The sequence below is a fragment of the Zalophus californianus genome, chromosome 1 (assembly GCF_009762305.2).
Source record: "Zalophus californianus isolate mZalCal1 chromosome 1, mZalCal1.pri.v2, whole genome shotgun sequence".
In the NCBI taxonomy this organism is placed as follows: Eukaryota; Metazoa; Chordata; class Mammalia; order Carnivora; family Otariidae; genus Zalophus; species Zalophus californianus.
In genome coordinates, this window is record NC_045595.1 from 4,683,662 (window position 1) to 4,749,984 (window position 66,323).

General features: G+C 56.5%; 6 protein-coding genes and 1 long non-coding RNA gene across 18 annotated transcripts; 2 read left to right on the forward strand and 5 right to left on the reverse strand.

Moving 5' to 3' along the window:
* Positions 1–3,090: 3,090 nt before the first annotated feature.
* Positions 3,091–13,710, reverse strand: LOC113917464 (KH-type splicing regulatory protein). The gene is given in 21 exon segments (XM_027585242.2): positions 3,091–3,223; positions 4,305–4,465; positions 4,565–4,642; positions 4,752–4,949; positions 5,070–5,158; positions 5,576–5,685; positions 5,773–5,933; positions 6,013–6,157; positions 6,286–6,386; positions 7,065–7,167; positions 7,295–7,393; positions 7,756–7,854; positions 8,045–8,219; positions 8,528–8,585; positions 9,344–9,415; positions 9,646–9,695; positions 10,566–10,605; positions 10,952–10,990; positions 11,618–11,714; positions 13,455–13,589; positions 13,591–13,710. Coding segments are annotated over 21 exon segments (2,139 nt in total). The 3' UTR covers positions 3,091–3,214.
* On the forward strand, positions 13,461–18,834 carry LOC118357324. Its single transcript, XR_004820279.1, has 3 exons — positions 13,461–14,213; positions 15,211–15,539; positions 16,995–18,834. It is a non-coding gene; the product is annotated as an uncharacterized LOC118357324 (long non-coding RNA).
* Positions 16,181–20,870, reverse strand: SLC25A41 (solute carrier family 25 member 41). The gene is given in 7 exon segments (XM_027585253.2): positions 16,181–16,522; positions 16,605–16,736; positions 16,738–16,773; positions 19,364–19,452; positions 19,455–19,470; positions 19,658–19,810; positions 20,364–20,870. Coding segments are annotated over 7 exon segments (756 nt in total). The 5' UTR covers positions 20,496–20,870; the 3' UTR covers positions 16,181–16,324.
* A 13-nt stretch (positions 20,871–20,883) lies between these two features.
* SLC25A23 (solute carrier family 25 member 23) lies at positions 20,884–36,320 on the reverse strand. 8 transcript variants are annotated; one of them, XR_003518239.2, is made up of 12 exons: positions 36,005–36,160; positions 34,720–34,846; positions 34,063–34,150; positions 33,654–33,765; positions 32,433–32,591; positions 32,195–32,347; positions 31,921–32,028; positions 30,813–30,980; positions 27,259–27,409; positions 26,023–26,203; positions 21,273–21,416; positions 20,884–20,956 (listed from the first exon to the last, which is right to left on the reverse strand). XR_003518239.2 is itself a non-coding variant. In XM_027585246.2 (11 exons), exons 1-11 carry the CDS (start codon positions 36,158–36,160, stop codon positions 21,344–21,346), a joined length of 1,404 nt encoding a protein of 467 aa, XP_027441047.1. In that variant the 5' UTR covers positions 36,161–36,319; the 3' UTR covers positions 21,107–21,343. The 8 variants fall into 8 exon arrangements, 6 of the variants coding, with proteins under 6 accessions (XP_027441049.1, XP_027441047.1, XP_027441044.1 ...); XR_003518240.2 differs by lacking the exon at positions 26,023–26,203 and having other exon boundaries at positions 20,934–20,956; XM_027585246.2 differs by lacking the exon at positions 20,884–20,956 and having other exon boundaries at positions 21,107–21,416; positions 34,720–34,774; positions 36,005–36,319.
* A 2,346-nt stretch (positions 36,321–38,666) lies between these two features.
* On the forward strand, positions 38,667–41,340 carry CRB3 (crumbs cell polarity complex component 3). 2 transcript variants are annotated; one of them, XM_027583277.1, is made up of 5 exons: positions 38,667–38,810; positions 39,032–39,207; positions 39,938–40,011; positions 40,330–40,473; positions 40,824–41,340. In XM_027583277.1, the coding sequence occupies exons 2-5, from the start codon at positions 39,126–39,128 to the stop codon at positions 40,893–40,895; spliced, it is 372 nt and encodes a 123-aa protein (XP_027439078.1). In that variant the 5' UTR covers positions 38,667–38,810; positions 39,032–39,125; the 3' UTR covers positions 40,896–41,340. The 2 variants fall into 2 exon arrangements, with proteins under 2 accessions (XP_027439078.1, XP_027439079.1); XM_027583278.1 differs by having other exon boundaries at positions 38,688–38,818; positions 40,824–41,082.
* A 32-nt stretch (positions 41,341–41,372) lies between these two features.
* Positions 41,373–50,076, reverse strand: DENND1C (DENN domain containing 1C). 4 transcript variants are annotated; one of them, XM_027583271.2, is made up of 23 exons: positions 49,686–49,836; positions 48,491–48,555; positions 48,366–48,409; positions 48,193–48,242; positions 47,847–47,966; positions 47,693–47,762; positions 47,443–47,517; positions 47,269–47,334; positions 47,126–47,179; positions 46,904–47,014; positions 46,011–46,111; positions 45,860–45,905; positions 45,630–45,731; positions 45,416–45,541; positions 44,909–45,013; positions 44,009–44,099; positions 43,882–43,922; positions 43,588–43,659; positions 42,939–42,983; positions 42,764–42,871; positions 42,478–42,545; positions 42,119–42,326; positions 41,373–42,014 (listed from the first exon to the last, which is right to left on the reverse strand). In XM_027583271.2, exons 1-23 carry the CDS (start codon positions 49,700–49,702, stop codon positions 41,397–41,399), a joined length of 2,403 nt encoding a protein of 800 aa, XP_027439072.1. In that variant the 5' UTR covers positions 49,703–49,836; the 3' UTR covers positions 41,373–41,396. The 4 variants fall into 4 exon arrangements, with proteins under 4 accessions (XP_027439072.1, XP_027439074.1, XP_027439073.1 ...); XM_027583273.2 differs by lacking the exon at positions 48,366–48,409; XM_027583272.2 differs by lacking the exon at positions 43,588–43,659.
* Positions 50,077–55,107: 5,031 nt separating this feature from the next.
* Positions 55,108–60,080, reverse strand: TUBB4A (tubulin beta 4A class IVa). The gene is made up of 4 exons (XM_027583276.2): positions 59,910–60,080; positions 59,273–59,381; positions 59,048–59,158; positions 55,108–56,646 (listed from the first exon to the last, which is right to left on the reverse strand). The coding sequence occupies exons 1-4, from the start codon at positions 59,964–59,966 to the stop codon at positions 55,589–55,591; spliced, it is 1,335 nt and encodes a 444-aa protein (XP_027439077.1). The 5' UTR covers positions 59,967–60,080; the 3' UTR covers positions 55,108–55,588.
* Between the last annotated feature and the right edge of the window lie 6,243 nt (positions 60,081–66,323).

Sequence of the window (66,323 nt, forward strand, 5' to 3'; positions counted from 1 at the left end):
CCTGTTAGTGTTGTTTACTTCTGAGCCTCTGCCAGGGTCCTACCTATCTCAAAAAATAAATATGTGAACACTAACTTGGAGCTAAAAAATCAGATGAACCCAGGGGGCCCGCACAATTCTAGACTCCTGATTTCAGGGTAGAGGGGTCAGGGAGCCACTGCACCTAGCCCCTTCCTCGCCCAGCCCCGTTTGCGGGTGCCTAGGTGGGCCGGGCCACACAGACAGCGTCATCGTGTTTGACTGCTCCATGGACACGATGGTTCGGAGTGCTGCGCCGGGGCCGCGTAGAGCACCGGGCAGATGACTGTGAGTCGGCCATCCGCCAGCGCCTGGAGACAAACTACACGTTGTGTGAGCCAGTCTTGACCTTCTAGCAGCAGCAGAACCTGCTCTGTAATGTAGGTACTCCCTGCTTGCCACTCACCTCCCACCCCACCGACTGCCCACCCAAGGGAACAAGACAGGGGTCATGCCGTGGCCCACATCCTGGACCTCTCTGGGCCTGTTTCCCCACTATGTATACTGGGAAATTTGGGAACTCCCATTCCTTCGGTTGGGCGTATGGGCACAGGCCGTGGCCTTCCGGCCATGACCTCTGAGGCCTAAACAGAATTACTATCTCCAAAGCTGCAACGTTAAATACATTTTAGAATGTATCTACAAAATATAAGGTTAGGACAATTGGTGAACCACAGCTCAAGTCCAGCCATACACATTCCCCAGGGAAGGGAGGGCTATCTTAATTCTTAAAGTGACACGTCTATGAAGACATTCAACTTTGTTGTCCCCATTTCCCACTGAAGGCAAGAGTGTGAGATGAGGCTGAAAGGAGGGTGTCTTGTGGAACTAGTTTTGACCAACGAGGTTGGGGAGGGAGGGTGGGGGGCCGGGTGAGGTGGGGGAGGCAATTCCCCCCACCTTCTGCCCTCCTGGGGCCTGCTCCGAGGGACCGCACCTCTGGCCAGCTGCTAGTGACATGTAGCACTGTGCTGCAGCCTTCCTGACCCATTTCCCTCTCCCCTCACTTGCATGGCCCTGGCACTGCATGCACCTCGATTTTTTGCCCGCACTTAATAAAGAGGCCTGCTAACCTGCTTCCCCCTTTTGGAGGGGTGAACAGTGTCCCTCCTGTGACTCAGCACTGACCCTTCACTCCCCCTCCTCTAGATCTTGGCAGAAGCAGCTCCAGAAAACATTTTTGCTAGGCGCTGCTCTATCATTGAAAGCCTGCAGTGATGGGAGGGGCTGGGGGCTCTGCCTTCGCCCTCATCCCAGAACCCACACGGGGTTCAGAAGGGGCGCAGTGCCTGGGAGGTAAGACATCTGGTGATGGCAGGCCAGGCTTTAATCTGAGCTGACTCCCCACGAGGCCCCAGACTTGACAGCCCCTTTCTGGGCCGTGGCACCAGAGGGGTGGGTTGGCTGGGGGCCCCCCCACAGGAGCAGGTTCCTGACCAACCTGGACAAGGCCTGGCGGGGGGTGCTATGAGCTGTTGTGTGGGCTCCTGCTTGGGGCTGCCCTTGAAGCCTGTGGGCCCAGGCTTCTGAATGTGAAACCTGATCTGTTAGCGTTCAATTCTTAAGCCCAGAGAGAGCACTCCAGCCACACAGTAGGCCTCAAGATGACTGCCCCTGGGCCAGACAGCTCAGATGGCCCCTCAGTTCACTCTTCCATATCCGGCCCTCACCCTTGGGGGGCCAGAGCCTCCCACCAAGCATTGGAACCAGGGCCATTTTTTAACAGGCCTGGTCTCTGCATAGGGGCCCACTGAGAGACGAGGCCCGCCTGACTCCTGGGAGGCACACACAGCCGTGGGTCTGCTGTGGCGGCAGGCTGCATCCACGGAAGCACCTGTCCCCAGAGCCTCTCCTGCGTGTGCTGCTCCCCACGTCCTCACGGGGAAAGGGGGTGGGGGGACTACTCCACTGGGGCTCACCCTGCTGCTCCCTTTTCTGCAAGACAACACCAGAAGAGCGGTCTTTGGGGGGCCCAGACCCCACTCTGATTGGCCAACCCTTGCTCCTCTTCAGCTTGTCTCCTACAAACACAACTGCGGCCAGCACGCAGTTTTTAGACAAAAAGCACTTTATTTAACCAAAAAAAAAAAAAAAAAAAAAAGAGGGTGGGGGGAGTTAGGAAAGCACAATGCGCCTGCAGAAAACTATTTTTTCTTATAATTCTTTTTCTTAAAAAAAAAAAAAAAAGGAAGGAAGGAAAGCAAAAACACAACACAAAGCTTGTAATTTCCAATCACCATTATCAGGCTTTTACAACATCTATAAAGAACAAACAAACATCTGCTTCAAAACTCTACAGGGGGTGGGGGAGAGAGAAGGGAAAGAAAGAGAGAGAGAGAAGGGGGGGGAGAGAGAGGGGAGAGAGAGAGAGAGAGAGAGAGAGAGAGAGACGGCACCCAGCAGACACGGGGAGGTTTTGTTATCATTTATTTGTGAAGTTAAAAACGAGCGATAAAAAGTAAAAACTGCCATACAATTTTTTGTTTTGTTCTCAATTTTTCAGTTTCAATGTCCTCTTGAACAGTTGAAACCCAAGACCAGTCCCGGGAGTGGGGGGCGGGAGGGGCTGCAGGGGAGCCGAGCGAGGGAGGGGGGAGGAGCGGATCAAGGGGCTCGACTGGGGGGGGAGGGGGGCCTGCAATAGCAACACCTGGTCCAAGGAATGTTCCAACTCTAACTAAAAAAAAAGAAATAGCAAGAGTGACTTTTTTTCCTTTTTAAAAGTTTATTTTAAAAACATGAAGAGGGCCAGGGGTGGTAGGAAGAAAATGAATTGCTTTCCCCTGAAAGAGGCAGTTTCAGGAAGGGATAGAGATTTTTATATATATATATATAATTTTATAGGTTTTGTTTGCTTTTTGTGTTTTTTATATTTAAATTTTTTTTTTTGGCAGAGATTTAATTCTATCTTCTATGGCTGGCTCAACATGAAGGATCCCAATTTTGAAAGAAAAAAGCATGAGACACACAGAATGAGCGAGAGAGAGAGAGCCCAGCATCGCCCAGGCTGTGACCTCCAAGCCACTCACAGCAAGGGCTCCCCCAGCACCCCCACAGCAGCCATCGCTCTCTCGCCAAACACATGAAGAAAAAAAAAAAAAAGAACCAAAAAAAAAAAAAAGCCCCCAAACAGAACAAAATGGAAAAAAAAATAATAAAAGATTTTCACAGATGAAGAAGTTCACATTCATTCGATTCATTGAGCCTGCGGAGAGGGAAGAGATAGGAATTGGTCACTACGGGGGGGGGGGGACAGGGGCGGGGGCAAGGAGGGGGCCGGGAAGCCCCTCTCCCGCGCCTGTGGCGAGCTCGGGCTGGAACGACGTGTTTGTAAGTGTCTAGTCTCGTGCTCCGGGGCCCTTGGCTGAAGTCAGACTGGCTCCTTGATGGAGGAGGGAGCAAGAGGGGCGTGAAGACCAGGAGGAGAGAAGCGGGGGCCGCAGAGGCAGAGCGGGGGGGGAGAGGGAGAAGCGCGCTCAGGGTCTGGGAGGGAGGAGGGGTGCCCTCTGTCTTCAGGAAGGCAGGTGCTCCGGCGCATCACAACATGACAATCTCAGAGATCACGGTGTCCCCACAACACCCCTGTGAGGTAGGTTGGAAGGTGGCGGCGATCGTCATGCCCACTTCACAGACAAAACCAGGACACAGAGGCAGGCGCGAGAGCGGAGGCGGCGGCGGCGGAGCCCAGGCAGGGCGGGAGGGGCCCTGCGGCCGGTCCCCGTGGCAAGCTCCCCGACTCCCACCAGAGCCAGGGCTGACCCACGCTGGGGCCGCCTGCAACACACAGTCACTTGGACACGGGGAAAAGATTGTGGGGTTAAAAATAAAAGAATGCAAAGAACAAAACCCAAAAAAGTAATGCAGAGAGGGGAAAACACATCCGTTTTCTTCCCAAGTGGCCAGATTTTGAATGAGCGAGTTAGCAGCCAGGATGGCGACCAAGGTCTGTGCTGCTGGCCTGCCCCCCCCACCCCCAGGACTACCCACCAGTTCAACAGTTCCACCTTGTATTTGCTTCGCGCTCTCCCCCAGCATCGAGACAGCGTGACACAGGAACAAGCGGGCCGGCGCAGGGAGGCCTCTTCGTTTAACCTCTGGACCCAGCGCACACTTCCCCAGCTCGTGGGGACTCCCGGAGACCTCTGGCCACACGGCCCCCGCTGCAGGCATCAAGGACACACCCCGCAGGGGAAGGGATTTCCGGCGCTACCCACTAAGGCAGGATGGACGGTGGCCGGGGGTTGGAAGGAAAAAGGAGGAGGAGGAGGGTGGCAATTCCCACTTGCCTGCTGCTGTCCCTGCTGTGTGGGTGGAGGCTGGGGGCCGCCAGGACCTGGAGTCTGTCCGTAGTAAGCGGCCTGCTGTCTGTAATATTCGGCCCAGGCGGCACTGTAGTCTGGCTGGGAGCCTGGGGGTGCTCCCGGACCCCCTCCGGTGGCCACTTGAGCTGCACGGAAGCGGGGTCACGGTGAGCGAGCGTGGCTGGGGGCCCGAGGGCCCGGCCCCGCCCCGGCCCCGCCCCTGCCCCGCAGCCCCAGCGGCTCACCCTGCTTCTTGTAGTACTCCTCCCAGGCCTTCGTGTAGTCCTGCTGCGGGGGCGCTCCAGGCTGCTGGGGCTGCTGGCCTGCAGGAGCAAGGCCTCGAGAGGTCAGAGAACGGCACAGGGGTACGGCTGCCTCTCACCAGCCTCTTGCCCTAACTCGAGCCCCTGCGGCGGCCCCCACCACACTCACCGATCTTTTTGTAATACTCTTCCCAGGCCTTAGTGTAGTCTGACTGGCCGGCGGGTGGGGGCTGTGGGGGCTCGCCCTGGGCAGGGGGGGCCGCAGGGGCCGGTGCAGGGCCGGGCACGGGGCCTGGGGGCTGCTGGTAGTAGTGTGAGTAGTAGGCGGCCCAGGCGGCGTTGGGGTCTGCAGCGGCTGCAGCTTTATCTGTAGGAAGGCAGTGGGCTAAAGGGCAGTCCTGGAAGCCAGCCCCGCCGCCCACCCCCACCCCTCCACCTGGGCACACCCAAGCCCCGTCCTGCCCTTCACCTGGGCAGCCTTACTTACTTGGGTCATGAGGAGCAGGTGGTTGCCACTGGGGGTAGGTATTGCCCCAGCCCTGGGGTGGGTACTGGTGAGGAGGAGGACCCCCCGCACTGCGGGACAAGAAAGACAGGGCAAGTGAGCCGGGGCCACTCCCCTCTGTGGGCAGGGATGGCTGGCGGACAGGGGGCCCAGGCCCGGCCCTCTGCTTGTGCTCAGTCACAGGCCCTTCGCCCAGAAAAAGGTGAGATAAACAATGCCAAAGAACACAAGCTCCGTCGGCTTAAGGACGTGCGAGTCCCCCACATTCAACATACACAGGTTTGCCTGTCAGGTGGGAGACCGAGATCCACATCTGTGGTATCTTTTACAAATGGCATCGATCACAGAGAGGCTGGGCGGATCGTGCCTTGAACCGCTGCGATCAGCACTTCTTGGTGCCGAATGAAAATGGGGTCCGCTGCTCTTCTTGCCAGCACAGCAACCCCCATGTCCCAAGTCCCAGGAAGCTGAGAAGAATGAATACTCACTGCGGGGGAGCCCCAGGTGGCCCCTGATTGAAAGGCCCGGGGTTGAAGGGCCCCATGGGGCCTGCAGGGCCTGGTCCCCCGGGGCCTGGTCCAACTGGGCAGAGGGGACCCTGGAGGAAGGAGAAGCAAAGTCACTTGGGTGGAGGGAAGGGGACAGGAGATGGGTCCGGGCTCCAAGAACCCCTCCCTGGGCCCACCTCAATCTTTTCCTCAATGAGCTGCTTGGCGTGGTCTATCTGCTGAGGTGAGCCCCGGATGATGAACAACTTGAAGTTGGGGTCCCCGTTGGGTGGCAGCTGCCGGGAGATCTCCACAAAGGCGCCTGTCTGCTGGTTTATGGCTTTCACGTTCTCCCCACCTGCACGGAACCACAGATAGTGAAGAGAAGGCAGGAGGACAGGGGGCTGAGGAACAGAATGCAGGCAGGGCCTACTCACCTCGGCCGATGACCAGCCCACATTTGTGAGTGGGGATGGAAAAGGTCATCTCTCCGCCCGGAGGGCCCCAGTTGCCTTGGCCCCTTCCTCGTCCCCGGCCCCCCGGGGGCATGCCAGGACCCCCTGGTGGGCCTGGGGGACCACTCTGCAAGACAGGGAAGAGGTAGAGAGTGAACACAGAAAGCCAGCCTGGCCCCTGGACTTCTCCGGGAGGGCTGGGCCAGTCCCCGCCGCCCTCACCAGCTGCCGGCAGCAGAGCCTGGAGCCACCTACCCTGAGGCTCTGGAGGAGATCATTGATGATCCGTGCTGCGTGCTCACACCGATCTGGGGGCCCCATTATGTGAGCTATCTTCTCAGGACCGGTCCCATCATCTGAAGTGAGCATCCAAAACAGAGAGATGAATTTTCAAGAAAAGCGCAACACCAAACCCCCATAACACCGCCTCTGCGAGGTAGACACCATGCCAAGCCAGGTGTCAGAAATATCTCAGGCTCAAAGTGCCGCTCATCACACTCCATGTATCGAGGGGGGGGGGGGGGGGGGGGGCGTGGGGAATGCAGGTGGGCCAGGTTTCCAGAGAAGAAAACCGACCAACTATGGCAGGGTGGCAGCTGAGGCTTCTTCTGGCACGTGGCACCCCCAGAACAGATGCATTTCGTGAAACTAAGAACAATAAACCTCAGAACGGGCCTGCCACTTGGGAGATTCTCACTGAGGCTTGGCAGTAACCCAGAGTCGGGACAGAGAGATCTGATCCAGTCCAGGCTGCCCTGTCAGGATGGGCCATTCGGTGGGGCAGGGGAAAGGGACAAATGTGATGACAGGAAGACAGCAAGTCTGCCCTTCACGAGCTCTCTCACGTGGTTCTCCCATAAAGGAGGGAGACAAGGCACGTTCTGCCAGCTGGGAGTAACGAGGCACCACAGAGAGGCTCAACGGGCTCCCTGGTGCCAGGCTCTCTGCAGTGGAACCTCAGAGTGATCCTGAGAACAGAACTGGTAGACACGGCCACCACCCACCCAGCTAACCTTTTCAGCCAGGCCCCTGACCTTGCTTAAACTGTATCCGCACACCAGCGTCATTCTGGATCTTCTTAATCATTTCTCCGCTCCGGCCAATGACCACCCCGACAGAATGCCTAGGCACTGGCACCTGAGGAAAGAGAAACATGGAAGGGCCAACTGAATCTTGTCCCCACGGCTCTGGTGCCCTCTGCCCACCAGAGCATGAGTCACACCCACCCCATGGCCCTCCACTACTACAGGAAGCCTACACTCACATCGATGCCCCCGCCAATCCGGGATCCATACTCGTTCCGGTCCCCAAAGCCACCCTGGTCACGCTCCCGGAGGATGTCCATCACCATCTCACAGGCTTGCTGCAAACACACAGGCATGGTGTGCACAGGGCAAGCCCCCAACACTGTTCCCCCAGCCTCCCACGACCCAAGGGCTCATGGACCTAAGCTGAATCCACCGCAGAGCCCCGCTGAGCTCCTGACCTGCCATCCTGAGAGGGAGGGATGGCCAGCAACCCCCATTCTCCAAATAAGAAAATGAAAGATCATAGCTCAGGCCTCTTGCTCATGTCCAGCACTGGGAGGGAGAACTCAGTATGAGAGTGGGAGTTCTGGGCTGATTTCAAGCAAATGCTCTTGAAAACCTCTCCCCTTTCACTCAAATCTCCAGCCCTATCTGTTGTTCACTTCTCCAGATGCCCCGTCACCCCCAGGGTTCTCACCTGCACTTTGTAAGGATCCCCAATGATGCGGAGAGGCTTGTCCACATTCGTATTCTGGGAGCCATCTTGAATTAAAATCATCTTCACTCCAGCTCGCTCCTTTACAACCAATGCGGGACAATTAGTACCAGGCTTTCAAAGACTTTCTGGGACTAGTGCACGCGAGGGGGCAGGTGTGATCACAAAGGATAAGAGGCTCTGACAAAGCAGTCGGTGGGGCGTGCACGCGCAGAGGCAGGAGGGAGACTTTCCTGGGACAGGAGCTTCTGTCCTCCATCCCACCCCTCACCTGCAGCTGCTTAATTGTCTCCCCGCCTTTGCCGATGACCAGGCCAGCCTTCCCCGCGGGGATCATGATCTCCTGCACAGTGCCATTCTGGCCTCCATTGGCATTGTCGTGGAACTGTCCTGGGGGCCCCCCACGACCCCGAGAGACAATGTCATCCAGCATCATCTTTGCTTTCCTGGGAAGGGGAAGAGCGGGGTTCAGACACTTGAAAGAGTACTGGTCTGACAGCCCCATCCAGCTCAAAGGGAAGGTGACTCCAACACGTGTGTCTGACAGATGATGAAGAGGGTCCGTCCCCAGGGCTGGGGCTATTCAGATGATTTTCCCAGATCTTCGAAGTCAGGGCAATCAAAGCATCAGTACAGGCCCCTGGAGAGGGCAAGGGTTGAGGGACATGGTGGAGTCGCCCCCAACTTTCCAAAGGATGGAGAGAGCTTCTGTTTGCTCCCCTCATCACAATGACAGGCCCCGCCAGGGACTTACTGGACAGATTCTGGGGCTCCCGTCAAGGACACACTGCGCTCGGGTAGGCCACCACTGTCTGCAGAGAAGAGAGAGGGTCAATGCCTCCCGGGTCCACGGACACTAGAGAAAGGCTTTCCAAGGAGATGGTGAAACTTGCACAACAAACAATGGCTACCTGCACCACCATGAGCAGCCTGACAAATCGCTACCTCATCAGACTTCTGGGAGGCTGCTCTATGCAAGACCAAGGCTGGGTAGCCTGAAGTCCAGTCAAGGAGGCAGAACATTTAGGGCAAAAGATGAGGTGGAAGGTGAGGTCCCAAAGCTAGGCCACTCCTGCCACCAGCAATGATCACATGTGCACTCTCCACAGTCTACAAACCCCACTGGATTAGAGCCAGTCCTCAGAAACCCCTGCCCAGCAGGTGCACGCAGCTGCGCAGCCAGACTGGGGTGCAAACCTGGGCTGGGTCTCAAAGCCATTCCTTCGAATGCATCTCCCTGCCTCACACATTCCCACTGGTTTCCTGTAGGGTGTTTACTTCACGTAGGGACTTAACTAACAGTTTAGAGCAAAACTTCTATAGTCAATCTTCGATCTCCCACCTCGGCCTTCCCCGCCAACTGTAAAGCCAAAGAAAGCGAAAGTTGCAGCTACACTGCTGGACGCCATGCTGTACTGGCTGGGACTCTACCCTGAGCCTGGCACTTAAGAGATAACTCAGTGACCACCAACCTGTCTCATTCCTGCCAGTCAGGGAACTGTTAAAAAAAAAGTACAAGGAGCCCAGCCCAGCCCAGCGCCCTGTTCTGACACAAATCTGGCTCTCGTACCTGGTGAGATCTGGACTTTGCAGCCTGAATCCTGCTGGATTTTGTTAATCTGTTCACCACCTCTACCAATGACTACATGGAGAAAAGGGAAAAAAAGCAGAGATTGATGAGGGTACTCCAGAGCCAAAAAGACCCTGTGGCAGGGGTTCCTGGTCCTCCTGAGAGCTCCACCTGCCTCCCCGCCCAGAGAGCACAGTACAGGAGGCCCTCTCACACCAAAAGCTCCTGGGCCAGCAGGTGCTCCCAGGACACAGTCCCCGAGAGACAGGGGAAACGGACATCCCACAGCGAGCCACACTCACTTAGTCCCACCATGCCGTCTGGGACCCTGTACTCTTCTGTCATTGAAGTCCTGCAAAGAGAGACGATAACAGTCTTAAGCGAGGCAAAAGAGACACAGCGTCTCCAGGAGAAAAAGCGCCTCAAAGCCACAGCCCCTAACCTGTGGGGCCCTTGGTGCTACTGGCCTCTGCCCATGCTTCCCACCACATCTGGACCAAGACCCCACAGGCCTAAACAGAGTCTGACAAGAGCACAGGGCTCCTTCTCCCCACAGCAAGCCACTCAACCTCTCGGGGCCTGTTTCCCCATGCAAGCCACAAGAGGCTGGGTCGGGGTCAGCGTGGCCCCACCGACTCTGGGCAAAAGCAAACACTTGGACACTTTTACACGATTCTGACAATCCTTTCAGGTCTCTTGACTTAAAAAAAAAAAAAACACAACAACAACGGTTTGTATCTTTTCCACGTCCTCTCCCTAGCAAACCAATTTTACTGCATTTCTTAGAAGCAAGAAAAGAAACAGCATGGTCCTTCACAAAGGATTCTACATCAGATCCACTGAAGTCACTGGGGGTTGGGAGAGGCAGCAAAAGGTAGGAGAGAACCCCAGGCCCTACCAGTTCTTGGGGATCAAGCATTTGCAGAGGGTGGACGAGAACCCCACGGCCAGCCCCCAGCCCTTTTGGAAGATGGCTGTCTCCTGAGGAGTGTCCCACCACAGTGCAGGCAGCAACAAGGCACAAAGACCGCCCCTCCCTGGGCCCCACACACAGGTGCAAAGACAGCTCTTCTGCCTCCTGGGCTTCTCTGTGGCCAAGCAAGCAGCGGGGACAAGGTCCGAAACGGTACAGCCCCCAGACACAGCTCTCCCCCAAGTCAGCAAGAAAGGACAGAGACAGCTGACAGACAAGGAAACGAGTGTCCTCCAAATCACAACTTACCTGGGGGGAGGATGGATGGGTCCAAGTTGAGAACTGATGGCTGCAGAGAGAAAATTCAAAGCAAAGATTGGCTTGCCTTCTCTTTGGGATCCTGAACACTGCTGGCCCCCAGGTACCCCTGCCCACCCGAGGGGCAGCTGGCACTTATCACGATGCTCCCGAGCCTTCCTGAGCACTTGAGTATGATGAACCCGCCTCACATATAACTGTCTGCCTCGATCTCCAGGGGGCTCTGGGATCCCTAAAGCTCATGGACCCCAGATGATAAGCACCTAGAGCCTCCATAAAGGACAGGTGCCATCTGCTTAGAGCTTCTAGCTCCTAAATGCTAAAAACCTCTTAAAACCCTGAAGCTGCCCTCTGCCTGCACCACCCAATGGACTTACAGTCTCCCTGGGAAGCCAGTTTCTTGCTCTCCGGTTGGTCTGTGAAAGAGAGAGGATGTCAGATGCTGCACCCACCCACCCACAGCTGCCTCAAATCTGATGCTGATGCCACACGGCCTGGTAAACAATCCCCCTCCCCCACCCCCAATATCAGAGCCAAGACAGGAGAGTGGCAGGGACCAACCCCGGAGGGGGGCCAGACTTCCATCAGTCCCACCACTAGCACTTAAGAGAGTAAAAAAGTCCTTTATAACAGGAACAATGATGGTGGCACTCGAGTCCAGGGTCAAGGAGGGCCCAGGTGTAAGTCCGGTTTTGGCTGATCCCCACATTGATCGTTCTGGCTACTATGGGTAGGATCGCATGCCCTGGGGCCAGCCAAGCTGCACTTATGTGGGGCCTCAACAAAACTGCGAGCATTTCCCAAGCCCGCCAGAAGGGGAGGAACAATCTCGAGAACTTACAACTTGGACCTAGTCACAATCAATCTGCTCCTCTCAGCCACCTGATACCCCAGGATGGCAGCCCAAACAAAAAGAATGAACAAGGCTGGGATTGCTGAGCTTTTAAAAGACCAAGTGGCTTCCCTCCGACTCTGAACCACGTTCAAACAAAGGCACCTCACTCTACCCCCAGGCCTTCTTCCCAGCAGGTAGTTATAGTTACCTCCATCTTCTAACTGCCTCTTTTGGCCCCCAAAACCAAAATCAGGAGTGCTGTTGTTCACTGTTGTAGCAGCGTCGCCTCCAATTTTGGCTGCAATCTAGAAACAAAATCGTAAGCGCAGAAGGTTACCACCACAACCAACCTTCCCTGGTGCTCAGACCAACTTCTCAGAACGTACCCAAGGGCCTCAGCGTTCAACAGTCATCCAGGAGTTTCAAACTCCCTCTCTAGTTGGGATTTGCGCCTATGTTGTTTGCAACTGGGCCACAATCCACACTGATTTGCTCTCAGGAGGGTCCTCAGGTTGCCTCCACGAGGGAGGCAGGAAGTGTGATTGTAGCCTGGCTCTCCTGGGATGGTGAAGAGAACAACTTTCCTTTAGCTCCCTCACCCTCAAAATCTTTGCGTTCGTTGAACAAATTTTAGGGAAGCTTTTGCTTAAAGGCATCCGAAATCTTCATTCCACCAAAAGAAAAGACCCTTTCGGAGAACACAGGTTACATGTCAGACACGTGAGAAGCAATTTCAAATAACCCCAATCCCACAAATTTAAGACCAGAGTCTGTGGGATTATTACAAGCTTTCCAAAGGCACACAAACCTGTGTGTCTCTTTGGGACCCTGAACACTGCTGGCCCCCAGGTACCCCTGCCTGCCTGAGGAGCGGCTGGCGCTTATCACGGTGCTCCCGAGCCTTCCCGAGCACTTGAGTGTGATGAACCCGCCTCACATATAACTGTCTGCCTCGATCTCCAGGGGGCTCTGGGATCCCTGAGTTAAGGATCTTTCCACCTCTCCCAATTTTTTTTCTTAATACTGTGAGCCAAAGCTCTTAGGATGAGGCCTTTTCCCACCCCAGCAAAGAGCATCAACTCGGCTAGTTACAACTGCTTCTCCAACAAGGCAGGTTGGGGGGCGACGAGATCAAGTGCACGTTAGAACCCTATCCTGCTCCAAAGGTGAGAAAGCCACAGACCACACTGGGCGGGAACAGGGCGTTCACCTAACGGGACCTCCCACTCTGCCCTGGAGGCACTGGAACGACCCGAGGAAAGCACTCAATCGCAAATGCACTCAGTCGGCCCCCAGAGTGTCGGCTTCCTGAGAGGGCGGCAAAGTTCTCCCATTCTAACAGGCCTCCTGCCCTCCAGGACGTGGGGAGGCCACAAGAGGACCTGAGGTCAGTCACACCGGCATGTGACACCTCCATGGTATCATTACGCCTCAAAACACAGTGGTGGGACCCTCCCCTCTTCCCCAAGGAGAGACCAGCTTTCAAGCCACCGGAAGCATCAAAAAGAGCCAGCCCCTGTGTCCACCCTCCCCATTTCACCTAAGTGCTCGGCCACTCTGGTAGCAAGAGTTCCCCCTTTGCAGGCTCAAGAGGAAGGGCTGTTTTCCTCCCAAAGTCCCTTCTTCCCGGCGCGCGGGCAAAAAATGCGACTGGGTTGGGGGCAAACAGAGCTCTCTGCCCTGATGGGAAGGTGAGGGAAAAGCAAGACCCTCCCCCCCGGGAAGGGGAACACTTTGCTTCCTAGAGAGGGAATCGTGCCCTCGGGTGTCCCTAAGGGGAGGGTTCCCCAAAGTGAGTCCCAGCCCTCCGGGGCCCCAACATCCAGGGGCCGCTCCTGGCGACCCCCCGGCCACCCCTTCCCTCTGCAGGGGGTCACCCGCTGGGGGCCCACTGGAGACACCCTGGGCGGCCCAGGCCCCCGCCTACCGCCCCACGTGACCCCGCGGCGGCCTCGGGCCGCCCCCCCGCGACCCCGCGCGCGCGCGCGTGACCCCGCCCCCTCCCCCGCGCGCGCGCGCGCCCCTCAGGCCCGCGGCCTCCTCACCTGGCGGGCCCGCTGCACGGCGTCGGCGAAAGCGTCCTTGCGGATCCCCGGGCCTCCCCCGCCGGGCGGCTGGGAGGGACCCCCGGCCGACCCCCCGCCGGGGCCGCCGCCGGGGCCGCCGCCGCCCCGGTCCCCCCGCACCCGGCGGGCCCGGCGGAGGGCCTCCCCCGGCGCCCCCGGCTCCCCCGGCTCCTCCGCCGCCGCCAGCGGGCGGCGGCGGCCCGGGCGGGGGTCCTCCCGTGCTGTAGTCCGACATGGCGCGGCGGGGCCGGGCCTGGCGCGGAGGCTGAAGCTGAGGAGGCGGCGGCGGCGGCGGCGGCTCAACGCGGGAACAAGGCCTCGCTCCACACGGCCGCGGAGCACTCTGGGAACCCAGCGGCTGGGAAGACGACGAGGGGGGAGAGGGACGCCTCCTCCCGCCGCCGGCGTGACGGACGGCGCAGCCAGGCCAATCGGAGGCGGCCGCCGCTCCTGGGACACCAATCGCGGGCTCTGGAGGCAAGCGGCCAATCGGAGTGCCGCGAGAGGCAGTGGGCGGGAGGCGCCGCGTGACCGACAGCTCTCGGAGGCAGTGGGCTTCGGGCTGCCGGTGCTGGGCGGGCAAATCGAGGCGACCCGAGAGGACAGGAGGCCCAATGAAGCGGGAGTTCCAGAACTACGGGGCGACTTCAGAACTGGATTGACGACTCCGGAGAGTCAAGTGGACAGGAAGGAGGGACCTGGGGAAAGGCCCCTTTGAACAGGCTGGGCGGGCGCCAGGTGAGATAATCATATACGCGAGCCAATGAGGACACGCAGAAGGCGGGTCTTGCGAAGATTGGCAGTCAACTTAATCCAATCCCTGGCGAACTCCGGGTGACGCGCTGAGGTTTGGACTGGATTGCTCTCCCTGTTAACCAGAATCCTTTTCTAGCCTTGATTTCTAAGCCAATGGCTGGGCGGTGGGGGCGGGTGCAAGGTGACGAACACCGCTCTGGACAAATGGCAGGGAAGGAAGTCAAGGGGCCCAGTTTTGGTGGGAGCCAGTGGAAGCGTAGCTGCATTGGGGCGGAGCCGGCCACCGGACGACGAGAGGGGATTAGCCGTAGCGAGAGTGAATGGCAGTTGACGTGGGCAGTGCCGACCGGCTGAGGGGAATTCAGGCCTGACGTCTAGGTTAGCGCCCCAGGAGCCTGGCTGGGCAGGCGGAACACGTGGCCTGCTCGAGGCCTTGGAGATCGGATGCTTCCGGGGGTGGGGTGGGCCAAGAGCAGGAGGGAACCCAGGGATTCCCCCTCTCTTCTCCACCCAGGGTTCTAGAGCCCCCACTTCTCTTCCGGGACTCCTGGAACCAGTTTCCCTCCAGAATTCAAGGGTCTAGGGCCACTGGTTCTCTCCTAGGACCCTAAGTCCACACCCCACACCCTCTTCGCATAAGGTCTGCGGACCTGAGCTCGAAGCTCCAATCCTAGGACCTCCGTTTCTCTCCCGAACCCAGGCGTTATGGAGGTTTACAAGTCCTACTCGGGCCCAAGGGGCCCAAGATAATCCAGGCCTCTTTCCGAGACCCAGGGAGCCCAGGTGCCCAGCTTCCTTTCTTGGGACACAGATATCCGAAGCCCCCAGCTCCCTATTAGACATAGGGTGTTCCAGGTCCCTAGCTCACCCCCTGAAACCAAGGATTCCTAGTCTAGACCCAGAGATTCTAGATACCCAGCTCCCCTCCGCGACGCAGGTATCCCAGACACATCCAGCAGAAACCGTCTCTTTATTTCAGGTTGTCTCCACGTCCACCATTTCACCCTGAAGCCAGGACAAGCCACAACGAGCCAAACTGGAGTCCAGACTAGTCCCTGGCTGCACCCTCGGGCAGGATCCCCAGGGATCTTCTGACCCAGGCCCCCAGACTGCTTCTCCTGACAGAAACTGCCCCCCCCCCCCGGGCCTGAGCCTGGAGGGCTCTTTGCGCCAGGGGACCCTGGATCCTCCTGTCCATTTCTGCCCAGGGTGGGTCGACTAGCCACTGCCTAATACACCCAGGGTTTTCTTCATGGCTTCATACACCACGTAGCTGATGCCGCCTGCTGGCAACACCTTCAGTATAAGGTGGGAGTCATGCCTCTGTACAGCCCCTGCCAACCCTGCTGGGCCGGGATCCCCTGGAAGACTCCGCGCATCGTGGGGTTTGAGCCCTCCACAGTGTCTGTGGGAACAGGGGCAAGCTCAGGGCTTCTGGCAGAGATGATCGGGCCACCCGGGGCAGGGGGGTGGGGGGGCTGGAATGTTGGGAGTTGGGTGAAGCCAGGGGCTGGGGTCTGGGGGTCGGTGTTGGGAAGGAGTTTGGAAGACTTAGAGGAAATTGGTCAGTTTGGGGAGAGTGAGATCAACTCAGGCAGGAGTTTTCAGGAACATCTTAGAAAACATTCATGCTTATTTGGGAGGGAACTTCTAAGATCTGCCAGAGATTCGGGGAGTGTGCTAAGGGATGGTTTGGGGATATTTTCGAGATTAGGGTAGTGGACCAAGGACTTGTTTGGATGTTTGTGGATTGGTTTAGGGGCTGAGAGACCATTTGGGGAGTATACAGGGTAGTGGGGGAAGTGGTTATGATATTGGGATGTCTAAGGGTCAGGCTTAGCGAATTTGGGAATTTTAGGAGTACAGGCTGGGTCTGATTTGGAGAAGGTGGGAGAGCATTTGGGGAATCTATGTCTTGAAATATGGTGTGGGGGCCTGAGTTGAATTGGGGGGTGTTTGTGGGGGTCAGTTGGGAGATGTTCATTTCAGTGGTTTGTAGGGTTAATTTTGGGGTTGGGGTCAGATTTAGGGGTGAGTCTTGGTAGGTTTAGAGGTCAGTTTGGGGGTCACTTTTGGGGGACGAGAAAGTTCAGTCAAGGCTGAGGGGAGGAGCATGCACGGTGGCCATTGGGGCTAGTCTGACCTTGGGCCTGCATCCTGGTGCGCACCAATGTCAGCAGGTAACTGGCCATCTGGCCACAGGTCGTGGACAGCGTCACAGATGACAGACTGACCAGGCCACTGGGATCCTCCGTGGTCCTGCCTGACTTCAACCAGAAGCACATGAGTATCTGCAAGAGAAGGGGGTCAGGAGGCAGTTTAGTACGGGCCTGTGTTCACACCACCCCTGGCACCCCTCTGTGCGACCCACACCTCATAGACGGCCAGGTCCGTGCAGGCATAGGGAATGATGCCAAGCATGTTGGGCAGGTAGCCGCGGTACAGGGCGCGGGTGCCCTCCCGCTTCAGGATCTGCCTTGCACAGTCCAGCAGCCTCTTGTACTGGGCCCGTCCGGCGCAGGGTCAGCCGTGTCTTCAGCACCTGGGGAGGACGAGGCGGGAGGTGGCTCATCTGATCGAATGCTCTCACCGACCCTCACCTACTAGCCCCCAGTGGCCACCCTGCATGCCCTTTTCTTGACCCTCAGCAGTGGCCAGCATTTCCGTCCTACAGCTGAGGAAATGGAAGGTCAGGAGTGCAGAGAGCTGAGTTTCCAACCCAGAGCCATGCGATCCCTTGGCCTGTGTGTGCTTTCAACCCAGGATTCAGAAGCCCAAGTGCTGACAGAGGCCAAGAGGATAAGGGAAGTGGTGTGGACTGAGCGGAGTTACAGCTTACACCCAGCAGCAGCCAGACATCATGCCACGGGGGTGCAGACCCCACGTGGTGGCCAGGTTTGCCAATTTTCCAAGAGAAGCCAGACATAGTCATTTGTACAAAATACCCCAACATCAGAACATTGGCAGCTCTACAGTTGCCCAAAAAACCGAACACCCAGTGTGGTAGGCAGAATTCTAAGGTGGTCCCCAAGTTTCCCACCCCTGATATGTGCGCTCCATATAATGCCCACCTCCCCTCCCACCCCGACCTTGAGAGTGTGCTAGGCTGGGACTATGATTGGGAATCACTCCCCTCGTAAAGTTACATGACATGAAGTTACATTTCGTGAAAGTGAAGGGATTTTGCAGATGTATCGGGTCCTTAAGCAATTAATTTTAAGCGAAGCAAGACCATTTGTCCTGGGTAGGCCTGACCGAATCAGGTGAGCCCTTTAATAAAAGAGTCTGTTGCCAGAGACAGAAGAAATCAGAGCGATTGGGAGTATCCAGGACACTCTTCAGTTGGTCTTAAACAAGCTGACTGTTGTGGAGAGGACTACATGGCAGGGACGGTGGGTGGCCTCTAGGAGCTGAGGACCCTAGTCCTACAACCATAAACTGAATCCTGCCAACAACCAAGGAACTTGACAGAGGACCCAGGTCTCTGGTGGGTTCAGCTGTAGCCCAGCCAACACCTTGATTTTGGCCTGATGAAACCCTGAGCAGAGGACCTGACTAGCCAGTGCCCAGGCGTGGCCCACAGACAAAAGATAATAAATCTGTATCCTTTTAAGCTACCGAGTCTGTGGCAATTTGTTACGCAGCAATAGAACACAAATACACTTAAGAGAAAATTTAACTAGTTAAGGGCAAGAATTATATGAGGAAACTTTAAAAGACCATTAAAGTACATAAAAGGAGACTTGAACAAATAGAAATGATCTTGGATACCAGAGCCAGCCTCATAGATGGCAGGAATCTCTAAGCTTATTTATAAATTGAATACTATCCCAGTAAAAAATACCAATAGGTGACTTTGTTTTCTGAACTTACTAGAGGTAAGTTACTTTTAAAGTTTATATGGGAAACCACAGAGGGAGTAACCTGGAAACCGATAAAGAAGAGCAGGGATGGGGGATGAGAAAGCATAAGATCAAGCCTCGAAAATTAAAGACAGAGAGTAAAACTACAGGGATGCCCAGCTGGCTCAGTCGGAAGAGCCTGTGACTCCTGATCTCGGGAGGTGTTGGGTGTAGACACCACTTAAATTAATAAAATTTTTTAAAAAGGTAAAACTAGACAAACGATTAATAAAAAAAATTAATAAAATTTTGGGTGTAGACACCACTTAAATTAATAAAATTTTTTAAAAAGGTAAAACTAGACAAACGATTAGGGTTCAGGGGAGAGGCAAGAAGGGGTGAGTAGGTGGAGCAGAGAGGATTTTTAGGGCAGTGAAACTATATGACACCCTAATGGTGTGTACGCGTCTGTATACATCTGTACAAACTGCAGAATGTACTACACCGAGAGTGAACCTAAAGGCAACTATGGACTTTAATAATAATGTATCGATATTGGTTCATCAGTTGCAACAAACGTCCCCTGCCCGCCCCTCACCACGCAGGATATTAATAGCAGGAACTGTATATGTGGGGAGAGATGTGTATGGGAACTCTGTACTTCCTGCTCAATTTTTCTGTGAATCTAAAACTGCTGTACAGGGGCGCCTGGGTGGCTCAGTCGTTAAGCGTCTGCCTTTGGCTCAGGTCATGATCCCAGGGTCCTGGGATCGAGCCCTGCATCGGGCTCCAGCCCCGCATGGGGCTCCCCGCTCGGCGGGAAGCCTGCTTCTCCCTCTCCCACTCCCCCTGCTTGTGTTCCCTCTCTTGCTGTGTCTCTCTCTGTCAAATAAATAAAATCTTAAAAAATAAATAAAACTGCTGTACAATATAAAATCTAATTGTTACCCCCCTCCCCCTCAAAAGAGGAAAAAAAAAAAAAAGACATTAGTGCCTGGACAGACATAGCAGAGGAAGAAGAGAAAGGCCAGAAATACACTCAAATATGCGCAGGAATTTAGTAAATTACACAGGTGGCATCTCGAATCTTTGAAGGGAAAAGGATAGGACCCATCCAGTAAATAGTTGCTGAGATGACCGGGGAGCCATCTGGAACGCAAGTTGGACACACACCTCACGTGAGAAGACGAGGGGGAGGAGGAAAGGGGAAGACAAGAAGGGGGGAAGCGGTAACAGCTGGTAGCTAATTTTGACATTGTTTCATCTTCCGCGGGGCGGATGTTCTCTTACCTCCATGGGGTTGATGAGCGTCTGGGAGATGGCCACAGCTAGGGAGCCAGCAAGGAGACGTTCCTGTAAGGGTAGGGATCCGTGCACCTGCAGAAGTAATTCTTACACTGGGGCAGAAGAGAGGAACAGGAGGGAACTGCTGACCTTCTTCCTAGCTGAAACCCACCCTGGGTCTGGGGCCAGAGGGTGAAAGTGTGTCTTGGGTAAGGATCTGGGCTTGAGAGGGGGTGTAGGAGAGGTTTGGGTTGAAGGGCAGGACTGGGCAAAGTGGGCCTCTCCCTCTCCCCCGCCCACCTGTTCGCAGACGGAGAACTTGATGGCGTACCCAGGGGCAATCTTGAGGACGTTGGTGCCATTGCCCCGCCACAGGGAGCGGAAGCCCCGCTCCTGGACCATGCTTCGGAGCCCCCCCAGCAGGTTCATGAAGTTAGTCTTGGAGGAGTAGACCTGGGGATAGGGAGGCCACTGGCCCTGTGAGGAGCCTCCCACCTGATCGCCTCCATCCCAGCCTGGAGCTCAAGCCCATCCTGTCCGCAGCCACCCAACCCCATTCCTTTTCCCACTCCCTTCCCAGCTGGCCTCACAGCGCTCATCTCCTTCCTCACCTCCAGACACAGACCCATGTGCTCATCTCCTTCCTCACCTTCAGACACAGACCCATGTGCTCATCTCCTTCCTCACCTTCCTCTCCTTACCTGTTCTAGTTTGCCTTCAAAGCCCCCCATCCTCAATTCCCTTATCCCCAACCCACCCTGTCCCTGGTACGGTTCTCTTGGCTCCTCCAACTCAAGTTCGTGCTCCATCCCCATTGGCTCCAGCTCCATCCCCAACTTCAACCCCCACCCTTACCTCCATTCAGCCTCCTCCTGACTCCAACCCGCGTCCCAGCCCCACCCTCACACCTGTTTCCAATTGCACCCTCACCCCCATCCTGAACCCCATCAGCTCTGCCTCTGTCCAGCCCCACCCCAAAGGCTCCAGCGCTGTGCTCCCTGCGCACCTGCATATACACCTTGGCTCGGTCCAGAGGGGCCGTGCCAGTGCGGGACACCGCCCCAGCCATGGCTCCTGAGAGCAGAAACTTCCACAGGGCCCCCTTGCTATCCACTTCTAGGACATCCACAGGGACCATCAGCTGCTCTCCTGTGCCCAGCACCTGCAGGGCAGACCCAGCTCCCACCCGTATTCAGCCAGGCTGGAGCTCCTTCCCCACATCTCCAGAAGCCCCTCCTGGTGAAAGGCCCACCCTGGTCCCCACTGCTTCAAGGCGGAAATCCAGGTCTGCTTGGAGGGGAGTGGGTCATGCAGAGGGGGCGGGCAGCACGGCCTTCTACCCCAGCCTTCAGGCCGGAGATGCCGGTAGACCTGCCGTGCTCAAGCTCACCTGCTGTGATGGGAGATGTTCCAGGGCATTTTCATGCACGTGCCCCAACACGTACCCATACACGTGTGTACAGCCTGGGTTCCGGGAGGGGGGCGGGGGCAGGGTTGGAGGTGGTGGGGTTTTGGCGAGTAAGGCTTTGACCCTCTTAAACAGCGTCTGGACGCTCGAGCAAGTCTTCTGAACTTCCTCGGGCTGGGCTCCCACGGCAGCTGGAGGGTCAGGACACCTAGGTTCAAATCCCTGGTGACAGGTTTGCCCATCCAGCAGCCATGTGGGAGGGGCCAGCTTGTAAATTTGGGCACCAGGGCATGATGAGGTCACAGAGGCCCTTGTGACCTCACTGGATATGGTGGGCAGAGAGTGTCCCCCAGAAAATGTCCATATCCAAACCCCTCTAAACCCGTGAACTCTCTACGTTACGCGGCAAAGGGGAAAGTGAATTTGCCAGAGGACTTAAGAGCACTAACCAGCTGAAGGGGGAGATGGAGAGATTATTCTGGACGAATTGCGTGGGCCCAGTCTAACCTCTTGAGTCCTCAGACAGTGAAGAGGGAAGCAGAACAGTCGGTGTTGAAAGGGTTCAGTGTGAGAAAGACTCATCCAACCATTGCCGGCTTTGCAGATGGAGGAGGGAACCACGAGCCGTGGAGTGCAGGCCGACCCTCGAAGCTGGAAAAGGCCAGGAAGCAGATTCTCCCCTGGAGCCTCCAGGAGGAGCTTGATTTTAGCCCAGTGAGATCCGTATCAGACTTCTGACCTCTAGAATAATATATTTGTGTTGTTTGAAGCCACCACGTTTGTGGTTGTTTGTTATAGCAGCCATAGGAAATGAATGCACTGTGTGTCGCTGTCATGGCAACGGGAGGTAGACGTGAGGGCGAGTGGGAAGGTTCTGGAGCTCTGGGAGGGAGAGACACAGTTGGTCTCCAACTATGCCTGTGAGGCAGGCATAGGTTTGGAGGCAGCCTGGGTTTGAATCCCATCTAGGACAACCCCTGCTGTGTGGCCTTGGGGGACTCACTTTACCTCTCTGAGCTTCAGTTTCCTCAGGTGTAAATTGGAAGTAATGATAAGCTCTACCACATTGTGTCAAGAGGCTGCAATGAGTCTTCATTGAGAGCGTGTCCATCCTCCATGTGGTTTGGTTCAAAAATCTTGATGTCATCCATGATTGTTTTTCCCTCATGCCCACACTCTGTCATCAAATCCTGGCTTCACCTTTAACATAAATCCGGAATCTGGCTGCTGCTTACCACGTCTGTGGCCTCCACCCTGGTCCAGCCCCCTGATGGATTACCCCGGACCAGTGTACTCGCCTCCACTCTGGGCCCGCCCACTCTTGCCCCCGGTCCGTGCTCCCCACAATAACCACCGGAGGGCGCCCGTGAGCACCGCAGTGAGGTCCTGCCCTCCTCTGCCCACAGCTCTCCAGGGCTCCCATCTCCCTGGGGTAGAAGCCCAAGTCCTCCCTGTGGCCCGCAAGACCCTGTATGACCTGCCTGGTCCCCTCCCTGCCCTTCCCTCCTCCCTTTCTCCTCTTTGCCCATTCTGCTCCAGCCACACGTCCAGCCCGGGCCCCCTCCCTGTTCTTCCAACACGCCAGGCATGATGTTGCCCCAGGACCTTTGCACTGGCTGTTCCTTCTGCCTAGAATGCTGTTTTCCTGGACATCACCATGGCTCCCTCCCTCACTGTCTTTAAATCTTCATGCAAACATCACCTTCTTCCTGATGCTTCCTCTGACCACTCTATTTAAGATGTAAACTCTGCTTCCCCACTTTATTTTTATCCATAATGCCTTTGCTTTCTACCCAGCTACACATTCACTCACGTGTGTTATTTACTGTTTGTCGCTCTCCACTGGAATGTGGGGTCTATGAGAGCAACGATTGTGTGTTTCACAAAATCGGGTCTGGCACAAAGCAGGTGTCTGGTAAATAGATGATGAGTAAGTGAGGGAGATAACGCATCAAAGGGCTTAGCACAGAGCCAGCGTACGGAGTACTTGCTCAATAAATGTAAGTTCTTTTCCCTTTAAAGATGTCAGTGATAACATCCCCTATTCTGTGGGTGGGGAGACTCAGAAAGAGAAAAGCAGTCTGTGTGATATCACACCACATGTCAGTTCCCGAGGCCCAAACAGTGTAATGGGATATAAGAAGGTGGACAAGAAAATAGTGGCAGACTGGCCTGATTAAGTCAAATCAAAGTGGTAACACTCCGTGCTGGTATGACTGAAGTAAAATTAGGAATGCCAATTCCTTGTTGGTAGCTGTGTATATCGCAGACGATTTCTCTGGGGACATGACCCTGAAATCGTCATATCCTTTGACCCAGCAATCCCGCTTCTGGGAATATGATCCTCAGGACATAATTTAAAGGAAGTAAAAATATGAAATAGTTAGCAGGGCTTAAGTCCATCTTTGAGTGTGCGGAAAATCATATCTATGTAGGCGCATGCGTAGCAGTTAGCTACTGCTGCATAACAAATTACCCCAATGGTAGCAGCTTAAAACACAAACAAGATGGTGACAGGAACAATTTTGGTCATTTGAAGACAGGCAGAAATCGGACCAATTGGGTCTACAAGCCGAGGAATGCCATGTGCTGGCAACTGCCAGAAGCCGGAAGAGGCGGGAAGGATCATCCCCTACAGTCTTCAGAGGGTCATAGCCTGCTGACACTTCGCTTTCAGACTTCTAGCCTTCAGAACTGGCGGACAATAAATTCCTCTTGGTTTTTATTCACCATAGCCAATGGTGGAAGCAAGCCAAGTGTCCATTGCTGCATGCATGAATGAATAAACAAAATATGGTCCATCCACACACTGGAATATTATTCAGCCTTAAAGAGGAAGGACATCCTGACACTTGCCATGACGTGGAGGGACCCCGAGGACACTGCTCACTCAGTGAGAGGAGCCAGACCCAGAAGGACACATCCCGCAGGACCCCAGTCCCAGGAGGTCCCCAGAGGAGTCCCGTCCACACAGAGAGGAGAGGGTGGGAGCCGGGGCCGGTGCAGGGGGTGGGGAGTCCGTGCTTCGTGGGGACAGAGTCTCCGTGTGGGGAGATGGAAAGTTCTGGAGACGGAGGGTGGGGGTGGCTGCCCGACAGTGTGAGTGTGCTCAACTGAGCTGTGCACTTAAAAATGGTTAAGATGGTGAATTGTATGTGATGTCTAGTTTACCACAATAAAAAATTATATCAATCTAAAAACTGTGTCATTTTAAGCCCCCGGTCTGTGGTAATTTGTTACAGCAGCCCTGGGAAACAAATATCCTTAGGTAATTAGAATACAGAAAAAATAAAGAGGGCCCATGAATGTGGGCTTTTCTCTGCCCCCCACTTCACAGCTATGGAAACCGAGGAAGTCACTTCCTGGTCTTCTGGCACTGTGTGCAACAGAGGATGGCCCATGTCCCTTCCCTGGGGGTAGTTTGAGCTGGTCCCACATCAACCCACCCCTTTTCAGTAAAAACCACAATGAAAGAGCTTAGAAAGTGTATTCCTTTTGTTCTTTTCCTTTGAAATAACACACACAGGCGGGGAGGTGGGACACGGTGTGGGGGGGGGCAGGTGGAAGCCACGGGGGGTCCTCCAGCCCCCCCAAACAACCCAGTTGCTCTTTTGTAGTCCTTTCATGGGGTTCCCCAAGGACTTGGGAGGAGTGACGGGAGGGGTCCCCCAATTACGCTAAGCTCGGAACCCAACTCTAAAGTGCAGAATGTACAGGGCCGTGGGGGATGCTGGGGGCTTGGGTTATCTGAGGGGGAAGAATGTCTGCTCCTCTCTGGTAGAAAAATAGACCTGGAGTGAGTTTGAGGGATTTGGCTTGTTTGTTTTGCATAATTGGACGCTTGGCTCCAGGGAAGGCTAGTCTGTGTAGACCTGCCCCGAGCCCCCAACCCCGAAGCCTGGGGAAGAGACGGGCAGTGCTGGGGTGTGCTTGGGGAGAGTCTCCTTAACGTGTCCCCGGCCTCAGACCCCTTGCCAGCCCCCAGGAAAGAGCGACTGGAGGTTATCATCAGCCTAAATGTGGGAAGGGAACGGAAGACACCACAGAGCATTGTGGGGGGCACTGGGCGGGGAGCGGTTTCCCCACAGGCCAGAGGTGCAGCCATGCCCGGCAGGTGGCGGGGGCGGGTTGCGGCTCTCTAGGCCGTGGGACGGGGGGCATCTCCCTCCCCAGCTGCCGGCTTCTAGCCATGTCAGGACTGATGGCAAGTCCCGCGGGTTTTTTGGAAGCAGGAGGCCAGGACCTAGGCTTCCCACAGGCTCCTTAGACCCCGGGGCTTTGTGTCGTGGGCAGAGGGCCCTGGGCTCCGGGGTGTGTCTGGGACAGGGGCATGGGGGGATCCAGGATGCTGTGACAGGCCTATTGGGATCTATTTAGACTTGGAGTCTGAGCATTCAGGACCCAGTGCCTGGGAGGATTCTGGTCAGAATCCAGAGGTTAAAGGGCTGGGATCCAGTGCTTGGAAGGGTGGGGGAGGAGTCTGTCTCCTATGCGTGAGGTTTCAGCATCCAGTGCCTGTGGCGAAGGGGTTTGGGGTCCAATAGTCGCAGTCGCCAGGACCCACTCGCTCTGCCGTTGGGCTCACATTGTGGATTTAGGAGCCAGGATCCAGCCGGTCAGGGCTTGGGAATCCGAGATCCGGTGGTTGGGGGTTGAGGGTGTAGTGGTTGAAGTGTAGGGAATCCAGTAGTCAAAGCAGAGGGATCCGGGACTCAGTGTCAAGGTAAAGGAATTCAGGAATCCAGTAGTTGGGGTGAGGGGATCTGGGATCCAGTGGCTGGGGCCCCGGGATCTAGGCATTGCATTGTCAGGATCCGGTGGCTGAGGCTTCTTGATATCCAGAATCCAGTGGCGGAGCTTGGAGATCCAGGGCTGGAAGCATGGGGATCTGGGATCCGCCAGTGGGTTTGGGGATCTAGGACCCAGCGCTGGATCTGGGGCCTGAGGGAGCTGGGCTCTGGGTGTTTAGGTATGGTGATGTGTGCTCCTGTGGTTGGGTTATCAGGATCCATTAGTTGGGTTGTGGGGCATCCCGTGGTTAAGTCACAGAGGTCCAGGACCCCGTGTGTGTGTGGGGGGGCCAGTAGCTGTGATATGGGGGTGTAGGACCCAGTGGGCCAAGTGTGGGGATCCTGTGATTTGGTGTAGGGAGCCCTGGGATCCATTGGCTGGGCCATCAGTCTCCAGTGGCTGAGGTGTGGGGGATGTCGTGATTGGGCTGAGGGATCTGGGGTGGGTCAGGCTCTGGGTCCCTCACCTGGACGTGACCCCCAGGGCCTGCTTCATGTTCTCGTAGACCACATAGGAGATGCTCACAGCCGGGATAACCTTCATGAAGTTGGGGGCAATGCCCCGGTAGAGGCCCCACACGCCCTCCTGGGACAGGATGTGACGGAGCAGACCCAGCATGGAGAGCTGGGGGGCGCCCTCGATGGAGGCTGGGGGGGGGCGGGGAGGCCAGGTGAGGTGAAAGGGCCCCTCTTACTTCCCCCTCCTACTCCCCAGGGCTGGGCCTGTGGCCGTTGCAGCACGAGGGAGGAGGGTTAGCTTAACAGCGGGACCTACCACTCAGAATCGGGACTTCTCCTGGCTCTGGAAATGGCTGCTCACCTTTTCACCCCAGTCTTGAGGGCCCAAGTTTGGGGATGATTAGAAACAGAGAAGGTATACGTATGTGTGTGGTGGGAGAGGGTACAGACATTTCCTCTGCCTGGAACTCATTTCCCTGCCTCTTCTCCCAGCTCACTCTTCTCTGCCTTCCAACCTTCATGCCAAAGCAGGCTCTTCAGGGGAGCCCTGCTTGGTACCCCAGTCTAAGTCTGGCTCTTTCTCTTATCCTGCATTCAACCCTTGATCCATACTTAATTGTGGAATGATTTATTCAGCATCTTGCTTCCTCTCCAGCCTGTGAGCTCTTGGAGGGCGAGAACCCAGGTTTATGCACCGATACACCCCCAGAGAAAATCACAGAACACAAATGCTAAAATTCCCAAGGAAACTCCCAAAACAGATTCAGGAATGTGTGTGTGTGTGTGTGTGTGTGTGTGTGTGTGTGTGTCTGTTTTGGGGGGCTAGAACCCATAAAAGAAACCTACGAGGAAAATAATAAACCCATACCCAGCCTGCCCCCCCCCCCTCCGTACCCGGATCTTCCCTCGCCTTGCCTTCCTCACTCTAACCCAGCCTTGCAAATCGGAGCTCAAGTTAGCAGGCCTCCCAGCTCAGCCTGCTAGGGCACTCTTCCAGTACTTGCTGCATCTGCTCTCCTCACTTGGTGGGGCGGGTGGGGGGGGTGGGAAAGGGCTCCCGTTCCAGTGTCACAGATGGGTACACCAAGGCCCAGAGAAAGGTAGGGACTTTAGTGAAGGCCATCCAAATCCAGGAGGATCCCAGCTTGGCACCTTGCCTAGCCAGGAGGAGGAGCTGGGGACGGGGAGGTGGGGCCCCGGTGGTGATGTTCTCTCCCTGCCCCATCCTCCTGCCCAGGCCTCACCTTGGGCCTGCATGCGGGTCCGGACCAGGGCCAGCGGGTAGCTGGCTATCTGGCCACAGGTGCTGGAGACGGTGCCACAGGCCAGGAGCACAGGAATGCCTGGGTCGGCTGAGTCATGGCTATACTGCTGGAGCCACCGGTTCTTCAGGGTCTGGTGGGGGCGAAGGAGAGAGTAGAGTGTGGGTTGGGTCGGAACTGGGTAACGCCATGCACGACCCTGGCTTCAGAGGCCCCGCTGGCTGGTCTCTGCATCCCCTGATGGCTGGTACTAGCTGAGCGCTTGGTACCTCCCAGGTGCCCCACGAGCACGGTACCTGCATCCTGTCACTCAGGCCTCACCTTGACCCTCTGTGGTATGTGGGATGACGGCCCCCCTCTACTGTCCACGCCCTTGTTCTTGGGAATATGGTACCTCATGTGGCAAAAGGGACTTTGGAGATGAGATTAAGTTAAGGACCTTGAGATGGGGCATGATCCTAGACTATCCAGGTAGGTCCAATGTCATCGCGAGGCTCCTTATAAGAGTTAGAGGACAGGGGATAAGAGAGGCAGAGGTGGGGGATGGGTTGGAAGATGCTGTGCGGCTGGCTCTGAAGATGGGCAATGGGCCCACCGGCCGAGGCAAACGGGCAGCTGCTAGAGAAGGGGGAAGGTAAGGCAACAGCTTCTCCCCTGCAGCCTCCGGAAGAAAGGCAGCCCTGCCAACAGCTTGATGTTAGCCCGCTGAGCCCCATCTTGGACTTTGGACTTCCAAAAAGTGATGAGATAGTGAACGTGCGCTGTTTTAAACCCCTAAGGTTGTCGTCATTCGTTCTAGCAGCCATAGGACACTAATACGCTCTCCAAGGTGGACATGCCATCCGTGTCCTCTTCAACTCAAATCAGCTGACTCCCAACTGCCAGCGTCCACAGTCCTGTCTGAGGACTCTTGCTGGACCCAGGTAAGGCTGCTCTGAGCCCCCCCACCCCCCAGCAGCAAGCAGCGGATGACTGACTTGCGTCTAGCTCCTAGCTCCCTCGCGTCTCGTGGGGGGGGGGGCATGTTCTATGCTGCCTCCAGAGGCCCCCCACCGGGACTGAGCTCCACCTGTCCACCATGATAACTTGCTTGATAACATGCCCTTATGGGTTCGACGGCATCCCCCCAAAAGATATATTGGGGTCCTAACCCCCAGGACCTCAGATTGTGACCTTATCTGCAAATAGAGTCTTTGCAGGTGTGGAGAGTTAGGATGAGGTCATCCTGGAGTCGGGTGGGCCCTTAAGCAAACATGACCAATGTCCTCATAAGAAGAGGACACACAGAGATGGAGACACACAGCGGGGAAGACAGCCACACGGTGACAGAGGCAGAAATTGCAGGGATGCCCCTTGCTGGAAGGGGCAAGGAAGGATGTCCCTCTAAGGTTTGGGAGGGAGTGTGGCCCTGCCGACACCTTGAGTTTAGACTCCAGCCTCCGGGACCATGACAGTAAACGTCTGTTGCTTTGAGCCCCCCACAGTTTGTGGTACTTTGTTAGGCAGCCCTAGGGAACGGATGCTCCTTTTATTTTGGTTACCTTACCTTCCTGCCAAACCACGTGCTCTCACATCCCTGCTTCCAGAGGACCTCAGACTAAGACAAATACCACCACCATCTCCATTTCATTGACAAGAAGCCGAGGCTCCAGGGAAGTTACTTGTCCATAGCCACAAAATAAGGGTGGGAGTCAACATTCAGAGCCACGCTGGAGTCCAGAGTGGTGCGCTTGGTTTTTCAGGCAGCCAACCCCTTCTGAAGCCTCTCTTCGAGGACCTTCTTTCTTGCTCTGGGACTGGGATGGCTCCTAGGTTTCATTTCCCATGTCACTTCTCACCCCTTGGTAACAGCTGCCCAGAAGTGTGTGGAGAGGGACTCAGGGCTGGCATAGATCAGTGATGTCCGGGCTAGGCAAGGAGTGGGCGCCTTGGAAGCAAGTGTTCACCATTATTGCCTTGCAATTTTAAGAGCCTTCTTTGGGGGCTGGAGCAGGATTTGCCAAATAGGTGTTGCATGAGTGTTTAAGAGGTGTTCTGTTGAAAAGAAGTTCTGAAGACTGTGTAGGTATGGCCAACACTGGGCCAAAAAACAAAACAAACAAACAACAACAACAAAAAAAAACCACACCAAAAACAAAAACCCAGTTAAATCACTTTTCTGCAGACTTCTCAGAGTCTTTAAGGGACTAACATAGATTTTGAAACTCCAAGAGGGCACAGCCTTTCTCAAACCACTCAGACCTCCCACCTCCCTTTTTGGGTGAAGAATGGATCGAATAAAGTTCGGTCTAATTTCTTCTCATAGCCCCCAGTGGCGGAGTCTTGCACTCAGGAAAAACCAGCCACATCACTGAGCTCTTGCTGACTCTTCGATTCCTTCCAGCCACTCGAGACTCACACTCCTCCAACAGGCCAAATCCAGTGCTGCTTCTGGAGCTGCGCTCTCTGCACCCTCTGCCTTGTTTCACACGGCCTTGCTCATCGCCCCTCAGGGGCCTGCCTCGACCCCCTCCTGCCCAGTGTTACTTTCAATTACACATCCTGTTTTATCCTCTTCTGAGAACTTAGCAGGATCTGAAACTACTTGTGGGCCCGTGGACTGACGTCCTTGCTCATTGGAGTGGATGCCCCAGGAAAGCGAGGACTGCGTTGTTTTTATTTAACGCCGTCCCCGTACCTTGGGATGCTCAGTAAACCGTTGCTGAGTGAGCAAGTGAGTGAATGAGCAAGTGAGTGAATGAGTGGTGGTCTTGTCTCATGTGGCCGCCCAGGTGCTGGGTGCTGAGGAAGTCAGGGATGGAGTGTTGGAGATGAGGACCGGCTGCATCATTTTGCGAGGCCCAGGGCAAAATAAAAATATGTAAGGTCCCTCGTCCAAAGATGATCAGGGATTTCAAGATGGCAACAGCGGGGCATTAAACCAAGAGCCAGGCCCTCTGAGCATGGGGCCCTTGATGACTGAACTGGCCCCCTGCCTGTGAAGCTAGCCCTGTCCTGGACACAGAGACTTTGGGGGATGCCTGGGGACATCTGGGGCTGTGCTACTTGGAAGAACTTGGCGATCCCACCAGGAGAAAAGTCATGACCACTGGAAGAGAAGTCAACACCCCCCCCATTTCTGCCTCTCTTGATAAAGGCCCTGAGATGCTGGCCATAGGGTGTGGTTTCTATGAAATGGGCAGGCCCTGAAGAAGACTTTGGCCAGATCCAGTATGTGCTCTGGGGAGACAGGCATCTCTGAAGCTCACATTCACTTTCTCCCATGATTCTGTGAGCTATGGTGGTCCCTGACCTTCCCAGGTCCCCAAGGCCCAGCAAGGCTGAACTGCACACGGAAGTGGGAAGAATTCTCACAGTGGTAAAAGTGAAAGAGTTGGGGAGTCCAACAGCTGAAGGGGTTCCCCAGGATCCCAAGGCCCATGGTGCTTCTCCACCCCTAGCTATGGAGGTTCACTGAGTCAACCCTATGGGAAAGGGGTGTCCCGTGGGCAAATCCCAGGGGGGGAGAGAAAAGGGGGGGCGGGCTGCCCACAGACCTCATAGACGGCCAGGTCGATGCCCGCATAGGGAATGATGCCCAGCACATTGGGCAGGTAGCCACGGTAGAAGGCGCGGGGCCCCTCTCGCTCCAGGATCTGCCACGCACAGTCCAGCAGTCCCTTGTACTGGCCTGTCCGGCGCAGGGTCAGCCGCGTCTTCAGCACCTGGGGAGGACCCCGGTTATCCCTGGGAAAACTGCTTCCAGAAACACCACAACCAGGAGTGAAGACACCTAGAAACAGCTACTCCTAGAAGGATCTACCCTTGCAATACCTGAATTTAACAAACCAGTTACTCTAGAATCTTCTGCTATCCCCAAATCTCTATACCTCGAAATGGTTGCATCTCTGAGTTGCATATGGTGGCCACTGCTGTCTCCCAATACCTTGTTCCCGTCCCCCCTTAATAATAGAAACTATAATTTTCAGCAAGCACGCAGCCACTCACTTTCCCTGGATATATGGCCATGTGACTAAGTCTTAGCCAATGAAACAGCAGGAGAACAGGCATGTGTGACTCTCAGAAAGTATCTTTAAAGGCAGGGAGGTGTTCCTTCCTTTGTCTATTCTTCCTTATTGACTGGAACATAGATGTGATGACTGGAGCATATGCAGCCATTTTGGTCCATGAGGTGGGTGCTACATTCTGAAGTGCTGGAACAAGATACAGGGAAGGTACCTCGGTCTCTAACACTTTGAAGCCACCATACCTGCCCTGAACTGCTTACTTTAGACTTCATTTATGTGATTTGAGCTTTCCATCACTCAGAATCCTGACACACTGCACAACCTGAAACCTGAAATAATTCCCCTGGGAACAAACAGCCTGGAAATCAGTATCCTTACAAGAGGCATGTCCACAAACAGCTGGCCCCACAGTTGCTGCCTATATCGTTATGATCAACACCACCATCCCTAGAAGTCACATCTCAAATTGCAATGCCCATACAGACTACACATGAAATAGCATTGCTCTAATGAGCCCCAGTCCAAATCAGGGAGAGGCAAAGTTACAATACCAATGCCTATCACACCATGGAGTGACGTGGTTATTGCAAGCCCCCCACCCTGCAAAGGGGCCTCGGCCAGAGTCCCTCCTTCTCACCTCCATGGGGTAAATGATGGTTTGGGCCGTGGCACCAGCCAGGGAGCCAGCCACAAAGCGCTCCTGCACGTGCAGTGTCTCCTGCTGCCCCCGAATGGCCCGCTTGATCTGAAAGTGGGAGACACAGAGGTGGGCAGGACCTCAGGTCGTCCTGCTGTGGGCACCACCCAGGGGAGCAGATGCCCACTCCTGGGGGTCCTGCGGACATCCCCCACCCCCAAGCCAATCCCACCAGCCCTCACATCTAGCTCACATCTCCCACACCTGCCCCCACCTGCTCATAGGCCATGAACTTGATAGCCGACTCAGGTGCAATCTTGAGCACGTTAATCCCATTGCCACGCCACAGGGAGCGCATGCCCCCCTCTTGGATCATGCTCTTTAGGCCCCCCAGGATGTTTAGCTTGTTGGTCTTGGAGGCGTGGACCTGTGTGGGGAGATAAGGTGGCTTTGGGGTCCCCTTCTGGGGCCCAGGCCTAGGAGAAGGGGTGGGTCTTTCCGGGGCCCCTCACCTGCATGAAGACCTTGAGGCGGTCCAGAGGGGCCGTGCCCGTCCGCGAAACAGCACCTGCCACCGCACCTGCCACCAGCTGCTTCCACCACATGCCGGTCAGCTTCTCCTGCTCTGAAAACTCATCAGGGACAGTCAGGCACTCACCAATGTCCAAGACCTGAGGAGGCAGGGACTTGGGTGTCACACCATCATAGGGGCAGGGAGATGCACCTCAGCCCTAAATGGGAGTGTCTCCCTCATGAATCCCAGGACACGCAGAGCATCCACCAATAAATCTCACTTGGAGAGCCCAGGAGATCCCTCTTGGAACCCTACCAGATCCCAGCAGAACATCCAACCTGACTCCCATGTAGGATCCCAATATCCTTCCTGGGCACCTCCACCAAATCCCACCAAAGGAGCCTACCCAAGCATCTACCATATACAGATTCCTTCCAGAGCTGATCAGATTCCTTTGAAGGATTGCACCCAAGAATCTCCCGCATAAGGATTCCAGAAGACCCCTCCAGGGCCACACAAGATCCCACCAGGGACCTGCCATTTAAGGAGACCAGTGGATCCCTCCCAGGGCCTCAGCAGATCCCACAGGGAATCTGTCCCCAGGGATCATCCCTTCCCTAGAATCCACCTATAGACTTCCCAACCAAGTCTTTCATGGATCCCCAGGGTGGGAATGTCTGGATCTCCCAAGGGAATCTCACCAGATCCCGCAGGTGGATTCCCCTACAGATGCCATCAAATCCTACTGGAAGCATCACTCAGAGATTCCCACCCAGAAGCGGGGGATTTAGAGCACCTCCTCCCCCAACGTCCTGTGGATCTCAGTGGATTTTCCAAAGAAGGTGGCTTTCTAATGAGTCCTTTCAGCAGCAGACCATTTACTGAGGCAAAAAGAACCCAGCAGAAGGGGAGCTGTGGGTGGAGGCTGGAGGCTGGGTGCCCTGTCTGGTGAGCTCTTCCTTCCCTGTGCTCCCACCTCCCACAGTCTGGCCCCAGCACCCCAAAGTCAGGTCTGAAGGGCTCCAGCCAGATCACAGACCTCCCCCAAAGGGTCCCCAGTCCCCTGAGCCCTGATCAGAGGAAGAGAGGACTAGAGTCTCATCCCTTGGCTGTTCCCAGTGGCTCTTCCTTCTCAAGACTCCTGACCCAGCCCCTCCATGCCCAGGGGAAACCAGACCAAGGCCCAGCCACCACGCTAGGAAAGCTGCCCCCACCTCACCGTAGAATGTTTCCAGAAATAGACCACATCCTCCACATTCTCCAGTGAATGCAACAGGAAGTGGTCGCGCCATTCCTGCCAGTCAATGGTCATCGTGCCGTCTCGGTCCATGCTGGGGGCGCAGGGCAAGGTAGGGATAGAATCAGTGCAGGGGCTGGGCAGGGGGTGTAGGAGTGAGGTTCAGCTGGTTTGGGGGTGGACTTCCTGTGCGCTAAGAGTTTGCCATTTTACAAAGGGGAAAACTGAGGCTCTGAGAAGTGAAGCATCTGGTCCAGGATCTGCCTGACTCCCAAGCCCACCTCTCAGCTCCACCTGCCCTGGGATTGGGTCTGGGGCCTAGAGACTCAAGGTGGCCAAGGGGCCCCCGGGGAACTGAGTTACCTGGGATTCTGGACCCCCAGTTATTCACCTGTGCAGAATTTTCTCTGCTTGCTCCAGCGAGATGGAAATGCCTAGGGCTCGGAAACTCTGCTGGATCTCAGACACATCGATATGACCTGGGGAGGGGATCAGAAAAGGGTGTGCATGGAGGGACCCTGGAGCCCAGGTACAGTACAGCTCAGAATGGGGATGGTCTAGGAAGACCAGGGGATCCAGGAACCCAGAAACCCAGGATGAGATTTGCAGCAGGGTTGGGGGGGGTCACTGACCCACTGGGATTAGAAAGGTGGAACTGGGCAATGTTGGGGGGGTTCCTCTGCTCCATGAATGAATGAAAAAATGAATCCAGGGATAATTATGGGGGTCCTTATGCCATAGGGGATTGAGAGGCAATATTAGGGACCCAGAAGAGGCTATGGGGGGTGTCTGCCTCATAGGGAATCCAGCGGGAATATGGGGCATCTCTGTGTCCCTTAGAAACTTAAGAGTAATAACAGGGGTCGCATCCCAGAAGGGAAAGGCAGTGGGATGGGCCCACGGGCCCAACCACCTAGCTGGGGGGTGAGGAGAACTCCCAAAATAGTTTGTGAGTCATCAGGGAGAAGTGGCCCTCCCCCTCCTAGCAGTGCCGGTTCTAACCCCACTGGTGTCTCCAGGGCCCCTGCAGCCCATCCCTGGGTCGTACCATCCTGATTCCGGTCCAGACTGTGGAACAGAAGCAACAGGCGCTGTTCCCGCTCCTGCAGGTAGCGAGAAAACTCCTCCAGGTCCAGCCCACCACCTGGGTCAGCGTCACCCTCAGGGGAGATACCCTGGCAAGGGGGAAGGGACGAGGGAGCTCCAGGAGGCTGCTCCCAATCTGCAGGGGGGCATGACAAGCTTAAGGCCCAGGAACTCAGAGCCCCCAGCACCTAAGGGACAGGAGCAGGGGAAGTCACCCCTCCATCCGCTAGCTCACTTCTCAGCAATACGCCCAAGGCCACCGTAGGTCTACGAGGTGGAAAGCGGTTGTCCAGTTTGCCTAGCAAGCAAACTGAGGCTCTCCAAGGTCAAGTAACTTTTTCAAGGTTGCAGAACTGGGAAGTGGTAGGTAGCCTTGGGCTCTTGTCTCTGAAAGCCTGTCCTCCCAGCTGTCTCTTAAAAAAACCCTGTCCATATGGCAGTTTCAGGAGCTGCCGTTAGAGACAGCTCTGGGCACTGTGGGGCAATGAGAGATCTAAGCTGAGCCCCCACCAGGCCTCTGGTTTCCCACCTGGAAAGTGGGAGGTTGTCCTGGAGGTCTCAGGATGCTGTGGAGAGAGACACTCCAGGGGCATCTGGGGCTAGAGGTGTAGGGGACACCTGCATAGGCCTGGGGCAAGTTCCTGCTTTGCTACATCCCATGCTGAGGGTGGCCTCGGACAGGATTGGGTACCGGGCTGAGGTAGCCTGGGGCATTAAGCCAGGCCCCCGGGGAGGCGGGGGGGGGGGGGGGGGGGGGGAGGGGCCGGCGGGGGAAATGTAAACGTGGAGAGGCTGGGGCAGCCGGCTGGGAGGGCAGTGGGTGCCCGGAGGAGGGGGGGAGGATGGGAAAGGGTGTGTCTCCTGAGGCGGGGAGCAGGGTATGTCTTGGATGGGCAAAGAGTTCAGAGGAGGGTGTGTCCGGGGCAGTGGGCAGGAGAGCCGATCGGCTCCTTTCGCTGGCAAGACATCCCCCACCCTCGAGGCACCGGCGCGGGGGTTGGGGACCGACGGTTGGCAGCTGAACTGCAGGCCTGGAGCCTCCGTGGCTCTGTCCTGGGCGAACCCGTTAGGCCCAGACCCGCGGGGCAGGGGGAAGGGGACGGAGACGCCCAGGCTGGGCACCCGCACTGGAGTGCAGCCACAGGCAGTCGCTGGCGGCTGCGGCGGCGCTCCATTCAGGAGCTCGGGTTACCGGCGCCCGCAGGGCCGGAGCGCCGCGCGCCAGGCTGGGGTCCCGGCGGGGGTACCTGTTGGGCGTCGCGGTCCGGGTCGCCCCCGCCCAGCCGGGCCAGTCCCTGGCGCAACTCGCGCACATCCACGCGGCCATCCTTGTTACTATCCAGCTCCTCGAAGAGGCGACCCCAGCGCTGCCGCCGCTCCGCATCGCCCGGGCCCCCCCGCATGGCGCCGGTCCGGGGGGGGGGAGGGGAGGCCCGGCGGTGGCGGCCTCGGCGGGGGCTTCGCGGCTCCCCCTCCCCCCCGCGGCCCCGCAGGGCCAGCTCCGCGGCCACTGCCACCGCAGCCTCCGCGCTGCCCGCCTGGCTCTGGCACTTGGTAGGAGGCGGTGACTGCTAGCCGTCGCCGCCCGCGCCAGAACTTGCGTCTCCTCCCCCCCGACCCGCTTGGGGAGAGGGGGCTGGAGGCGGAGCTGCGGGTGTGGGGCGGAATGTCGGGATGCTTTGGTAGGGCACAGGAAGCACCCGAGTTCATTCTGGGGAGGGGGGCTAGAGAGATCAATGGTCTCAATTCTGCTTTCAGAGTTCCGCCGTGCGTGCCTCGGTTTACCCTCTGTCCAAGGGCGCGCAGTAGAGGGATATCAGGGATTTGGTTTCGTAATCCCTTTCCACTTGGCCTCCCTCGCCTACTATTTCTCTTTAGGCGCTAAAGTTCTCGTTTTTCCCAGATAATGCTCAAGAACCAACCTTGCGCCATCTAGCCCTCCGTCTGCCCGCCCGCTCATTTCACATTCCCCACTCGGCCACAGAAACAGAAAATCAGGAAGCTGTGCTTTCTCCCTGAAACCCTACATCCCACCCGCGAGCCTTCCTTTTCGGTCCCACTCAGACTGGGAAACGCAAGATCAACGTGCGGCGCGGCTGCAAAGTCGGTTTCCTATTGGCCAGAGCTGCCTGAGCTGCGCCCGCCCGCCCCACCTGGGCGGGGCTTCCGCGGCTACGCTGCGCTGCCTTGGGCCCCGGCGGCTTCGGGCTGGCTGGGCAGTCTTAAAGAGGCCGCGGCCTGATCCAGTCGCTGTGCTGACTGCTCTCTCCAGACCAACCTGCGGATCTCAGTGTCGCGGGCGCGAGTACCGATGAAAACCGGGAAGGCGAGCGCTGGAGGCGGGGCACCAGCCTGTCGTGCTCGCTGCACCTGCCGAAAGTCCCTCCCACTAATTTCGGGCGCAGTTTCTCGAGTCACCATTAGGGGGAGGGGCGGCCAGACCACTTGGCGAAAAATAATAACAATAACTAACATTGATTCACGGCGTTTCACAATCCAGGCCTTTTACTCACGCCTCGCGTCATCCTCGCCAAAACCCTATAAGGTACGTGGGACTGGCTTTCCCACTTCACAGATGAGGAAACAGAAGGTTAAACTGCTCTACCCAGGCCACATGCCCAGTAAGCGGGAAAGCGGGGATTTAACCAGACCTGGAATTCTCACCCATCGCTCTATACTCTAAAAGTGATTCATTTCCCCTTAACCATTACTCTTCACCCTAGAGTGCCCAGGGGGTGGAAGTCTTATTATCACCGTCCTTAATCGAAAAGTACAGCCGTGAGGGCACGTTTAGTTTTGCCCAGACAGGTGAGCTCAAACACACCTGTGAGTCCCAGACAAATGGCCTCTTAGGGAGGTCCTAGTGGCCAGTGGTCCAGATGGCCTCTTAGATGGCCCCTCACAGATGTTTTCTTTCTTGCAGGTGCCCCACAACATGGGGGATACAGATGTTTTCCCAGAGAAATGCCCCAAATAGGCCTTTTCTCACAAATACATCCCTGACAGGTGGGCCTCAATACACGTGAGCCTCTGTCCTGCCCACCCGCCCCCCACTGAAGCTCCCAGGTGCTTCAATATGAGTGTGCCTCATGCACATGTTCTCAGGTCTTTTTTTCATTCGATCTCAATTCCATGCAGATGTTCCTCATACGAGGCTATTTTCTTCATTGCACAGGTGTCTTTCTCAACAGAAATCCACCCAGGAATGCATCATACAGCTCCCCTCTGCCCGCCGCACATAGGTATGTTGCAGTTAAGTATACACCCGTCTGGGTACGTTTCCATATACCTGGGTCCTATAAGGTGTACTAAAATGCAGGTGTGTCTCGTACAGGTCTTTCCAATACATTTCCACACAGGAATTCCTCATACAAGAGTTGTTCATTTCATGGGTGAGCCATGCAGATGCGTTTCCAAAGCAAATGTATCCTACACCAGAGGGCCTCAGCCAGGTGTTTGTTATAATGCAGGTGTGTTCTATACAGCTGTTTTCCACACAGGTATGCTTCCATTCAGCGATACACCAAATGGATGTGTCAATGCAGATGTCTCCCATAGGTGTTCTTCTTACACATCCACGCAAATGTCTTCTATACAGGTTGGCTCCTAGGCAGGTATGTACCACACGGGTGTGTCTTTATCAAGGGCCACCCATTCGGGCCTGCCCCAGACAGGCGTGCCCCATGCACCAGTGTCTCCCTGCCCGGTTTGTCTCCACACTTCTGCTATCCTACAGATGTGCCCGCAATATAGGTGGGAGGTCCCTCTTACACCTGCGCGCTTGCGCCCCTTTTTACTCTTCGGTACTGTAGAGTTGGGTTCCCGTTACAGGTGCGTCCCTGGCGCGGTCCCACCCCCGTTTGGCTCCGCCCTCTCCCTTAGGCTCAGGTGCACAAGCCGGAAGTGTGCTCCCCTCCCAGGTGAGTGACTAAACTTTCCGGGTCACGTGAGCGGGCGGAGCTGGAGGAGTCCGAGCTACCGACGGACGCACCGAGGGTTCGAGCCGGGGACCCGGACCGGGAACCTGAGCGAGGTCGAGGACGGCTGGGCCAGGTAGGGAGGTAGGACGCGCGGCTTGGCCTGCCACCCCTTTCCCCTTCTCCTTCCCTTTCCCCAGCCCAGGAACGCGCCGCCTCGAGTTAATCTTTAATCTCTGACCTCTGGCGGCGGGGGCGGGGCGGGACTGCGGGGTGCCCTGGGCCGGTCATCCCTCCCCTGGGCCTGCGCCCGGGTCTAGCCCCCTCCCCCACGCCATTCTCTTTCTCCCGCCCCAGGTGCCGGGTCGCAGGTACCCCCGGCCCGAGATGCGGTAGAAGCAGCGCGCGCGAGAAGCCCGGTCCCCGGTGCCACCAGCCCGTCGCCCGGCCCATGGCGAGCCCCGGCCTGGGGCTGCTTCTGGCGCTCGGCCTGCCGCTGCTGCCAGCCGGCTGGGGCCGGGCCTGGGGGCAAAGTAGGTACCGGCTAGAGGTTGGGGGGGCGCGGGGCGGGGCTTAGAAGCTCGGGTTACCTGGGCCCTGGAGAGGTCAAGAACTGGGGAGCGGTCATGGGATACCTTGAGAGGAGTCTACAGGGTCGGTCAGGGGTAGGGGCTTCCCTGGACGATTGGAGTTGGTGTAGAATTCCTGAGTTCCTGAGGAGGGCGGAATTGTGGGCTGAGTCTCAGTGTGGTTGAAGTGCTTTGGGCGGACTGGGAGCCAGGAGGAGGCCTGCCTGGGAGGAGGCCTCTGATCCCAGGTTGACCAGGCTGGTCATAGGTGTGGACGCAGCCATTCAGTCCTTCTATTTCAGTTTCTGGAGCCTGGGGGGGAGGTGTGAGTCAGACACTCCAGGGAAACACAGGATCCACCCAGATCCTTAAGGGCCGAGGGAGGGCTGGAGAGGTGGTGGGGGGAGGGCAGGGTCCAGCTTCCAGACACCATCCATTAGAGCAGACCCCAACTCAGCACAAACTGCAAACTACTGTAGGCTGATTGCTCACCGCTGGGCTTTGCTGGGTTGGGGTGGCTAGAGGAGCAGAAATGACTGGGCCAGCCCCTGCATGCAGGGCACCCACAGTCTAGCAGAATGGAAGACTCAGAAAAGCAGAGTTCTAACTGAGGGATGCCCAAGGAAGGTGCATTTGTGCCAAGATGGGAAGGACAGATAAGGATTAATTTGTCCTCTCTAACCCCCCCCCACAGCGCAGGACCCCCCTATAAATGAGAACGGCACCATTACACCCTCTGACCCAGGCTCTGGCTCCAATGGGGCCCTGGTGAGTTGGGGTTTTATGCAGGAGGAGGGCAACAGCAATGTTACTCAGGTATCCCACATGAAGCAGGTGAAGGGGCCCAGACTCCCAGAGGTGGCAGGTGCTTGGGAGGGGGATCCCAGGCATGGCAGGTGGGAGCCTGGGAGCCCCACATGTGATTGATGGGCATCAGGAATCCTGGGTGGAGGTACCATACTCCCAAAAGTGGCAGGCGTTGTGGGGCGGGAGGTTGTGGGGTGGGGCATTAGGAGCCCTGGATGCTTCTCAGGTGAGGGTGGACAGAATCTGGCTCAGGTGGGCAACCTGTCCCCTCTCCTGCAGTCTCAGGCGGCCATCACTGCCATCATTGTTGTCTTCTCCCTCCTGGCCGCCCTGCTTCTGGCCGTGGGGCTGGTGTTGCTGGTGCGAAAACTGCGTGAGAAGAGGCAGACAGAGGGCACCTACCGGCCCAGCAGCGAGGAGCAGGTGGGTGCCCGTGTGCCGCCACCCCCCAACCTCAAGCTGCCGCCCGAGGAGCGGCTCATCTGAATGCTGGGGCCTGCTGCAGCCGCCACAACTTCCTAGGACAACCCAGTGCTCACTCACACACAGCAGCTGCCACCAAGACAACAGCCTCTGATGGTCCAGGAGGACTTGGGGGGAGGCCACGGGGCACCTGCCTGGCAGGCTCGGTGAAGCATGCCGCCTCTGCTTGACCCTGCCTGCATTTGGGGATGCCGGGGCTGGGGGCCCGCCTCCACGCTTGCTGCCCCATCTTCGCTCGGCCAACTGTCCTGCTGCCACACAGGCCCGACAGATCCTCTCCTTTCTTTCAGTTCAACCACGCAGCCGAGGCCCGGGCTCCCCAGGACTCCAAGGAGACAGTGCGGGGCTGCCTGCCCATCTAGGTCCCCTTTTCTATCCATCTGCCTTGCTGTGTGACCTTGGGGGAAGGCAGAGCTCTCTCTGGGCAATCAAACCTAGCCAGTGCTTAAGAATAGAAGGGGGAGAAGGTGCTTTAAAGGCTGTGTCCCTGAGGGTGAGGAAGAGTGTGTTGTTCACATCTTATATATATACATACAGTCAGTAGTGAGATGTAACAAAACCTTTTTCTTTTTGAGCTGATGGGGGCAGGAATTAGTCTAGATGGAGGGAAAAAACTCAGGGCTCATAGGCTGTTGAGAGATGAATTGTAAGGTTGCGAGGATCCTAGGGCTGGGAGGGCTTCCTGGAAGGGAGGGGCTTCCAGCTGCACTTGAGAGCCAGCTGGAGGCTGCCCCAGGAGGAAGGTAGTGGATGGGGTACGTTTCTGAGCAGAGAGAGGGCCCCCAGATAAACTCACCAGGAAAACCAGCTTTGGGTTCTTGTGCTTTATTGAAGGAGTGGGGTCTCCTCTAGAACCCAGATTCTTAACCTTCAAAACACTTTTTAAGCTCAGCGACTCTGGGCCGGCTCCTAGCCTGGGGCTCCAGCCAGTCGTTGGCAGGTGCAGCAGGGGATCTGAAGGCTCCTGTCCCCTCTGGGAGCTGGAAGTGAGCGTCCTCTGCCAGCAGGACCTCAGAGATCGGGGATCTGGGGTTCTCTGGGGAACCAGGAACTGAGGAAGAATCAAGGGGTTGGGATGTCCACGTAATATCGAAGTTGGGCTTTGTGGGGACCAGAAGTTGGACACTTTCTGGAGGGCTGGAGTGGGTGGGTGCTGTGGAGAGCTGGGCGCAGGGGCTCTCCTGGGCTCTGGGATCTTCAGCTGCCTTGGGGGAAGGGGAGAGATGTAGGATTAGAAGATGGGACTCGGGGTCCCCTTGGCTGCTTGGGTCCACAGAAGCTGGTGAGGACTGGGGTGGAAGGATGATTTCTTGGCTGGCCTCCAAGGCTGGCTGGAAAGTAGGGTCCTTTGAGGAGGTCATGGCATCCAAAGGCTGGAGGGTTTGCAGAGACGGCAGGTGCCCGGCAGGTAGGGACAGGGGCTGAGGCTCTGGTGGTTTTTCCTCGTCTGGTTGCCATCTTGATCTTCCTGGCATGTCAGGCTGGGTAGGGGTGGGGAGATGGGCAAGTTGCTGGCCTTCAGATGCTGGAGGGACTGGGAAGTCAGATGGGCCGGGGGGGGGGGGGGGGGACTAGGGGCTCTCACCAAGCTGAAGCAGCTGTCCGGGTCCCCTCTGTGGCAGCAGTCCAAGCTCTGGCTGGGCCGCAGGCTGCCCGCCCTGCTGGCTCCCATGCTCAGACTGTCCAGAATCTCACTCAGCAAATCCAGTTCTTCTCCGGACCCCAGGAAACTGTTGTCCAGAGCTTCCTCTGCCCATGGGTCCTGGGCGTCCTCAGGGCTCAGAGCAGGTGCCCTGGGTAAGGATGGGCAGCCTCAGATGTCTGCCCAAGACCCCCAGTGCTGATTGGACTGCTCTGGAGGTTCTTGAGTTTAGGGGCCATCCTCCCCATCAGTCCTGGCCTCCCACGTCCAACATTGCCGCCTCCCCAGCCTTTGAGCCTTACCCCTCCTCCAGGGACACAGAAGGTCTCTCCTCCAGTCGCCTTCTCCTGCTGGGGCGAAGGGGCCGGTTCTGCAAAGGACAGATTTGGAGGGCGGGGCTTCAGGAACGACAGAATCGGGTTTCTGGAGGAGGGTGAGTGTTAAGTGGGCACCAGATACTGGGGTAGGTGAGCAGGTGAGTGAGATGTCTGGGTGGAGACAGAATGGGAGGAGGACTAGGTGGTAATTCCAGGTGTGAGCATTTGCGGTGGGGTGTGTGTGTGTGGGGGGGTGGTTTGCCACATTTACCTTTCCAAAGTGCTGGGTGATAGGCAGGCGCTGCTGCAGACGATCTGAGCGGCTGGTTAGGGACAGGGCTCTCAGGGAACCCCCCCTTTGCAGGCCAGAGTTCCCATCCTAGGAAGAGGGTGGGTAAGCCAGGAGTCCCTTCTTCATTGCCCCAGCCATTGGCCACTGGTCTTACCTTGTACGTCAGAAGGCTCTGCACACCCTTCAAGCCGCTCTTGGCCTATGGAGGAGCCAAAAGAGAATTAGATTCCACGGTGATTTGACCCTGAGTATTTGAGAACTCAGCTCTCCATCCCGTAGGACAACTGTCTTGCCATCTGTTCACATTTGTGCCTCACCGACGGTCACAGTTCTCCATGCACCACGTAAGAAGTCAACACTAACTCACCCCTTGCCTAATACAAAAGGAGTATTCCTAGGGGACTATAACCACTGAATGAAATGGGGAGTGGCAAAAACGGAACATTGTAAAAATGTATCAACATTCAAAAGCCAGGCAACTGAATAAAACCTAAGTTCGGAGCTGCAGAAGTTGGCCACAGGAAAATTCTGGGACTGTAATAGTCTGAGGACAAAACATGTTCACCAACAAATCTGGGTTGTCACTTTCAAATACTGAAGCAGTGATCCTGACAAGAATGAGTAGGTAAATGGAGAATAAACGCAGGAAGACTTGTTAATGGTTTAATGCTGGTTTGGTTCTGATAAAAATGTTTGCACTTTAAATGGGGGGCTAAAGTGTCCTGCTCCCATGAGGGTTTGAAATGTGCCTTGTCCCCTTGTCTTTGTCAGTCCAGTAAGTGGCCTATCTAGTGTAGCCTCACCGAGCGGTACATGTTTTTGACAGCTGGTTGGGTCTTGGCCTTGACCGAATGCAGGAGGGCACCACCACCTTTCTGGGGAGAGAGAATGGCAAGGGAGAGAGACTTGGTACCCTGGGGTTACCCCAGACTCCACCTCCCTACCGCAGCTGTGTGATGCTGGACAAGCCCCTCTCCCTAGCCAAGTCTCAATTTCTTCACTTCTGTTTATAAATGTGCATAATGATGACCCTGGAGACTGTTACGGAGCTAAGTTAATCCAATAATAAACACTAAACAAGTGTTTGGTGTTACTACCTTTAGGTTGTCTGCCCAGAGCTGGTAGGAGCGAAGAATGCCTGCAATGAGGAGAGCTGGTCATGGCTGGTGGGCTGAGGCTGGGGTACTGGTGGGGCAGGGGCTTCGGCCTAGGCACAGGGCTCACCTGAGGAGGCGTCGCTGCAGGTGATCTCCTGCTCAAAGAGATCTGAGAAGCCCTCTCCTGTGTTCAGCTTCTCCAGTCGGCCTTCGATGAACTGGGGGTGGGGGAAGGGTCAGCAAGGGCTGCCACCAACACATCTGAATTCGAGGACTCAGGATTCTGCTGGCTCTACACAGGCAGAAGCCATCCCTGGCCCCTCCAGGGACTCACCCCTAGGACTCTGGAGTCTGGAGCCACCTCAGGAAGCCAGAAGCCCAACCCTCTCCCTGCCACTCCCCAGTCAGGACCTGTCGGGGACCAGACCCCGCCCCTCATAGGGACCCGGAAGTCGGACTCTGACACTCCTGACCGGCTCGCCACTCCTTTCAGTGATCCTGGAAGAAGTCGACCTCATCTTCAGGGACCCGAGGACCCATCCCCGCACAGATGGACCCCAGAGTTCTACCCACCTCCCAAGAACCCAGGAATCCGGCTCCACTTCTCCCCCATGTCCCTGTAACCCCGGAGTCCTCGGCCGCCGCCTCCCCAGCAAGGGGAGTGCACACTCGGGACACACCCCTTTCAGAGTCCCGCACGTACACCCCCACTCCCGCCCCGGATGCTCCATCCTTAGGGACCCAGGGATTTAGTCCCACCTCAATCTCCCCAGGAACCTGGGAGCAGATCTTATCCGCCAGGCGTCAGGGGCTCCTATCTTTAGGGAAACGGTAGTGCAGTCATGCCTCCCCCACCCGGGGACCTTGAAGGGTGGGACCCCGCCGGACCGACTCTAGTCTCCCCTATTGGACTCAGGCTTCCGTCCCTCTAGCTCCGGCTCGCCCCCCAGGGACCCAGGATTTTCCGCTCCAGCCCCGCCCTAGCCCCGCCCCCGCCCTCGGCCCCGCCCTCAGGGTTCTGGCGCACCTGTTTGAACAGCTGCAGGTGCACAGCCCGCTGATGGAAGGCCTGCAGGGGCGCCCCAGGCTTCTGGGCCAAGAAGGCTTCTTCGCTGAAGGTCACAGGCTGGCCCTAGAAGAAAGACCCTGAACTTCCGTGGCTCTCCTGGACCCCAGCTGTCTCCCTTATTCTATCCCGTGTCCATGTAGCAAACGTAAAATGGGACCATAATGGTATCTATCTCACCATCCAGTTGTGAGCATTAAACAAGATATAGTGACAGTAAAACCTAGCATTTAGCGAGAGCTCCCGATGTGCTAGGCACTATCCAAACATTTTGCATATGCCCATTCACTGACTCACATGACCCTTTTGTGTGGGTACTAGTGGGATTCCATTTCGCAGATGAGCAAACAGAGGCACAGAGTAAGCACTCCATAAAGCCTAGGTATTATTATCATTAATTATTATTATTATTATTATTAATCCTTCAGGGACCCAGGAGACCTCTCCCTTGGCCTCCCCGCTGCTCACCGGGCTGCAGATGAGCGCATCGCGGTAACCCCCGAAGAGCAGGGCCTGGGCTTTGAGGAAGAGACGGGACACCCCTTCCCCCGGCGCCAGCGCAACCTTCCTTAGCCGAAGCCTCAGCAGGGACACCTGGGGGACAAGGGGAGGCTGTGAGCCGGCAGATGTGGGGCCTTGGCCTCCGCGACGCGGCAGGAGCACAGAAGGGGGTGACACTGACCACGTCTGGGGGCAACGCTTGCACGTCGTCGAAGGGCGTCTCCAAGGTATTGGAGTCCACGTTCATCACCACGACCTCCTCCAGGGCTTTCTCCCGCACTCTCTGCGTCGGGGAGTGGGGGTGGGGACGGCCGCTCAGAGCCCGAGGATCTCTGGCGGGGGCGGTTATTTGGGGATGCAGGAGGAGGGGAATCCCGTCCGCCGCTGCGATCCCGGTCTGCTCCCACTCACCTCGGCGAGACTGGAGTGCACTCCGATGAGGTAGGGCATGGGCGCACTGCAGACGACCGAGGGGACAGAGTCATGCAGGCGCCGTCCCACAGTCTCCAGGACCCCAGGCCTCTTCCCCAAGCCCTGCTGCTCCCCGGCCCCCGCCCCTCACCAGCAGTAGTCTAGCAGATGCGGCGGCAGCGTGGGGATCAGTACGTGCTCCCAGTGCATGGGGTACAGGAGGGCGCAGGACGCGTGGACGCACGATGTCAGCTGGGGATACGTAGGGGGCCGTGGAGTCAAGGCCTGGACCCCACCCCTCGACCTCCCCCCACCCCCCCCACCTCCCTCCCCTCCCCAGCTTCAAGGACCCTCTTCTGGACGGTGGCTCTCCCGGCTCCATTTCCCACGTCCCCAGTCTCCTGTCCCTATCTCCTCCTCCTCGCCCCTTCCCCACCCACTACTGGGTAAGAGGTGAAAATTCAAATCCCTTTAGGAATCCTGTGAAGACCAAGAATTCGGCAAATTACTGTGTTTGGAGCTCGTGGGGCCACTACTCAGCAGGTCTCAGTCGCTCCCTTTAAGGGGCGGAGCTAACATGCAGCACTCCGGATCCCTCCCCTCAGGGGTAGAACAGCCCAGTAACTCCATCCTCAAGGAGGCGGAGCTAGAATTCAGCTCCCTTGGTCACTAGGGATGGAGCCGGCATTCGTCCTGCACTCGCGACCTCCGCCCTCCCCTTAGGGACGAAACTACAATTTAGCGCTCCCCGAGCTCATCCTCCAGGGGGGCGGAGCCAGTCTTGTTTCGGCCCCTGGTGGGTGGGGTCTGGACTAAGCGCTCCCCGAGAGGGGGCACTACAGCGCGGCCCACTCTGATTCCCCGCCCCCCAGGAGGGCGGAGCCAGGATCCAGCTCAACTCTGATGTTGAAAGGGGCAGAGCCGGGACTTTGCCTCAAGTCTCGCCCAGTGGAATTAGAGCCAGGAATCCGCCCCGCGGTCCCGCCCCCCGAGGGGCGAAACCAAGCCTTGGCCCCACCCCCGGCCCGGCTGGTCCCGCCTCACGGTGCTCAGCTTGCTGGCGATGAGTAGGACCCTTCTTTCCGCCAGCAGCGCGGCGAACAGCCCCACGATGTTCTCGTCGGTCACCGCCACCACCAGCTCCGTTAGGTTCCTCTGAGGATCGGAGAGAAGCGCTGGGCGCGAGGGACCGCAGGATCCGACAGCCCCCTCTGGGTTTCGGGACCTTTCCCCGCCCCCAGGACTCTCTCCCAGGTGTCCACTCACGTTCTCAGGAATGGATGGCAGGCGGCCGGAGTCGGGGGCTACGAAGCAGGAAAGCTGGTGGGGGGCGATGTGGGAGGGGGCACCGATCAGTCAGGGGTCGGCCTCACCTGGGTGCCCAACCTAACAGGGTCCCCAATTCTCACCGGCCTGCTGTTCCCGGGAGCAGGGGGAAGGATGCTTTGTGCACTGGAGACTGTCACTCTGCTGCCCTGGGAGAGAGGTGTGGCTGTGTGGTCCTCAGGGCTGGGGTCCTCAGGGTTGGGGTGCAGCCTCCCCATCCACCCGAGGGGGTCACCCAGAAGCTGGGGGCTACTCACCAGCTCGACGGAGGCCTGAGTCCCAGGCAGGGGCTGCTGCAGCAGGTTTAGAAGAAATTCCTCGACCTCAGAGACCTGGGTGGGAGCAGGGTGTCTGAGCCAGAACGTGGGTTGGGGATTCTGACTGGGGCTGAGCGGTCTGGGAGGAGTCGAGGGTCTTAGGTCAGGCCTGGGGGTTCTGAGCCTGGCTGGGGGCTTGGGAGGGTAGGGCTGGGACGCCCACAGGAATAAGAAGGGGGACTGGTCTCACCTGGTCCTGGGCCAGGAGATCGCCCACTGTGTTCAGCAGCTTGTAGAACACCTCAAACCAAGGCAGGTGGCTGTGGGGAGAAAATATAGGTTCTATGAAGTACCCCTAGGCCAAGGCCCTTCCCACCCCCACCCCAGAGCCCCATACCCCACACCTGAGGATGCAGAGGCAACTGTGGGCACCAGCCCGGAGGTGGCAGAAACCAAATCGGCGGGTGCCGCTCAGGTCGGTGAGAGTGAAGGTGAAATGCTGTACAGCTGGGCTGGGGGGCTCCCTGCAGGTGAGAAAGGCTCTCAGAGACCTGAGGGTCCCAGCTCCCTGATCCATCCCCCGCCAACACTCCTAGTACTGTGTCCACCAGTCTGAGGCTCTGGGTGTACAGGTTCTTAGTTGTCAGGGTCCCTGAGTGCCTGAGCCCCTGGGTCCCTGGGTGTTTGAATCCTGGGGTTCTCTGAGAGGTCTGAGTCCTTGGGTCCTCGAGTGTCTGCTTCCATCCGTACCTTTCCACATCAAAAGGGAAGCAGAATTTAGGCACCATCTGCATAGCTTCCTGGGGATGGAGAGAAGCACGCACTGCTTGATCACCCAGGTTGGGCCCCACCCCTGGCCAAGACAGTCTCTTCCCCGAGGGGGACCGGCCCTGGTCCAGGGAGCAAAGAACCAGCCTGCATACCTGGTCCCTGAAGTCTGGGGGGAACTGCCGCAGGATGGGGGGATCTGCAGGAGAGCAGGCTTCTAAGTTCAGGGCCCCAGGCCCATCCTCCACGTCCCCAGTCCCACCTGATGACCCCAACTCACCCTCCTGCAGGGAGGCAGGGCAGGCTGCTTCAAAGAACCAGTCGAACATGGCAGGTGGATCCTCTCTGTGGGACAGGACGTGTGGGACATGGCTTAGCGAGTCCAGGGGCTTGCTTCTATGTATGTCGTCGTGTGTACATGTGTACACGTCTGCAACTCTGCATGTGTGTGTGTATGACAGGTGCAACTGTGTGTGGTGCCCTCAGTGACTTGAGGCAGTGTATATAGGTTGTGTGATGCTGTGTGAACAATAGTGATGATTGTGTGTGCATGACTGAGAGGTATGCAGCGGAGTGTGAGTGTGACTGTGTGTGTGCCTGACTTATGTGCTGCGTGACTCGTGTGAGCACTCAGGTGTGTGTGTGTTTGTGATTCTATCCCGTGTCTGCCTGACTGCCCAGTGTCCAGTGGGAGTGGGAGTGTGTGAGACCAAGCCAGCGTGAGGATGAATAGCATCTACAATTTCCTGCATGGCTGCGAGTGTGGCTGGGTCAATGTGTGAGCATCCCTGCGGTCTTCCTGAGAGCGAGAGGCCCTGCCCACATGTCTCTGTGTGGGAGACTTCATGGTGCCCCAGGGGCTGACCCCAAATTTCTCATCAGAGCAAGGAGGGCCACGTGCCCTTGTACTTCTATGAGCCTTGCACTCTCTGCCGTGCTCCCTCGTCCCCGACTCTGCCCACCCCACAGAGGATGCTGGGACTTGGACTCAGGGGGAGCAACAGTGAGACCGAAGAGAGACAGAGCACAGGGTGGGGACTGGCTGCAGACACACACAGCCCCTGACACCCTGACACGGGAACCCCCAGCACTTCACCCTCATGCCCACGTGGTCCACACGAGCACCCAGGCACAAGGACCCACACAATCTTCTCTCACCTCCCCGTCCCCTGCTGGCCCCCCGAAGCCATGTTCCCCATCTCTCTGGTACACCAAGAGGTGCCTGCTCAGAGTTACAGACTTAGGCAGAGCCCGAAGGAGAGAGAGAGAGAGGGAGAGAGGGAAGAGGGGCTGAGAGTGGCCCGAGAGTTGAGTTCACACTGCAGACCCTCTGAGAGACCTGCCCCAGACCCAGCCACCTGCCCCTGTGGCTCACGGCCCCTCCTGGGCCTGCCCTGGCCCAGCTCCCCTTGGCCCCAGCCCAGGCCTGCTCTGGGAATCTTGGTCCAGAGAGTCGGGGAGGGTGCAGCTCTTACTCAGCTTTGGATCCCATGGTCCCTGCAGGGCCGCCGGTGGCGGCGGCGGCGGGGCCCTTGCCCCAGGGGTCCTGGGGGCCTGTGCTTGCGCAGGGCTGGGCTCTGAGCCCGCTCAACTTCCTGTGTGGCCGGGAGAGGAAGTTTGACGGGTGACGTCCCAGGAGGGAGGCCCCCGCCCCCATCCACTGTGAGAGACCCAGGCACCCTGCCTCCCAGCCTTCTGAGGGTAGGGTGGGCATGGGTGGCGGGCTCGGAGGCTAGACCCCCAGCACCGTCCTGCCGGGCCAGGGCACCTCTGGTCCCTGACATCACACCCAAGCCTTCCTCTCTCTGGGGCAGCCAAAGAAACGACAATTTGCCTAAAAGGCTTCCTCTTTCCTCAACTCTTCTTTCCTTTGGCCTATTTGCACCGGCCATTCCCTATAGGACCACCAGAGGGAGCCAGGCTGGAGAGTGGACTCAGGAACCAGGGAAGTGGACAGACAGCAGACGGAGCGTAGTCGTGGACACAAACTGAGGAGCGCAGAGGGACAGCACACATACGGAGCAGTCCTTGCCCAGCCATGTGATGGATGCAGAGGTGACACCCAGGTGCAGCCAGCAGACAGTTCCCAGACAGAGACAACAGACCACAGCTGTGGGTACAGACAGGACAACGGAGATACAGATCTGGACAAGAGACAGAAGCGCATAGGGCACAGATACAGATGGAGCGGTAACAGAGGGGCAGACATGATCAGGACCCGGCCACGAGCCGGAGTCACAGTCAGTCACACACACGGAGAAAGACACATCCGGACACCCGCAAGCAGAGCTGCAGACTCAGAAAGAGACAGAATGCAAGTGGACAGATGGCTACATTGTCCTTGGGAAGCACAAGGACACACCTGCAGGCACAAAGGCAGAACACAATACAGGTGCTTATGGTCACGCACATACACAGAAAGTCCCACGGGCAGACTTAGGGAGTCTAAATTCAACAGAGTCTGCAAGACTCCTTAGCCTCCTGAAAGGTACTGAGAACGTCTGTATGGATATCAGTGTGCATGGGCAAGAATCCACATGCCTGGCATGTCCCGGGGAGCCTGGAGGTGAAAGTCTGTGTGGCTGTGGGGTTTGTGTGTAGTCCATCAGGCTGCGTAAAGATGCAGGTGACTGGGGATTCTCATTCTGTGTGTGTCTGTTGTGACCATGGGTGCAAGGTATTTCCATGCCAAGGAGTGGGGGGTGAGCAGGTGCACAAGAATGTGAACACACACACACACACACACACACACACACACACACACACCTGTAAAGCCTCCAATCAAGACACAGGTGGATGAGGCTAAACAGAGAGCTTGGTGTCCCTTTTCTCTCCAGGGAGGCTGGACCACAACCCAGGGCTGGGGATGGGTGGTGCAGAGTTCGTGCCTTTCTCTCTTCTCACACTCTTAGACCTTGCTAGAGACTGAAATGCTTGTGTCCTGCCCCCAATTCACATATTTAAACCCACCCCCCCCAAGGTGATGGTATTAGGAGGTGGGGCCGGTGGGAGGTGACCAGGCCATTATGAGACCCCAGAAAGCTCCCTCGTCCCTTCTGCCATGTGAGGACATCGTGAGAAAACATCTGTCTCTATGAACCAGGGAGTGGGTCCCCACTGGACATGGAATCTGTCGGTGCCTTGATCTTGGACTTCCAATCTTGAGAACCACGAGAAATAAGTGTGTGTTTCTTAGAAGCCGTCCGGTCTGTAGCATTCCTTTATAGCAGCCCTGACGGACTAAGGCCTGGAGTCTGCAGAGACGTCCTGAGTCCCTCTTCATTTCTGAAATCCACTCCAATTCAGAACAAACGCCCGATGGCACACCAAGGAGATGGGGCTAAGAGAAGCGTTTACGCCCCTGATGTGTGATCTCAGAGCGGGATTCTCTGCACAGCTCAGTTACTGCATCTGGAACATAAGTGGATATGGTGCCTGTCTCACAGATCCCATGAAGGCTCAAGAGAGAATTCATGTAAAACGTTTAATATGAGACCCGAATCAAGCTTTTGATATGCTCTGTCTGTTATTGTGGGAGCAAGGTCAGCTGAGTGGTTAAGAACATGATTTTGGAGTCAGAGAGACCTGGGTTCAAAGGCCTGGCTCTGTTCTTTAACATCTGTGGGATCTTAGGCAGGTCATTTGACCTCTCTGTATTAATTATGGATTGCTGTGTAACAAATCACCCCAGAGTTAGTGGCATAAAAGAACATACATTTGTCATCTGACGGTTCCTGTGGGGGCCAGGACTCCAGGGCACAGCTTGTCGGAATCCTCTAGTGCAGAGTCTCTCAGCTGTAGTAAGATGCCCATCAGGCTATGGTCTCATCCGTAGGACCAGGCGGTGAAGGGTCTGCTTTGAAGCTCACTATATGGCTGTTGGCAGGACTGGGTTCCTTGTGGATTGTTAGACTGAGTGTCTCAGGTCCTTGCTGGCTGCTGGCTGGAGGATGCCCCCGGTTCTTTGCCATGTGAACCTTCCCAACATGCTGCTTGCTTCACCACCACAAGCAAGCTGAGAAGGCCACAAAGCTCATCAAGATGGAAGTCCCAGTCTTTTGTAACCTGATCTTGGAGAAAGTGGCATCCCAACACCTCTGACATACCCTGTTCGTCAGAAGCCATCACCAGGTCCTGCCCACACTCAATGGGAGGGGATCACCCAAAGGCATGAGTAGGGGAGATGGGCCTTCTGGGGGGGCAGTCTGAGAAGCTGCCTTCTATACTTTCCATGCCTTCATTCTTCTCACTGTAGAATGAAGAAATCAGGACATCTACGGCGCACTTGCTCATTCATGCAACAAAGAATTACCGAGGGCCTCTGTTGCATCAGGCTGTTCTAGGCACATGGTGACCAAGGTAGACAAGATTTCTGTCCTCCTGAAGTTTACATGCCAGTGGGGAGGCAAGAGGACAGACAAAAGAAACAAGTGTATAAATAGACAAGATAATTTGTGAGTTAGCAATAGGTGCTATCAGTGAACTGAAACAAGATAGCAGATGGAGAGGGGCTGGGCTAATTTCCGTTTGCCAAGGGCAGGCTGTTCCGAGGAGGTGACGTTTGAATGGAAGCCTGTAGGCCAGAGGTGGCCAGTCGTGAGCACCTCTGGAAAAAGTAGAAGAACAGCATGCACGAAGGCCCTGAGGTTGACTCAAGCGTGATTGGATTGAGCACAAAAAGGTCGCTGCAGTTTCAGCTTAATGAGCGTGGGGGAGGGTGACAGGGATGTAGTCAGCAGTGGGTAGAGACCAAGGTGAGAGTCTGGGTTTCAGTCTGAGTGTGAGGAGAGTCCTGGGAAGGTTGGCGCTGGGGAGGGACAGGCTCTTATCTGCATATAAAGGCTCCTCTCTGGCTACAGTAGAAGGAGGACTCACTTCAGGATGGCTGGAGTGGCAGCAGGGAGTCCAGGGAAGCCATTGCGGGAGGTTTCTGGATGTGGAATAATGGTGGCTTAGTCCAGGGTATAGACAGTGGGGAGAAGAGGTCAAATTTGGGATACATTTTGGAGAAAGAGACAACAAGATCAGCAAAAGATAGGAAGTGTGTGCTCGTCATATGAAAGAAGGAATCAAGGCTGACTGCTAGCTTTGGGGTGTGAGCAACTGGATGGTGCCATTTATTGGAGAAGGGGATGTTTTGGGAGTAGAAGAGGGAGTTCTTTTGTGGCCATGTTAGGTCTGAGAGGATAAAGAGAGCCAAGTTCACTGTCTTGTCCATTGTCTTTCTGCTCCACCACCCAGCACTGTGCTGTGCCTCCTGAGCTGTGGGTTGAGGGGGCTGGGTACCCAGGCTGTTGTCCCTACACTTCTTCCTCCTGGCTGCAGTGGGACCCAGTCAGGGGGCTGGAAGGCCAGTCTGGGTCTGGTGGCCAAGCATAGAGTGTGGTGGGAAGAGCTGACTGGCTCTTAGCATCTCTCCTCCTTCCTTCTCTTCCTCCTGATTTGCCTGCCTTTGGTATTGCAGGAGTGAGAAAATTTAAGAAACAAAACAAAACAATTCGTAGACTTCTTTCCAGCTTTGGTTCTGGATGCAGATGAGGTTCTACCAACTAGAAATGCTCATAAGATTTGGAAGGCAGAGTGAGGCAGAACTCTCTCTCTCTCTGTGTGTACCTATTTCCAGCTTTGTGGGTGTTGGGAGGTGTGCAATTCTGGTGGCAGCCTCTTGATTCTCCACCTTTCTCACTGAGCAGAAGCAGCAGCTCCCTGGTGCCTGAGCTCTGTGATGTTCCAGCCTATTCCAGGGCTACTCAAAATGCGGTCTCATGGGCAGCATCACCACCATCACCTGGGAGCTTGTTAAAAATGCAAAGTCTGGGGGCGCCTGGCTGGCTCAGTTGGTGGAGCATGCAACTCTTGATCTCGGGGTGTGGGTGTGAGCCCTGCGTTGGGTGTAGAGATTACTTAAAAATAAAATCTTAAAAAAAAAAAATGCAGTCTTGGGCCCCCTCCCGCAAACCTACTAAACCAGGAACTCCGATGGAAGCTGTGCTCTACCAAAGTTTTCCTGGTGATTCTTTTTTTTTACTTTTTATTATTTAAAAAAAATGTAAGCTCTATACCCAACTCAGGGCTTGAACTGATGACCCTGAGGCCAAGAGTCATGTGTTCTACCCACTGAGCCAGCCAGGCGCCCCTTCTTGGTGATTCTTTTGCACACTAAAGTTTAAAAAATACTGGCCTACAGCCCACTCTCTCAGTCCCTCCAACAATGTTGTAAGCCCCTAAGTCCTTGTATTAAATCTGCTTAACATGTCTGCCACTGTCCTTGCTCTGAGCATTGGCTGATAAAGGGGAATCAGAGTTCTAGACTTAAATGTGTCAGAGTTTGAGCCCCAGCTCACCACTTAATAACCATGGGACTTTGGGCAAGAAATTCTTTGTGGCAAACTGCAATTTCCAGAGATGGTCACAGCCATATCTCCCAACCCATATGCCCTTCTGGAATCTTGCCTCTCTACCCTCAAGAGCTGGAGTCTACATCCCATCCCTCTGAACCTGGGTAGACCTTTGTGACCCTGTCGACTAGGAGCCCAGGGGGACAACTGTGTGACTTCTGAAGCTAGGTCAGAAAAATGCTGTGTATTCTGCCTTGCTCTCCTGGGATGGTTGCTCGTGGGGAACCAGCCACCATGCTGTGAGGATGCCCCAGCCGACTATGGAGGGGAAGTGATGCCCTCCTTCAGCCGGCCACTTCTAAACAAATGGAGGCTCAGAGAGGGCAAAGTGGCTTACTTCACATGGTTAGCTAGCGGTATAGCCTGCTCTGTGCGACGCTGAAATCTCTGCTCCGCTCCCCACCAGCCCCAGATCAGATGCCCCTTCCCCACCCACTTCCATCCGGGAAGGTTCACTTGCTGACCCTCCTGCAGGGAGATGAAAAATGCACTGGGCAGAAACAGGGCAGGGCAGGACAAGTTTATTGCAGGTGAAGCAGAGGGGAGGGGGGCGGGGAGGCTTGAGGGCACAGCACCTTTGGCTCACATGCTCCCAGGCTGCAGCAGCGGGAGCCCTCCACCACCTAAACCGAGGTTGGCAAGAGCTGAGGGGAGGGAGTCGGGGGAAGACAGGGGAGGGGCGCTCAAGGGAGCCAGAGATAAGGCAGAGGTTAAGAGGGGAGAAGGGCTCTTGGTGTCAAAGGTGAGGCCAGGTCAGAGGTGAGGGGAAGCTCAGCAGGAGGGGTCCACAGTAAACTGGGACTCCTAGGTCTGGGGGCACAATGGGGTTCGCGGGGGAGGTCAAAGGTGAAGGAGAGGTCGGGGTGAGGGAAGACTCATGGAGCTCAAGGTGAAGCGAGGCTCACGGGTCAAAGGTCAGCCAGGGCCCCCGAGCCGAAGCAGCGAGGTTCGTGGGGGCGGCGTTGGCCTGGCGGGAGGCCCTAGGCCACCTCCTCCTCCGCCTCCTCCTCGAACTCGCCCTCCTCGGCCGTGGCGTCCTGGTACTGCTGGTACTCGGACACCAGGTCGTTCATGTTGCTCTCGGCCTCGGTGAACTCCATCTCGTCCATGCCCTCGCCCGTGTACCAGTGCAGGAAGGCCTTGCGCCGGAACATGGCGGTGAACTGCTCGGAGATGCGCTTGAACAGCTCCTGGATGGCCGTGCTGTTGCCGATGAAGGTGGCGGCCATCTTGAGACCGCGCGGCGGGATGTCGCACACGGCCGTCTTCACGTTGTTGGGGATCCACTCGACGAAGTAGCTGCTGTTCTTGCTCTGCACGCTCAGCATCTGCTCGTCCACCTCCTTCATGGACATGCGGCCGCGGAACACGGCGGCCACAGTCAGGTAGCGGCCGTGGCGCGGGTCGCAGGCGGCCATCATGTTCTTGGCGTCGAACATCTGCTGCGTCAGTTCCGGCACCGTGAGCGCGCGGTACTGCTGGCTGCCGCGGCTGGTGAGCGGCGCGAAGCCGGGCATGAAGAAGTGCAGGCGCGGGAAGGGCACCATGTTGACGGCCAGCTTGCGCAGGTCGGCGTTCAGCTGGCCCGGGAAGCGCAGGCAGGTGGTGACGCCGCTCATGGTGGCCGACACCAGGTGGTTGAGGTCGCCGTACGTGGGCGTGGTCAGCTTCAGGGTGCGGAAGCAGATGTCGTACAGGGCCTCGTTGTCGATGCAGTACGTCTCGTCCGTGTTCTCCACCAGCTGGTGCACCGACAGCGTGGCGTTGTAGGGCTCCACTACCGTGTCCGACACCTTGGGCGACGGCACCACGCTGAAGGTGTTCATGATCCGGTCCGGGAACTCCTCGCGGATCTTGCTGATGAGCAGCGTGCCCATGCCCGAGCCCGTGCCCCCGCCCAGCGAGTGGGTCAGCTGGAAGCCCTGCAGGCAGTCACAGCTCTCGGCCTCCTTCCGGACCACATCCAGGACGGCGTCCACCAGCTCGGCGCCCTCCGTGTAATGGCCCTTGGCCCAGTTGTTGCCGGCTCCCGACTGGCCTGCAGAGGGGAGGGGAGGGGGCATGCCGGGCGGTTACGGGGAGGGCTCGCCCTCAACGCCACCCCGGCCATCCTAGCAGTTGAATAACGAAATTGTTATTTCATTAGTATCATTGTTAGTCCTTCTCTCTGCTTCCATATTTGCCTCTCTTCGTCCAGAGCCAGAGGGATTCTGGTAAAACCGGAATCGATTCATGCCCCACTTTGGCGCAGAGCCATCCTGCTTTAGCTCAAAAACCAGCTCCACCTTTGGGTGAAAGCCTAAGTCCTCCCCTCAGCCTGCAGGGCCCTGCAGGACCTGCCACTTCCTACCCCCTGCCCTCACCTCCTCTCTCCCCGCCCTGGCTCACTCTGCTCCAGCCACAGGGTCTTCCTTGCTGTTCCTCCAATACACCAGGCACAGTCCTACCCCAGGGCCTTTGCACATGCATTCCCTCTGCCTGAAGTGCCCTTCCCGCAGATACCCACGTGGCTCTCTCACCTCCTTAAGGGCTTTGTTCCCCTCAGTGAGGCTCTCCCTGATCACCCTATATACAACTGCAACTGTTCCCATTTTTTATTCCTCTTCCTTGCTTATTTCCCCCCAAACACTGACAAACCTATGCTGCCCTATTAATCATGTTTATTGTCTGTAATCTCACAGGGAAGTGTGAGAGCTCCAGGAGGACAAGGATTAGTATTAGAATACGGGCTGGTATTTTCACGAAAAGGTAACATTTCTCATCCCCTCCTCTGACTCCACCCTGGTCTGATCTCATCAGCCCTGTCCTGGACTGGTTTCCACCCTCATCTCCATCCTATACCCCCAAAGTCTGTTCTCCTCCAAGCAGCCAGAGGGCGCCTGTGAGCACCTGAGTCAGGTCCTACCCCGTCTAACCAAAACCCTCCAGGGCTCCCACCCCCTCAAGATACACGCCCAAGTCCTCCCTGCAGCCCACAGGGCCCTGAATAACCTGCCCCCACCCTGTCACCTCCCTGCACTCGCCTCCTCACTCTCTCCCCCTCGCTCAGTCTGCTCTGGCCACACAGGCCTCCTTGCTGTTTCTCCAGCACACCAGGCCTGATGACGCCCCAGGACCGTTGCACCTGCTGTTCATCCTGCCTGGGATGCCCTTCCCCCCAGGTATTCACATGGTTGACTTCCTTCAGGTCTCTGTGCCATGTCACTGCCTCAGAGAAAACAGGATTGCTGGGCAAGCTGGCTCCTGACTCCACACTTTTACCACTGCCTCCCCCACCCTCTCTCCCAGGGGCCATAGAATCTCTTAGCCCCAATGGAGCCATCCATGGTCATCCTAGAATCCCTCACACCCTTTGGCCAACATTACTTAGTCCTTCCACAGCCAGATCCTGAGGACGTATTGTATGCCATACCCACACAGGAGCATCATTATCTTGCTGAATCATCACACAGACCAGAGAGGGGAAGTCGCTTGTCCAAGGTCACACAGCTTGTCATGTCAATGCCTAGACTTCAGACTCCATAAACCTGCTCTGGGGAAGAGAGGTGCCCGGGGTGCTGGGGGAGAGGGTGGAGCTTGGGGTCTGAGGCCAGGTGGGCGTATGCAGCCAGCCTGACCTAGGGGGCACTGGGAAAGGTTTCAGAGCAAGATGTTCACAGAGTGTGCTTGCTCCTTGAACCTGAGTGCCGCAAATGTGCTGTTCCCTCTGTCTTGTACATCTTTCCTCTCTTCAGTGCCTCTTGGTCAGCCTGGGTCCTACTCATATTTCAGACTGCAGATACCGATGACGACAATGAAAACAACACATGCTTATTTACCTTTTGCTCTCTGCGAGGCACTGTTCTAAGTGCTTTACGCATATTAATGGCTTTAAGCCTCTCGATCCTGATGAGTGGGTCTTTTTATAAGCCTTGTTTTAAAGATTTGGAGACTGGGGCACAGAGAGGTTAAAGAGCCCAGCTAAAGTCCCCCAGCTGACTCAATCAGTGGCTGAGTTTTACTTATTTATCTTCTCTGTTGCCCATCTCCCTCCACCAGGAGGTTGGGTCCAGTGGGGTAGAGAGTGTCATCTGCTTTGTCCATCTGGGGTAAGAGCAGGACCTGGTATGCGGTAGGTGCTCGATAGGTTATTTGTGGAATGCATGAAATGGCAGAGCTGGTATTTTCACCCAGGCAGTCTGGCTCTGGTCCATACTGTTAAATTAAAATGCCACCTCCTCCAGGAAGCCTTCTCTACACCCTCCCCCGTATCAGATGTCTGCCCTGGGCTCCCACAGTGGCCTGTGTGTGCCGTGTCACAGCCCTGACTGCCCTGTCCACCTCCCCCACTGGGCCGTGGGTCCCTGTGATTACCACGGAGTCTCCCATGCTATGTGGAGACTTTTCACCAAGCATTTGGAAGTGAAGGAACAAGGGGGCTTCCCATGCCTAGAACTCACCAAACACAAAGTTGTCAGGCCGAAAGATCTGGCCGAAGGGGCCAGAGCGGACAGAGTCCATGGTGCCAGGCTCCAGGTCCACCAGCACGGCTCTGGGAACGTAATTTCCTCCTGCAGGGAAGCAGATGGAGGGCAGCTGGGGTGCAGGAGTGCCAGGAACCAGCAACCTGTTCCCTCCCGCCGTCCCCACCCTCACTCCAGCAGGTGCCCCTCCCCCAGCCCTACCTGTGGCCTCATTGTAGTACACGTTGATTCTCTCCAGCTGCAGATCACTGTCCCCGTGGTATGTGCCCGTGGGGTCGATGCCATGCTCATCACTGATCACCTCCCAAAACTAGAGGGATGGTGGTGGTAAGGGCAGAGGGAGGGGACACAGGAGGCCAAGCCTGTCCCTGCCTCTCTGCGCCCACGACCTCCCACCACCCCCCTAGCTGCTACCTGTCCCCCAGCAAGGTGAATGGGGGACCCAGAGGCATGGTGGGGAGGCAGGGATGAGGCAGCAAGAAGGGAGAGGTGGGGGTGGGGTGGAGCAGAGTCATCACCTCAGTCTAGCCTGCTGGTGTCAGCTCGCCTAGGCTGCAGCCGCGGGGAGGGGCAGGGTCTCTTTGTGCGTGTGGAGAGGACAGTGGGCCAGCTGTGAAGCCAGCTGTGGCCAGCGGACGGAAGGCTGGGCCCCACCCCCATCGCCCTCTTTGTTCCCAGCCTGGCCCTGCCCCTGCCCTCTTCCCCCTGCCGTCCCTGGGGTGCTGGCCTCCTTGGGGACCCCATCCCTGCGAAAGGCCCAAGGTGGGGGAAGCTCTGCGGAGTTCGTGGACCCGCTCTGCTCCTCTCGGCCGCCTCCGGCGCCCCATCCCCCGCGCACCTTGGCCCCGATCTGGTTGCCGCACTGGCCGGCCTGCAGGTGCACGATCTCCCGCATGGCGGTGGTGCTGATGGTGGACGCGGCGGCGGCGGCGCTGATGTGGGAGCTGCGGCGGCGGGACACGACGTGGACGCTGCGGCGGCGGCGGCGGCGGCGGCGAAGCACGGTCCCTGCGCCCGCGGGGCGCCTCTATATGAGCGGGCGGGGCTCGCGTCACGGCCGGTCACCGGCCCGCTCCGCCCCCTGGTCCCGCCCCGGGACGGAGGGTGCGGGGGTGGAGAGATCTCCTCCCTCCCCACCCGCCCAGCGGCCGGGAGACCTCCGGGGGCAAGGGCTGGGGCACGCCAGGGCGCCGTCCACCCCCACCGCGGGCCGTGGGGTGAGACCCCTCAAGCTCCACCATACCATCTCCTCCCTCCCACCGGCTCCCAGCCAGGCCTGGCGACCGGGGTTCTGCGGAGATTGGGCGGGGGAAGGGAGAGCGCCGGGTAAACAAGCGGCGGAGAGAGCCGGCTTCCCCCCGCCCCTCCTCCCGCCCGGGGCGGCCCTGCCTCAGTTTCTCATGCGTGGCCTGCTTCCCCATTCCTTTTAGGTCTCATTTGCCAGAACCCTTGCGTCAACCGAGAGGACTCCTCGTGGGGCCGATCTAGGGGCTCCGGAGTTGCGGTCTGTTTTGGGAGGGGGGCGGTCGGTCCCTGGAGGGCTTGTCTTGAAGCTGCATAGTAAGGAACGCCGCGATTTTTCTTCCATGTTTAGCTGGAGATGTTTGTGGAAGCTGATGGAGGTTGTAGGGAACAGTGCGCTCCCCCTGGATACCTCTGTTGGGCTTTCGGTCCGTGGCAGGTGGGGTCAGCTCCAGCCTTTTCTCGGGTGTTGAACATCAAGGAGTAACACTTAGAGCTGGATTACACACGGGGTGGATGGTGAGCCCCTGGGGGCTGCCTTGCTCCCTCTCCCCCCACCCCACCCAGAGGCACCTTTCTGCTCCAGTGTTGTCATTCATTACAAGCCCTCGCCCTACCTTTGCATTTTCTTGTTAGCTATATGACCTTGCACAGGCCGCTTTGTTTTTGGCTGAATTTGCTTATCTGCAAGATGGGGCGGTCAAGAATGCCCTTCTTCTAGGGCTACTGGGAGGGTCCAAATAGATGGGCCACCTAACAACAAGTCGGCCCCAATTTTCTCTGCACAGAGTAAACAATAAATTGTAGCTGTTAGTATTACAGTCATTATCAGGGGCTGGACGAGACTTCCTGTGCTGACCCTCAAGGGAAAGCCAGACCTCTTGGGGCCACCTTCTCCTGACCTCTAGCTCTGCCATCCTCCTCTCCTCGGCATGCCCCGTGGTTTCCAGCTATTGTGGGGTGGGGGTGGGATCAGTCAGGTTGGCTATGTGGCCGGGACCTCACGATTGCCAGAGGCTTCTGGTTTTGACCCAGTGGTTCTCAGCAGGGGGTGATTCTGCCCTCCCAGGGGACACTGGGCAATGTCATGCCTGGATAGGGTGTGTGTGCACGCTACTGGCATCTAGTGGGTGAATGTTGCCAAACATTCTGCAGTGCACAGGACAATCCCTCAGGGGCCCCAAGAATTATCTGGCACCAACGGCAGCAATGCTAAGGTCTGGGAAACCTTGTGTTGCCAAGTGGGAAAAAATTTAGACCCCCTAGCTCACACTAGATCCCAGAATAGATTTCTGATAGGTTAGACAGCTGTTATATGGTATAAACTAGGGTGACCCCCCAGGGTCTGTGAGTCCCTTCCTCTAACCGCCCCACTCAGATGTGTATTTAAGTGCAGCATCCTAGGACCTCAGTAGGTCAGATGATTATGAAGGCAGTGTCTTTTTTGGGGGGGGGTCAGTGGGATTCTGTAACCCAGGGGCTCACAGCTGGGGCTGACGTGCCCCTCAGGGGACACGTCACAGTGTCTGGAGACATTTCTGTTTGTTACAACCTGGGGAGTGCTACGGGCATCAAGTGGGTGGAGCCCAGGGATGCTGCTCAACACCCTACAAGGCAAAGAATTATCAAAACCCCAAATGTCAATAAGACCAAAAGTAGGGAAACCCGGATTTAGACCTTTGAGGTTATGACCTAGTGTGTTGTTAATAATTGATCCCTGAGAGCGACAGATGTTGGCGGGGATGTGGAGAAAGGGGGACCCTCCTACACTGTTGGTGGGAATGCAAGCTGGTGCAACCACTCTGGAAAACAGTATGGAGGTTCCTCAAACAGTTGAAATTAGAGCTACCGTTCGATCCAGCAATTGCACTACTGGGTATTTACCACAAAGGTACAAATGTAGGGACCCGAAGGGGTACGTGTACCCCAATGTTTATAGCAGCAATGTCCACCATAGCCAAACTGTGGAAAGAGCCAAGATGCCCGTCGACAGATGAATGGATAAAGAAGAGGTGGTATATATACACAATGGAATATTATGCAGCCATCAAAAGGAATGAGATCTTGCCATTTGCAACGATGTGGATGGAACTGGAGGGTGTTATGCTGAGTGAAATAAGTCAATCAGAGAAAGACATGTATCACATGACCTCACTGATATGAGGAATTCTTAATCTCAGGAAACAAACTGAGTGTTACTGGAGTGGTTGGGGGTGGGAGGGATGGGGTGGCTGGGTGATAGACATTGGGGAGGGTATGTGCTACGGTGAGCGCTGTGAATTGTGCAAGACTGTTGAATCACAGATCTGTACTTCTGAAACAAATAACGCAACATATTTTAAGAAAAAAGAAAAAGAAGATAACAGGAGAGGAAGAAAAGGGGAGTATGTCAGAGGGGGAGACGAATCATGAGAGATGATGGACTCTGAAAAACAAACTGAGGGTTCTAGAGGGGAGGGGGTAGGGGGATGGGTTAGCCTGGTGATGGGTATTGAGGAGGGCACGTTCTGCATGGAGCACTGGGTGTTATGAACAAACAATGAATCATGGAACACTGCACCAAAAACTAATGATGTAATATATGGTGATTAACATAACAATAAAAAAATTAAAGGATTAAAAAAAAATAATTGATCCCTGAGACATGGAGTTTCACTGGCCCATGTTAATATGTATCAAAAATTTATAAACTCCATGTTGGCATAATTTTTGTTAACATATCAAGAGTCATTAAAAAAACATACAAATGGAAGTGGCTCTGCTGGGAGGGGCTGATTTGGGGCTCAGTCCCAGAAAAATGGGGTTTCCTGTGTCACCCCACCAGGGCAGGGTTGATCTGGGTTATGGACTGAGCCCCCAGAGAGCAGGGCTTCCTGGATTAGCCTGCCTGGGAGGGGACAGCCTCTAGAGAGTACAGCCCTGTTGTGCCCTTGACCTCTCTCTGCATCAGGGCATCCCTTGGGTTCCCTGGTGGTCTTCGGGAGAGCAGAGGGAGGACAAAGCGGGGAGAGAATGGAGAGCAAGGGTGGCCTCCTAGCACCTGGAGCTGCTGGGACCCGGCAATGCCAGCGATGTAAAGAGGCCAGAGATGTAGAGAGCCTGCAGTGAGGAAGTGGGGAGGGGGTTGGGGTGGGTGGGCTGATGTCATCTGTCCCCCATGGCTGCCCCTCTGTGGTCTGGCCTCTCCGGGGCTTCCTTCCCTGGAGGTAAAAGTCAGGTGTACCGTGGCCTCCAGGCAAACAGACCCTCCCTGGTAGCATGGTATCACCTACTACCCAGAAAGCTATCAAGACTCCCTGCGGGATTCCGGAGACCAGATTGTATGCGCGGTGCCAGGAGTCCCAAGATCCAGATGTAGCCCATGAATAGAGCCAGGGACAAGAAAACGGGCTGGATGGTGGGCCATTAAGAACCAGGTTTTTTGTCTCCACGCGCGGGCTTGCCCATAGAGCTGGGGGGCAGGCAGCCCGCATCTTGAAGTCCCAGGAGTGGGTATGCAGAGGGACTCCACCCTGGGGCTGCATTTTTGCACCCAGCTGCCTGCCTGACCCTGGGCAGTCATGGTGTGAGGCAGGGCGTTCTATCTTGCCAGTTTTGTATGGAAATGGATTTCTGCATCCAAAGAGGCTATCGGCTCTGGCCCCCCGAAGCCATCACTATAAGAGAGCTATGCTACTAACTACACTTTAGTGTTGGGAGAAATAGAGGGTTTCCCATGCGGTCAGGTGAGACCCTACCAGGAGGCTCATACTGTGGCCGGGTACTCCCACCTCTTGTCCGTGTCGCATCTCCAGTCGAACCAGGTTGGCATCATCAGGGAGCCCTCAAAGAGCAGGGATAGGGCCCCCGATATTGAAATGGAAAACAGAAAACAAAAAAATCCCATTTTAAAATGCCAGGTTAATATACTTCCTTGGAATGAGCAGGGAGAACAGGGAAGTGGCTGTTGGGCATTTCAGGGAGAAATCAGGCATCCGCGCTTGGGGAATACTCATGAGATGAAGAATTCCCTGAGACCTAGAACTTTCTGTGCACTAAATTGACCACCCTTTCTGAGGTCTGCAAAACCTGGGAAAGGCCTGCCTTCTAGTTATGTGTGATCTGTCCACCATGTGGGGGGCCACATTGCCACCTTGTCTGTGAGCCTCAAGGCATTGCCGACATGCACCCAACCACCAATCCACCTTTGGGGGGGGGGATGGAGTCCGTTTTGTCTATTATTAATGATAATAGTGATGTCTCAACCATATCCTGTTCGAAGTGCTTTGAGTGTGTCAGTTCGTTTATGTTTGAGCTCACAAAACCACAACCCTAGGAGGCAGGTGCTGTTTGCGTGCCCATTTTACAGATGTGGAAATGGAGGCCCTAGGAGGTTGAGTATCTCACACACAGTGGAGGCTGGGAATAAAGTTCATACATTCCAGCTCCAAAGCCCCTGATGGTTTATCAGGACACCAGTAGTTACTTTGTCACTTGGCCTTTAAAAAAAGAAAAAAGAAGGGCTGGCAGTTGAATGGGCTGTCTTTCAGGAGGAAAATGTTGCTGGTGTGACCAGTAGCTGGTATGAGCCGTGTGACTGTGACGTGCTCCTTGGCCTGGCCTCTGTCTATGCCATTGTGTCTGCCCACCACGTTGCCCGGGTGTTCTGGGCTGACTCCGATGTGTGCGATCTGATGCCACCACCCAAGTCTGTGCTTGCTTTGTCCACTGGGCCCGTGGGTCATTGACTCCTTTCCAGAGGCTCCCTTAGACCTCCACCTCCACAGGATCTGATTTCCCTCCCCCCTGCCCTGGCAGAGCCCAGCCCCGGGCATGAACCCAGCCTGGCACGGGCCCTCTCCAGCTGCAGAGACGGGGGAGACAGAGAGTTCTGGAAGTTGCTGTTCCAGGACAGGGATGCTGAATGAGCCTTAAGAGGAGATAGGCCCTCCCCATTCTTGCCCGCCCAACTCCAGGGGCGCACACAAGCTCTATGGAGGCCTGGCACCGCTGACTCTGAACATGTGGGAGGGGGTGGGGGGGACAACGGAGCATTCTCTGGCCTTGCCCGGCGTGTGGCCAGCCTCCCACTAACACTTGCCACCAGATACACCATGGAGTCCACCCCACGGAGGCGTGCTCAGAATAGGATTTTCTGGAAATGGGTGGGGGAGGGCTGACACTGGCTGACATCAGATGGGTCTGGGGTGTGGGGGGGCTGCCTCCTGGGTTCCTCTTGTTGCCCACCGACTTGCCTGGCATCGAGGGCATCTTCGGGGTGCCTGGTGCAGGTGTCATTGGTGATGTAGCTGCTCTTTTGGTTGGAGGAAGCCAGGCCAGGCAGGAAGTGGGGCCTTAAGTGACCCGTGGGTCATGCCGCCAAATATGAAGGTGCCCAGATGCCTGGAGACCATGGCCACGTGGCTGCTGCTGGTGAGCTCAGATGCAGGTCCTGGAAACAGGGCATCTCTCCCCGGCTGATCTGTGAGCCACACTGGAGTGGGGAGGGCTCAGCACCACGGGTCAGGGGTGCCACAGGCATGGGAAGTCCCCAACCCTTTGTCTCAGACAGACTGCATGTCCCACTTCATGTGGAAAGGAGGGGAGTCTCCCTATTCAGACACGGGGCAGGGGTCCCGTATCCAAAAGGGGCCGGACTTCCTGCTACACCTGGAAAAATGTGCAGACTTCCTCCCACATGCCTGAAAATGGTGGGGCTTCCCTTTTCACCAGGATAAAGAGGCAGGATGTTCTCTCGCTGTTTGAAAGAGGGAGATTTCCCAACTCCCCAGGAAAGGAGCAGTACTGCATCCTGCTTTATGACTATGAGGGGTGGGCTTCCCTGTCTATGGCAGGGCGGGTAAAGGGGCTGAGCCTCCTCTTGCTCCATGCTTAACGCAAAGGGTGAGCCTCACCTTCTCCTCAAGGAAAGTTTTATGTCATGGAGCAGCGAGATTTCCCATTTCATTAGGAAAAGATTGGGTACCTCCTCCTGGCTCTGGCCTACGTTTTGTCAGAAGAAGGGGTGCAG

Excerpts from the sequence above, each read along its gene's own strand:
- CRB3 (XM_027583277.1), top strand. The coding sequence starts at position 39,126 with ATGGCGAGCCCCGGCCTGGGGCTGCTTCTGGCGCTCGGCCTGCCGCTG. Across the intron at positions 39,208-39,937 it reads GGGCCGGGCCTGGGGGCAAA|CGCAGGACCCCCCTATAAAT; the intron begins GTAGGTACCGGC and ends CCCCCCCCACAG. Across the intron at positions 40,012-40,329 it reads CTGGCTCCAATGGGGCCCTG|TCTCAGGCGGCCATCACTGC; the intron begins GTGAGTTGGGGT and ends CCTCTCCTGCAG.
- TUBB4A (XM_027583276.2), bottom strand. The coding sequence starts at position 59,966 with ATGCGGGAGATCGTGCACCTGCAGGCCGGCCAGTGCGGCAACCAGATC. Across the intron at positions 59,382-59,909 it reads GCAACCAGATCGGGGCCAAG|TTTTGGGAGGTGATCAGTGA; the intron begins GTGCGCGGGGGA and ends CCATCCCTCTAG. Across the intron at positions 59,159-59,272 it reads GTACTACAATGAGGCCACAG|GAGGAAATTACGTTCCCAGA; the intron begins GTAGGGCTGGGG and ends GCTTCCCTGCAG.
- DENND1C (XM_027583271.2), bottom strand. Across the intron at positions 44,100-44,908 it reads ACCTGCAGCTGTTCAAACAG|TTCATCGAAGGCCGACTGGA; the intron begins GTGCGCCAGAAC and ends CCCCACCCCCAG. Across the intron at positions 42,872-42,938 it reads AGAGCCTTCTGACGTACAAG|GATGGGAACTCTGGCCTGCA; the intron begins GTAAGACCAGTG and ends CCCTCTTCCTAG.
- SLC25A23 (XM_027585243.2), bottom strand. The coding sequence starts at position 36,160 with ATGCGGGGGGGCCCGGGCGATGCGGAGCGGCGGCAGCGCTGGGGTCGC. Across the intron at positions 26,204-27,258 it reads GACCCGCATGCAGGCCCAAG|CCTCCATCGAGGGCGCCCCC; the intron begins GTGAGGCCTGGG and ends GCCCCCCCCCAG. Across the intron at positions 21,417-26,022 it reads GCCCTGGGGGTCACGTCCAG|CTTCGAGGGTCGGCCTGCAC; the intron begins GTGAGGGACCCA and ends GGCCTTTTCCAG.